Genomic DNA, 70632 nt, shown 5'->3' with positions numbered 1-70632 from the left:
CAAGGAAAGCTCTAGGTACGCTCTCGGGCCTTAGCCTCTTTTAAATCCTGCAGTGAAAAAGGAAGAAGTGTGCTTTCGTTGCAGCATTAACGCAAGCCGACTTTCTCCTGTCGGTATGGCGTCTTCAGGTTTGAGTTTGTAGAAGGAATGCGAAGCAGATTTGGTTTCTTAGTGCAGCTCCGTCAAGGGCAATGAGGAAGATTTGCATGGCATGTAGGATGTGAAAGAAAAGAGTTCCTGGAGCTGTTGGAGTGCTGAGGAAATCTCGCTCTCCCAAGGAAGAGTTCAGTGTGTTGCCTTACACTCGGCATACACAGAATGACTGGGAATGGCTTCCGGAACTGGATGTTTCATAGCAGGCCAGTGGAGCCTGCCGGTACTCAGTGTTCTTGCAGGGAATAGGGTGCCCACGCGAGGGGCCTAGTTGTCCTGAAACGCGTACTAACGTTAAAATAAACAGAACGGCGACTAAGGTTTCATGGAAACTGCTCCACACTTCCACTTCAGGAGGGCTATTCAAGGACTTCACTTGAGGAAAGTACTCACGTCGAGTTTCCATTTAGCCCTAGAGCATGTCATAAGGAGCTCCCACCAAGCTTATGAAAGCACCCTGCTTATTTAGAGAAAACTCCTTCTCTTCCCAGAGTCCTGCCTGCAGTGACTAGAGGCCCGTCGAAAAGAGTGTTATTTAGGGAACTTCAAGGCAGCATGAATGGATCTTTCCAAATGAGAAAGCAAGGCTTGTGCCATCAGGCCCCCGGTTCCAGTGAACACACAGCCTACCTCCTTGTGATTTCTAACAAGTAAAAAGAGACGCTAGCTGCACACGGGTCCCTTCCCGGAATCCACTTTTCTTGGTAAGGTGTTCTGCATGTAGCGATATGCCTCTCCCAATGAACGCTCTAGGTGTGCAATCGGGACTTAGCCGCTTCTAAAACCCTGCAGGGTAAGAGGAAGAACTGTGCTTTGGTTACAGCAGGAACGCAAGCCGACTTTCTCCTGTAGGTATGGGGTCTTTAGCTCTGAGTTTGTAGAAGGAATGCAAGGCAGATTTGGTTGCTCAGTGTAGCTCTGCCTAGGGTAGTGAGGCAGATTTGCATGACACGTAGTACGTGAGAGAACAGATTTTCTGGAGCTCTTGGAGTGCAGAGGAAATCTAGCTCTCCCAAGGAAGAGTGCAGTGTGTTGCCCTACACTCAGCATACACAGAGTGACTGAGAAAGTTTTCCGGGCCTGGATATTTCTTAGCAGGCCAATAGAGCCTGCCGGTACTCAGTGTTCTTGCAGGGAATAGGATGCCCATGCGGGGGTCCTAGGTGTCCTGAAAAGCATACTAACGTTAAAATAAAGAGAACGGCAACTAAGGTCTCAGGGAAGGTGCTCCACGCTTCCACTTCAGGAGGGCTATTCAAGGCTTTACCTTCAGGAAAGGACTCACGTCAAGTTTCCTTGTAGCTCTAGATCGTCTCAGGAGGAGCTCCCACCCAGGCTATGAAAGCACCCTGTTGATTTAGAGAAAACTCGTTCCCTTCCCAGAGCCCTGCCTACAGTGACTAGAGACCCCTCAACAACAGTGTTATTGAGGTAGCTTCAAGGCAGTATGAATGGAGATTTCCAAACGGGAAAGCAAGGCTTTTGCCATCAGACTTCCGTTTCCAGTGAACGGTAGCCTACCTCCTTGTGATTTCTAACAAATACATACACACTCTAGCTACACACTGGTCCCTCCCCTTGATAAGTTTTTCTTCACACAGAGTTCTGCATGTAGCGATCTGCCTTTCCCAAGGAAAGCTCTAGGTACGCTCTCGGGCCTTAGCCTCTTTTATAATCCTGCAGTGAAAGAGGAAGAAGTGTGCTTTAGTTGCAGCATTAACCCAAGCCGACTTTCTCCTGTCGGTATGGCGTCTTCAGGTTTCAGTTTGTAGAAAGAATGCGAAGCAGATTTGGTTTCAAATTGCAGCTCAGTCTAGGGCAATGAGGCATATATGCATGACATATAGGACGTGAGAGAACACATTTCCTTGAGCTGTTGGAGTGCTGAGGAAATGTAGCTCTGCCAAGGCAGAGTGCAGTGTGTTGCCCTACACTCAGCATACACAGAGTGACTGGGAAAGGTTTCTGGGCCGGAAGTTTCTTAGCAGGCCAGTGGAGCCTGCCGGTACTCAGTGTTCTTGCAGGGACTAGGGTGCCAACGCGAGGGTCCGATGTGTTTTGAAAAGCGTACTAACTTTAAAAGAAAGCAGAACTGCCACTAATACCTCAAGGAAACTCCTCCACGCTTCCGATTCAGCAAGGTTATTCAAGGCCTTCGCTTGAGGATAGTACTCACGTCGAGTTTCCCTTTAGCTCTAGAACATGTCAGGAGGAGCTCCCTCCCAGGCTATGGAAGCACCCTGCTCATTTAGAGGAAAGACCTTCTCTTCCCAAAGCCCTGCGTACAGTGACTAGAGGCCCATCAACATGAGTGTTACTTAGGTAACTTCAAGGCAGCACGAATGGAGCTTTCCAAATGGCAAGGCAAGGCCTGTGCCATCAGGCCGCCGTTTCCAGTGAACACACAGGCTACCTCCTGTGATTTCTAACAAGTAAATATACACTCTAGCTACCCACTGCAACCTTCCCTCAATAAATTTTTCTTTGCACGGAGTTCTGCACGTAGCGATCTGCCTCTCCCAAGGAACGCTGTAGGTACGCTATCGGGCCTTAGCCTCTTCTAACACGCTGCAGCGTAAGAGGAAGAACTGTGCTTTGGTTACAGCAGGAACGCAAGTTGACTTTCTCCTGTAGGTATGGGGTCTTCAGGTATGAGTTCGTAGAAAGAATGCGAAGCAGATTTGTTTTCTCAGTGCAGCTCAGTCTAGGGCAATGAGGCATTATTGCATGGCATGTAGGACGTGAGAAGAACACATTTCCTGGAGCTGTTGGAGTGCTGAGGAAATCTAGCTTTCCCAAGGCAGTGTGAGGTGTGTTGCCCTACACTCAGCATACACAGAGTGACTGGGAATGGCTTCCAGAACTGAAAGTTTCTTAGCAGGCCAGTGGAGCCTGCCGGTACTCAGTGTTCTTACAGGGAATAGGGTGCCCACGCGAGGGTCGTATGTGTTCTGAAAAGCCTACTAAGTTTAAAATAAAGCAGAACGGCAACTGAGGCCTCAAGAAAACTCCTCCACCCTCCGGCGTCAGCAAGGATATTAAAGGCCTTAGCTTGAGAATACTACTCACATCGAGTTTCCCTTGAGCTCTAGAGCATGTCAGGAAGAGCTCCCTCCCATCCTATGGAAGCACCCTGCTTATTTAGAGAAAACTCGTTCTCTTCCCAGAGTCCTGCCTGCAGTGACTAGAGGCCCGTCGAAAAGAGTGTTATTTAGGGAACTTCAAGGCAGCATGAATGGATCTTTCAAAATGAGAAAGCAAGGCTTGGGCCATCAGGGCCCCGTTTCCAGTGAACACACAGCGTACCTCCTTGTGATTTCTAACAAGTAAAAAGAGACTCTAGCTTCACACGGTCCCTTCCCTGAATCAACTTTTCTTGGTAAGGTGTTCTGCATGTAGCGATAGGCCTCTCCCAAGGAACGTTCTAGGTACGCTCTCGGGTCTTAGCCGCTTCTAAAGCCCTGCAGGGTAAGAGGAAGAACTGTGCTTTGGTTACAGCAGGAACGCAGGCCGACTTTCTCTGTAGGTATGGGGGTTTTAGCTATGAGTTTGTAGAAGGAATGCAAAGCAGATTTGGTTTCTCAGTGCAGCTCTGCCTAGGGCAATGAGGCAGATTTGCATGACATGTAGTACGTGAGAGAACAGATTTTCCGGAGCTCTTGGAGTGCAGAGGAAATCTAGCTCTCCCAAGGAAGACTGCAGTGTGTTGCCCTACACTCAGCATACACAGAGTGACTGAGAAAGTTTTCCGGGCCTGGATGTTTCTTAGCAGGCCAATGGAGCCTGCCGGTACTCAGTGTTCTTGCAGGGAATAGGGTGCCCATGCGGGGGTCCTAGGTGTCCTGAAAAGCGTACTAACGTTAAAATAAAGAGAACGGCGACTAAGGTCTCATGGAAACTGCTCCACGCTTCCACTTCAGGAGGGCTATTCAAGGCCTTACCTTGAGGAAAGTACTCACGTCAAGTTGCCCTTTAGCTCTAGAGCATGTCAGGAGGAACTCACACCCAGCTTATGAAAGAACCCTCTTTATTTAGAGAAAACTCCATCTCTTCCCAGAGCCCTGCCTACAGTGACTAGAGACCCCTCAAAAACAGTGTTATTGAGGTAGCTTCAAGGCAGTATGAATGGAGATTTAAATATGGGAAAACAAGGCTTGTGCCATCAGACCGCCGTTTGCAGTGAACACGTAGCCTACCTCCTTGTGATTTCTAACCAGTACATATACACTCTAGCTACACACTGGTCCCTCCCCTTAATAAATTTTTCTTCGCACAGAGTTCTGCATGTAGCCATCTGCCTCTCCCAAGGAAAGCTCTAGGTACGCTCTCGGGCCTTAGCCTCTTTTAAATCCTGCAGTGAAAAAGGAAGAAGTGTGCTTTCGTTGCAGCAATAACGCAAGCCGACTTTCTCCTGTCGGTATGGCGTCTTCAGGTTTGAGTTTGTAGAAGGAATGCGAAGCAGATTTGGTTTCTTAGTGCAGCTCCGTCAAGGGCACTGAGGAAGATTTGCATGGCATGTAGGACGTGAAAGAAAAGAGTTCCTGGAGCTGTTGGAGTGCTGAGGAAATCTCGCTCTCCCAAGGAAGAGTTCAGTGTGTTGCCTTACTCTCGGCATACACAGAATGACTGGGAATGGCTTCCGGAACTGGATGTTTCTTAGCAGGCCAGTGGAGCCTGCCGGTACTCAGTGTTCTTGCAGGGAATAGGGTGCCCACGCGAGGGGCCTAGTTGTCCTGAAACGCGTACTAACGTTAAAATAAACAGAACGGCGACTAAGGTTTCATGGAAACTGCTCCACACTTCCACTTCAGGAGGGCTATTCAAGGACTTCACTTGAGGAAAGTACTCACGTCGAGTTTCCATTTAGCCCTAGAGCATGTCATAAGGAGCTCCCACCAAGCTTATGAAAGCACCCTGCTTATTTAGAGAAAACTCCTTCTCTTCCCAGAGTCCTGCCTGCAGTGACTAGAGGCCCATCGAAAAGAGTGTTATTTAGGGAACTTCAAGGCAGCATGAATGGATCTTTCCAAATGAGAAAGCAAGGCTTGTGCCATCAGGGCCCCGGTTCCAGTGAACACACAGCCTACCTCCTTGTGATTTCTAACAAGCAAAAAGAGACGCTAGCTGCACACGGGTCCCTTCCCGGAATCCACTTTTCTTGGTAAGGTGTTCTGCATGTAGCGATATGCCTCTCCCAATGAACGCTCTAGGTGTGCAATCGGGACTTAGCCGCTTCTAAAACCCTGCAGGGTAAGAGGAAGAACTGTGCTTTGGTTACAGCAGGAACGCAAGCCGACTTTCTCCTGTAGGTATGGGGTCTTTAGCTCTGAGTTTGTAGAAGGAATGCAAGGCAGATTTGGTTGCTCAGTGTAGCTCTGCCTAGGGTAGTGAGGCAGATTTGCATGACATGTAGTACGTGAGAGAACAGATTTTCTGGAGCTCTTGGAGTGCAGAGGAAATCTAGCTCTCCCAAGGAAGAGTGCAGTGTGTTGCCCTACACTCAGCATACACAGAGTGACTGAGAAAGTTTTCCGGGCCTAGATGTTTCTCAGCAGGCCAATAGAGCCTGCCGGTACTCAGTGTTCTTGCAGGGAATAGGATGCCCATGCGGGGTCCTAGGTGTCCTGAAAAGCGTACTAACGTTAAAATAAAGAGAACGGTGACTAAGGTCTCAGGGAAGGTGCTCCACGCTTCCACTTCAGGAGGGCTATTCAAGGCTTTACCTTGAGGAAAGGACTCACGTCAAGTTTCCTTGTAGCTCTAGAGCGTCTCAGGAGGAGCTCCCACCCAGGCTATGAAAGCACCCTGTTGATTTAGAGAAAACTCGTTCCCTTCCCAGAGCCCTGCCTACAGTGACTAGAGACCCCTCAACAACAGTGTTATTGAGGTAGCTTCAAGGCAGTATGAATGGAGATTTCAAAACGGGAAAGCAAGGCTTTTGCCATCAGACTTCCGTTTCCAGTGAACGGTAGCCTACCTCCTTGTGATTTCTAACAAATACATACACACTCTAGCTACACACTGGTCCCTCCCCTTGCTAAGTTTTTCTTCGCACAGAGTTCTGCATGTAGCGATCTGCCTTTCCCAAGGAAAGCTCTAGGTACGCTCTCGGGCCTTAGCCTCTTTTATAATCCTGCAGTGAAAGAGGAAGAAGTGTGCTTTAGTTGCAGCATTAACCCAAGCCGACTTTCTCCAGTCGGTATGGCGTCTTCAGGTTTCAGTTTGTAGAAAGAATGCGAAGCAGATTTGGTTTCAAATTGCAGCTCAGTCTAGGGCAATGAGGCATATATGCATGACATATAGGACGTGAGAGAACACATTTCCTTGAGCTGTTGGAGTGCTGAGGAAATGTAGCTCTGCCAAGGCAGAGTGCAGTGTGTTGCCCTACACTCAGCATACACAGAGTGACTGGGAAAGGTTTCTGGGCCGGAAGTTTCTTAGCAGGCCAGTGGAGCCTGCCGGTACTCAGTGTTCTTGCAGGGACTAGGGTGCCAACGCGAGGGTCCGATGTGTTTTGAAAAGCGTACTAACTTTAAAAGAAAGCAGAACTGCCACTAATACCTCAAGGAAACTCCTCCACGCTTCCGATTCAGCAAGGTTATTCAAGGCCTTCGCTTGAGGATAGTACTCACGTCGAGTTTCCCTTTAGCTCTAGAACATGTCAGGAGGAGCTCCCTCCCAGGCTATGGAAGCACCCTGCTCATTTAGAGGAAAGACCTTCTCTTCCCAAAGCCCTGCGTACAGTGACTAGAGGCCCATCAACATGAGTGTTACTTAGGTAACTTCAAGGCAGCACGAATGGAGCTTTCCAAATGGCAAGGCAAGGCCTGTGCCATCAGGCCGCCGTTTCCAGTGAACACACAGGCTACCTCCTGTGATTTCTAACAAGTAAATATACACTCTAGCTACCCACTGCAACCTTCCCTCAATAAATTTTTCTTTGCACGGAGTTCTGCACGTAGCGATCTGCCTCTCCCAAGGAACGCTGTAGGTACGCTATCGGGCCTTAGCCTCTTCTAACACGCTGCAGCGTAAGAGGAAGAACTGTGCTTTGGTTACAGCAGGAACGCAAGTTGACTTTCTCCTGTAGGTATGGGGTCTTCAGGTATGAGTTCGTAGAAAGAATGCGAAGCAGATTTGTTTTCTCAGTGCAGCTCAGTCTAGGGCAATGAGGCATATTTGCATGGCATGTAGGACGTGAGAAGAACACATTTCCTGGAGCTGTTGGAGTGCTGAGGAAATCTAGCTTTCCCAAGGCAGTGTGAGGTGTGTTGCCCTACACTCAGCATACACAGAGTGACTGGGAATGGCTTCCAGAACTGAAAGTTTCTTAGCAGGCCAGTGGAGCCTGCCGGTACTCAGTGTTCTTACAGGGAATAGGGTGCCCACGCGAGGGTCGTATGTGTTCTGAAAAGCCTACTAAGTTTAAAATAAAGCAGAACGGCAACTGATGCCTCAAGAAAACTCCTCCACCCTCCGGCGTCAGCAAGGATATTAAAGGCCTTAGCTTGAGAATACTACTCACATCGAGTTTCCCTTGAGCTCTAGAGCATGTCAGGAAGAGCTCCCTCCCATCCTATGGAAGCACCCTGCTTATTTAGAGAAAACTCGTTCTCTTCCCAGAGTCCTGCCTGCAGTGACTAGAGGCCCGTCGAAAAGAGTGTTATTTAGGGAACTTCAAGGCAGCATGAATGGATCTTTCAAAATGAGAAAGCAAGGCTTGGGCCATCAGGGCCCCGTTTCCAGTGAACACACAGCGTACCTCCTTGTGATTTCTAACAAGTAAAAAGAGACTCTAGCTTCACACGGTCCCTTCCCTGAATCAACTTTTCTTGGTAAGGTGTTCTGCATGTAGCGATAGGCCTCTCCCAAGGAACGTTCTAGGTACGCTCTCGGGTCTTAGCCGCTTCTAAAGCCCTGCAGGGTAAGAGGAAGAACTGTGCTTTGGTTACAGCAGGAACGCAGGCCGACTTTCTCTGTAGGTATGGGGGTTTTAGCTATGAGTTTGTAGAAGGAATGCAAAGCAGATTTGGTTTCTCAGTGCAGCTCTGCCTAGGGCAATGAGGCAGATTTGCATGACATGTAGTACGTGAGAGAACAGATTTTCCGGAGCTCTTGGAGTGCAGAGGAAATCTAGCTCTCCCAAGGAAGACTGCAGTGTGTTGCCCTACACTCAGCATACACAGAGTGACTGAGAAAGTTTTCCGGGCCTGGATGTTTCTTAGCAGGCCAATGGAGCCTGCCGGTACTCAGTGTTCTTGCAGGGAATAGGGTGCCCATGCGGGGGTCCTAGGTGTCCTGAAAAGCGTACTAACGTTAAAATAAAGAGAACGGCGACTAAGGTCTCATGGAAACTGCTCCACGCTTCCACTTCAGGAGGGCTATTCAAGGCCTTACCTTGAGGAAAGTACTCACGTCAAGTTGCCCTTTAGCTCTAGAGCATGTCAGGAGGAACTCACACCCAGCTTATGAAAGAACCCTCTTTATTTAGAGAAAACTCCATCTCTTCCCAGAGCCCTGCCTACAGTGACTAGAGACCCCTCAAAAACAGTGTTATTGAGGTAGCTTCAAGGCAGTATGAATGGAGATTTAAATATGGGAAAACAAGGCTTGTGCCATCAGACCGCCGTTTGCAGTGAACACGTAGCCTACCTCCTTGTGATTTCTAACAAGTACATATACACTCTAGCCACACACTGGTCCCTCCCCTTAATAAATTTTTCTTCGCACAGAGTTCTGCATGTAGCCATCTGCCTCTCCCAAGGAAAGCTCTAGGTACGCTCTCGGGCCTTAGCCTCTTTTAAATCCTGCAGTGAAAAAGGAAGAAGTGTGCTTTCGTTGCAGCAATAACGCAAGCCGATTTCTCCTGTCGGTATGGCGTCTTCAGGTTTGAGTTTGTAGAAGGAATGCGAAGCAGATTTGGTTTCTTAGTGCAGCTCCGTCAAGGGCAATGAGGAAGATTTGCATGGCATGTAGGACGTGAAAGAAAAGAGTTCCTGGAGCTGTTGGAGTGCTGAGGAAATCTCGCTCTCCCAAGGAAGAGTTCAGTGTGTTGCCTTACTCTCGGCATACACAGAATGACTGGGAATGGCTTCCGGAACTGGATGTTTCTTAGCAGGCCAGTGGAGCCTGCCGGTACTCAGTGTTCTTGCAGGGAATAGGGTGCCCACGCGAGGGGCCTAGTTGTCCTGAAACGCGTACTAACGTTAAAATAAACAGAACGGCGACTAAGGTTTCATGGAAACTGCTCCACACTTCCACTTCAGGAGGGCTATTCAAGGACTTCACTTGAGGAAAGTACTCACGTCGAGTTTCCATTTAGCCCTAGAGCATGTCATAAGGAGCTCCCACCAAGCTTATGAAAGCACCCTGCTTATTTAGAGAAAACTCCTTCTCTTCCCAGAGTCCTGCCTGCAGTGACTAGAGGCCCGTCGAAAAGAGTGTTATTTAGGGAACTTCAAGGCAGCATGAATGGATCTTTCCAAATGAGAAAGCAAGGCTTGTGCCATCAGGCCCCCGGTTCCAGTGAACACACAGCCTACCTCCTTGTGATTTCTAACAAGTAAAAAGAGACGCTAGCTGCACACGGGTCCCTTCCCGGAATCCACTTTTCTTGGTAAGGTGTTCTGCATGTAGCGATATGCCTCTCCCAATGAACGCTCTAGGTGTGCAATCGGGACTTAGCCGCTTCTAAAACCCTGCAGGGTAAGAGGAAGAACTGTGCTTTGGTTACAGCAGGAACGCAAGCCGACTTTCTCCTGTAGGTATGGGGTCTTTAGCTCTGAGTTTGTAGAAGGAATGCAAGGCAGATTTGGTTGCTCAGTGTAGCTCTGCCTAGGGTAGTGAGGCAGATTTGCATGACATGTAGTACGTGAGAGAACAGATTTTCTGGAGCTCTTGGAGTGCAGAGGAAATCTAGCTCTCCCAAGGAAGAGTGCAGTGTGTTGCCCTACACTCAGCATACACAGAGTGACTGAGAAAGTTTTCCGGGCCTGGATGTTTCTTAGCAGGCCAATAGAGCCTGCCGGTACTCAGTGTTCTTGCAGGGAATAGGATGCCCATGCGGGGGTCCTAGGTGTCCTGAAAAGCGTACTAACGTTAAAATAAAGAGAACGGCGACTAAGGTCTCAGGGAAGGTGCTCCACGCTTCCACTTCAGGAGGGCTATTCAAGGCTTTACCTTGAGGAAAGGACTCACGTCAAGTTTCCTTGTAGCTCTAGAGCGTCTCAGGAGGAGCTCCCACCCAGGCTATGAAAGCACCCTGTTGATTTAGAGAAAACTCGTTCCCTTCCCAGAGCCCTGCCTACAGTGACTAGAGACCCCTCAACAACAGTGTTATTGAGGTAGCTTCAAGGCAGTATGAATGGAGATTTCAAAACGGGAAAGCAAGGCTTTTGCCATCAGACTTCCGTTTCCAGTGAACGGTAGCCTACCTCCTTGTGATTTCTAACAAATACATACACACTCTAGCTACACACTGGTCCCTCCCCTTGCTAAGTTTTTCTTCGCACAGAGTTCTGCATGTAGCGATCTGCCTTTCCCAAGGAAAGCTCTAGGTACGCTCTCGGGCCTTAGCCTCTTTTATAATCCTGCAGTGAAAGAGGAAGAAGTGTGCTTTAGTTGCAGCATTAACCCAAGCCGACTTTCTCCAGTCGGTATGGCGTCTTCAGGTTTCAGTTTGTAGAAAGAATGCGAAGCAGATTTGGTTTCAAATTGCAGCTCAGTCTAGGGCAATGAGGCATATATGCATGACATATAGGACGTGAGAGAACACATTTCCTTGAGCTGTTGGAGTGCTGAGGAAATGTAGCTCTGCCAAGGCAGAGTGCAGTGTGTTGCCCTACACTCAGCATACACAGAGTGACTGGGAAAGGTTTCTGGGCCGGAAGTTTCTTAGCAGGCCAGTGGAGCCTGCCGGTACTCAGTGTTCTTGCAGGGACTAGGGTGCCAACGCGAGGGTCCGATGTGTTTTGAAAAGCGTACTAACTTTAAAAGAAAGCAGAACTGCCACTAATACCTCAAGGAAACTCCTCCACGCTTCCGATTCAGCAAGGTTATTCAAGGCCTTCGCTTGAGGATAGTACTCACGTCGAGTTTCCCTTTAGCTCTAGAACATGTCAGGAGGAGCTCCCTCCCAGGCTATGGAAGCACCCTGCTCATTTAGAGGAAAGACCTTCTCTTCCCAAAGCCCTGCGTACAGTGACTAGAGGCCCATCAACATGAGTGTTACTTAGGTAACTTCAAGGCAGCACGAATGGAGCTTTCCAAATGGCAAGGCAAGGCCTGTGCCATCAGGCCGCCGTTTCCAGTGAACACACAGGCTACCTCCTGTGATTTCTAACAAGTAAATATACACTCTAGCTACCCACTGCAACCTTCCCTCAATAAATTTTTCTTTGCACGGAGTTCTGCACGTAGCGATCTGCCTCTCCCAAGGAACGCTGTAGGTACGCTATCGGGCTTTAGCCTCTTCTAACACGCTGCAGCGTAAGAGGAAGAACTGTGCTTTGGTTACAGCAGGAACGCAAGTTGACTTCCTCCTGTAGGTATGGGGTCTTCAGGTATGAGTTCGTAGAAAGAATGCGAAGCAGATTTGTTTTCTCAGTGCAGCTCAGTCTAGGGCAATGAGGCATATTTGCATGGCATGTAGGACGTGAGAAGAACACATTTCCTGGAGCTGTTGGAGTGCTGAGGAAATCTAGCTTTCCCAAGGCAGTGTGAGGTGTGTTGCCCTACACTCAGCATACACAGAGTGACTGGGAATGGCTTCCAGAACTGAAAGTTTCTTAGCAGGCCAGTGGAGCCTGCCGGTACTCAGTGTTCTTACAGGGAATAGGGTGCCCACGCGAGGGTCGTATGTGTTCTGAAAAGCCTACTAAGTTTAAAATAAAGCAGAACGGCAACTGATGCCTCAAGAAAACTCCTCCACCCTCCGGCGTCAGCAAGGATATTAAAGGCCTTAGCTTGAGAATACTACTCACATCGAGTTTCCCTTGAGCTCTAGAGCATGTCAGGAAGAGCTCCCTCCCATCCTATGGAAGCACCCTGCTTATTTAGAGAAAACTCGTTCTCTTCCCAGAGTCCTGCCTGCAGTGACTAGAGGCCCGTCGAAAAGAGTGTTATTTAGGGAACTTCAAGGCAGCATGAATGGATCTTTCAAAATGAGAAAGCAAGGCTTGGGCCATCAGGGCCCCGTTTCCAGTGAACACACAGCGTACCTCCTTGTGATTTCTAACAAGTAAAAAGAGACTCTAGCTTCACACGGTCCCTTCCCTGAATCAACTTTTCTTGGTAAGGTGTTCTGCATGTATCGATAGGCCTCTCCCAAGGAACGTTCTAGGTACGCTCTCGGGTCTTAGCCGCTTCTAAAGCCCTGCAGGGTAAGAGGAAGAATTGTGCTTTGGTTACAGCAGGAACACAGGCCGACTTTCTCTGTAGGTATGGGGGTTTTAGCTATGAGTTTGTAGAAGGAATGCAAAGCAAATTTGGTTTCTCAGTGCAGCTCTGCCTAGGGCAATGAGGCAGATTTGCATGACATGTAGTACGTGAGAGAACAGATTTTCCGGAGCTCTTGGAGTGCAGAGGAAATCTAGCTCTCCCAAGGAAGACTGCAGTGTGTTGCCCTACACTCAGCATACACAGAGTGACTGAGAAAGTTTTCCGGGCCTGGATGTTTCTTAGCAGGCCAATGGAGCCTGCCGGTACTCAGTGTTCTTGCAGGGAATAGGGTGCCCATGCGGGGGTCCTAGGTGTCCTGAAAAGCGTACTAACGTTAAAATAAAGAGAACGGCGACTAAGGTCTCATGGAAGCTGCTCCACGCTTCCACTTCAGGAGGGCTATTCAAGGCCTTACCTTGAGGAAAGTACTCACGTCAAGTTGCCCTTTAGCTCTAGAGCATGTCAGGAGGAACTCACACCCAGCTTATGAAAGAACCCTCTTTATTTAGAGAAAACTCCATCTCTTCCCAGAGCCCTGCCTACAGTGACTAGAGACCCCTCAAAAACAGTGTTATTGAGGTAGCTTCAAGGCAGTATGAATGGAGATTTAAATATGGGAAAACAAGGCTTGTGCCATCAGACCGCCGTTTGCAGTGAACACGTAGCCTACCTCCTTGTGATTTCTAACCAGTACATATACACTCTAGCTACACACTGGTCCCTCCCCTTAATAAATTTTTCTTCGCACAGAGTTCTGCATGTAGCCATCTGCCTCTCCCAAGGAAAGCTCTAGGTACGCTCTCGGGCCTTAGCCTCTTTTAAATCCTGCAGTGAAAAAGGAAGAAGTGTGCTTTCGTTGCAGCATTAACGCAAGCCGACTTTCTCCTGTCGGTATGGCGTCTTCAGGTTTGAGTTTGTAGAAGGAATGCGAAGCAGATTTGGTTTCTTAGTGCAGCTCCGTCAAGGGCAATGAGGAAGATTTGCATGGCATGTAGGATGTGAAAGAAAAGAGTTCCTGGAGCTGTTGGAGTGCTGAGGAAATCTCGCTCTCCCAAGGAAGAGTTCAGTGTGTTGCCTTACACTCGGCATACACAGAATGACTGGGAATGCCTTCCGGAACTGGATGTTTCTTAGCAGGTCAGTGGAGCCTGCCGGTACTCAGTGTTCTTGCAGGGAATAGGGTGCCCACGCGAGGGGCCTAGTTGTCCTGAAACGCGTACTAACGTTAAAATAAACAGAACGGCGACTAAGGTTTCATGGAAACTGCTCCACACTTCCACTTCAGGAGGGCTATTCAAGGACTTCACTTGAGGAAAGTACTCACGTCGAGTTTCCATTTAGCCCTAGAGCATGTCATAAGGAGCTCCCACCAAGCTTATGAAAGCACCCTGCTTATTTAGAGAAAACTCCTTCTCTTCCCAGAGTCCTGCCTGCAGTGACTAGAGGCCCGTCGAAAAGAGTGTTATTTAGGGAACTTCAAGGCAGCATGAATGGATCTTTCCAAATGAGAAAGCAAGGCTTGTGCCATCAGGCCCCCGGTTCCAGTGAACACACAGCCTACCTCCTTGTGATTTCTAACAAGTAAAAAGAGACGCTAGCTGCACACGGGTCCCTTCCCGGAATCCACTTTTCTTGGTAAGGTGTTCTGCATGTAGCGATATGCCTCTCCCAATGAACGCTCTAGGTGTGCAATCGGGACTTAGCCGCTTCTAAAACCCTGCAGGGTAAGAGGAAGAACTGTGCTTTGGTTACAGCAGGAACGCAAGCCGACTTTCTCCTGTAGGTATGGGGTCTTTAGCTCTGAGTTTGTAGAAGGAATGCAAGGCAGATTTGGTTGCTCAGTGTAGCTCTGCCTAGGGTAGTGAGGCAGATTTGCATGACATGTAGTACGTGAGAGAACAGATTTTCTGGAGCTCTTGGAGTGCAGAGGAAATCTAGCTCTCCCAAGGAAGAGTGCAGTGTGTTGCCCTACACTCAGCATACACAGAGTGACTGAGAAAGTTTTCCGGGCCTGGATGTTTCTCAGCAGGCCAATAGAGCCTGCCGGTACTCAGTGTTCTTGCAGGGAATAGGATGCCCATGCGGGGGTCCTAGGTGTCCTGAAAAGCGTACTAACGTTAAAATAAAGAGAACGGTGACTAAGGTCTCAGGGAAGGTGCTCCACGCTTCCACTTCAGGAGGGCTATTCAAGGCTTTACCTTGAGGAAAGGACTCACGTCAAGTTTCCTTGTAGCTCTAGAGCGTCTCAGGAGGAGCTCCCACCCAGGCTATGAAAGCACCCTGTTGATTTAGAGAAAACTCGTTCCCTTCCCAGAGCCCTGCCTACAGTGACTAGAGACCCCTCAACAACAGTGTTATTGAGGTAGCTTCAAGGCAGTATGAATGGAGATTTCAAAACGGGAAAGCAAGGCTTTTGCCATCAGACTTCCGTTTCCAGTGAACGGTAGCCTACCTCCTTGTGATTTCTAACAAATACATACACACTCTAGCTACACACTGGTCCCTCCCCTTGCTAAGTTTTTCTTCGCACAGAGTTCTGCATGTAGCGATCTGCCTTTCCCAAGGAAAGCTCTAGGTACGCTCTCGGGCCTTAGCCTCTTTTATAATCCTGCAGTGAAAGAGGAAGAAGTGTGCTTTAGTTGCAGCATTAACCCAAGCTGACTTTCTCCAGTCGGTATGGCGTCTTCAGGTTTCAGTTTGTAGAAAGAATGCGAAGCAGATTTGGTTTCAAATTGCAGCTCAGTCTAGGGCAATGAGGCATATATGCATGACATATAGGACGTGAGAGAACACATTTCCTTGAGCTGTTGGAGTGCTGAGGAAATGTAGCTCTGCCAAGGCAGAGTGCAGTGTGTTGCCCTACACTCAGCATACACAGAGTGACTGGGAAAGGTTTCTGGGCCGGAAGTTTCTTAGCAGGCCAGTGGAGCCTGCCGGTACTCAGTGTTCTTGCAGGGACTAGGGTGCCAACGCGAGGGTCCGATGTGTTTTGAAAAGCGTACTAACTTTAAAAGAAAGCAGAACTGCCACTAATACCTCAAGGAAACTCCTCCACGCTTCCGATTCAGCAAGGTTATTCAAGGCCTTCGCTTGAGGATAGTACTCACGTCGAGTTTCCCTTTAGCTCTAGAACATGTCAGGAGGAGCTCCCTCCCAGGCTATGGAAGCACCCTGCTCATTTAGAGGAAAGACCTTCTCTTCCCAAAGCCCTGCGTACAGTGACTAGAGGCCCATCAACATGAGTGTTACTTAGGTAACTTCAAGGCAGCACGAATGGAGCTTTCCAAATGGCAAGGCAAGGCGTGTGCCATCAGGCCGCCGTTTCCAGTGAACACACAGGCTACCTCCTGTGATTTCTAACAAGTAAATATACACTCTAGCTACCCACTGCAACCTTCCCTCAATAAATTTTTCTTTGCACGGAGTTCTGCACGTAGCGATCTGCCTCTCCCGAGGAACGCTGTAGGTACGCTATCGGGCCTTAGCCTCTTCTAACACGCTGCAGCGTAAGAGGAAGAACTGTGCTTTGGTTACAGCAGGAACGCAAGTTGACTTTCTCCTGTAGGTATGGGGTCTTCAGGTATGAGTTCGTAGAAAGAATGCGAAGCAGATTTGTTTTCTCAGTGCAGCTCAGTCTAGGGCAATGAGGCATATTTGCATGGCATGTAGGACGTGAGAAGAACACATTTCCTGGAGCTGTTGGAGTGCTGAGGAAATCTAGCTTTCCCAAGGCAGTGTGAGGTGTGTTGCCCTACACTCAGCATACACAGAGTGACTGGGAATGGCTTCCAGAACTGAAAGTTTCTTAGCAGGCCAGTGGAGCCTGCCGGTACTCAGTGTTCTTACAGGGAATAGGGTGCCCACGCGAGGGTCGTATGTGTTCTGAAAAGCCTACTAAGTTTAAAATAAAGCAGAACGGCAACTGATGCCTCAAGAAAACTCCTCCACTCTCCGGCGTCAGCAAGGATATTAAAGGCCTTAGCTTGAGAATACTACTCACATCGAGTTTCCCTTGAGCTCTAGAGCATGTCAGGAAGAGCTCCCTCCCATCCTATGGAAGCACCCTGCTTATTTAGAGAAAACTCGTTCTCTTCCCAGAGTCCTGCCTGCAGTGACTAGAGGCCCGTCGAAAAGAGTGTTATTTAGGGAACTTCAAGGCAGCATGAATGGATCTTTCAAAATGAGAAAGCAAGGCTTGGGCCATCAGGGCCCCGTTTCCAGTGAACACACAGCGTACCTCCTTGTGATTTCTAACAAGTAAAAAGAGACTCTAGCTTCACACGGTCCCTTCCCTGAATCAACTTTTCTTGGTAAGGTGTTCTGCATGTAGCGATAGGCCTCTCCCAAGGAACGTTCTAGGTACGCTCTCGGGTCTTAGCCGCTTCTAAAGCCCTGCAGGGTAAGAGGAAGAACTGTGCTTTGGTTACAGCAGGAACGCAGGGCGACTTTCTCTGTAGGTATGGGGGTTTTAGCTATGAGTTTGTAGAAGGAATGCAAAGCAGATTTGGTTTCTCAGTGCAGCTCTGCCTAGGGCAATGAGGCAGATTTGCATGACATGTAGTACGTGAGAGAACAGATTTTCCGGAGCTCTTGGAGTGCAGAGGAAATCTAGCTCTCCCAAGGAAGACTGCAGTGTGTTGCCCTACACTCAGCATACACAGAGTGACTGAGAAAGTTTTCCGGGCCTGGATGTTTCTTAGCAGGCCAATGGAGCCTGCCGGTACTCAGTGTTCTTGCAGGGAATAGGGTGCCCATGCGGGGGTCCTAGGTGTCCTGAAAAGCGTACTAACGTTAAAATAAAGAGAACGGCGAATAAGGTCTCATGGAAACTGCTCCACGCTTCCACTTCAGGAGGGCTATTCAAGGCCTTACCTTGAGGAAAGTACTCACGTCAAGTTGCCCTTTAGCTCTAGAGCATGTCAGGAGGAACTCACACCCAGCTTATGAAAGAACCCTCTTTATTTAGAGAAAACTCCATCTCTTCCCAGAGCCCTGCCTACAGTGACTAGAGACCCCTCAAAAACAGTGTTATTGAGGTAGCTTCAAGGCAGTATGAATGGAGATTTAAATATGGGAAAACAAGGCTTGTGCCATCAGACCGCCGTTTGCAGTGAACACGTAGCCTACCTCCTTGTGATTTCTAACAAATACATATACACTCTAGCCACACACTGGTCCCTCCCCTTAATAAATTTTTCTTCGCACAGAGTTCTGCATGTAGCCATCTGCCTCTCCCAAGGAAAGCTCTAGGTACGCTCTCGGGCCTTAGCCTCTTTTAAATCCTGCAGTGAAAAAGGAAGAAGTGTGCTTTCGTTGCAGCATTAACGCAAGCCGACTTTCTCCTGTCGGTATGGCGTCTTCAGGTTTGAGTTTGTAGAAGGAATGCGAAGCAGATTTGGTTTCTTAGTGCAGCTCCGTCAAGGGCAATGAGGAAGATTTGCATGGCATGTAGGACATGAAAGAAAAGAGTTCCTGGAGCTGTTGGAGTGCTGAGGAAATCTCGCTCTCCCAAGGAAGAGTTCAGTGTGTTGCCTTACTCTCGGCATACACAGAATGACTGGGAATGGCTTCCGGAACTGGATGTTTCTTAGCAGGCCAGTGGAGCCTGCCGGTACTCAGTGTTCTTGCAGGGAATAGGGTGCCCACGCGAGGGGCCTAGTTGTCCTGAAACGCGTACTAACGTTAAAATAAACAGAACGGCGACTAAGGTTTCATGGAAACTGCTCCACACTTCCACTTCAGGAGGGCTATTCAAGGACTTCACTTGAGGAAAGTACTCACGTCGAGTTTCCATTTAGCCCTAGAGCATGTCATAAGGAGCTCCCACCAAGCTTATGAAAGCACCCTGCTTATTTAGAGAAAACTCCTTCTCTTCCCAGAGTCCTGCCTGCAGTGACTAGAGGCCCGTCGAAAAGAGTGTTATTTAGGGAACTTCAAGGCAGCATGAATGGATCTTTCCAAATGAGAAAGCAAGGCTTGTGCCATCAGGCCCCCGGTTCCAGTGAACACACAGCCTACCTCCTTGTGATTTCTAACAAGTAAAAAGAGACGCTAGCTGCACACGGGTCCCTTCCCGGAATCCACTTTTCTTGGTAAGGTGTTCTGCATGTAGCGATATGCCTCTCCCAATAAACGCTCTAGGTGTGCAATCGGGACTTAGCCGCTTCTAAAACCCTGCAGGGTAAGAGGAAGAACTGTGCTTTGGTTACAGCAGGAACGCAAGCCGACTTTCTCCTGTAGGTATGGGGTCTTTAGCTCTGAGTTTGTAGAAGGAATGCAAGGCAGATTTGGTTGCTCAGTGTAGCTCTGCCTAGGGTAGTGAGGCAGATTTGCATGACATGTAGTACGTGAGAGAACAGATTTTCTGGAGCTCTTGGAGTGCAGAGGAAATCTAGCTCTCCCAAGGAAGAGTGCAGTGTGTTGCCCTACACTCAGCATACACAGAGTGACTGAGAAAGTTTTCCGGGCCTGGATGTTTCTTAGCAGGCCAATAGAGCCTGCCGGTACTCAGTGTTCTTGCAGGGAATAGGATGCCCATGCGGGGGTCCTAGGTGTCCTGAAAAGCGTACTAACGTTAAAATAAAGAGAACGGCGACTAAGGTCTCAGGGAAGGTGCTCCACGCTTCCACTTCAGGAGGGCTATTCAAGGCTTTACCTTGAGGAAAGTACTCACGTCAAGTTGCCCTTTAGCTCTAGAGCATGTCAGGAGGAACTCACACCCAGCTTATGAAAGAACCCTCTTTATTTAGAGAAAACTCCATCTCTTCCCAGAGCCCTGCCTACAGTGACTAGAGACCCCTCAAAAACAGTGTTATTGAGGTAGCTTCAAGGCAGTATGAATGGAGATTTAAATATGGGAAAACAAGGCTTGTGCCATCAGACCGCCGTTTGCAGTGAACACGTAGCCTACCTCCTTGTGATTTCTAACAAATACATATACACTCTAGCCACACACTGGTCCCTCCCCTTAATAAATTTTTCTTCGCACAGAGTTCTGCATTTAGCCATCTGCCTCTCCCAAGGAAAGCTCTAGGTACGCTCTCGGGCCTTAGCCTCTTTTAAATCCTGCAGTGAAAAAGGAAGAAGTGTGCTTTCGTTGCAGCAATAACGCAAGCCGACTTTCTCCTGTCGGTATGGCGTCTTCAGGTTTGAGTTTGTAGAAGGAATGCGAAGCAGATTTGGTTTCTTAGTGCAGCTCCGTCAAGGGCAATGAGGAAGATTTGCATGGCATGTAGGACATGAAAGAAAAGAGTTCCTGGAGCTGTTGGAGTGCTGAGGAAATCTCGCTCTCCCAAGGAAGAGTTCAGTGTGTTGCCTTACTCTCGGCATACACAGAATGACTGGGAATGGCTTCCGGAACTGGATGTTTCATAGCAGGCCAGTGGAGCCTGCCGGTACTCAGTGTTCTTGCAGGGAATAGGGTGCCCACGCGAGGGGCCTAGTTGTCCTGAAACGCGTACTAACGTTAAAATAAACAGAACGGCGACTAAGGTTTCATGGAAACTGCTCCACACTTCCACTTCAGGAGGGCTATTCAAGGACTTCACTTGAGGAAAGTACTCACGTCGAGTTTCCATTTAGCCCTAGAGCATGTCATAAGGAGCTCCCACCAAGCTTATGAAAGCACCCTGCTTATTTAGAGAAAACTCCTTCTCTTCCCAGAGTCCTGCCTGCAGTGACTAGAGGCCCGTCGAAAAGAGTGTTATTTAGGGAACTTCAAGGCAGCATGAATGGATCTTTCCAAATGAGAAAGCAAGGCTTGTGCCATCAGGCCCCCGGTTCCAGTGAACACACAGCCTACCTCCTTGTGATTTCTAACAAGTAAAAAGAGACGCTAGCTGCACACGGGTCCCTTCCCGGAATCCACTTTTCTTGGTAAGGTGTTCTGCATGTAGCGATATGCCTCTCCCAATAAACGCTCTAGGTGTGCAATCGGGACTTAGCCGCTTCTAAAACCCTGCAGGGTAAGAGGAAGAACTGTGCTTTGGTTACAGCAGGAACGCAAGCCGACTTTCTCCTGTAGGTATGGGGTCTTTAGCTCTGAGTTTGTAGAAGGAATGCAAGGCAGATTTGGTTGCTCAGTGTAGCTCTGCCTAGGGTAGTGAGGCAGATTTGCATGACATGTAGTACGTGAGAGAACAGATTTTCTGGAGCTCTTGGAGTGCAGAGGAAATCTAGCTCTCCCAAGGAAGAGTGCAGTGTGTTGCCCTACACTCAGCATACACAGAGTGACTGAGAAAGTTTTCCGGGCCTGGATGTTTCTTAGCAGGCCAATAGAGCCTGCCGGTACTCAGTGTTCTTGCAGGGAATAGGATGCCCATGCGGGGGTCCTAGGTGTCCTGAAAAGCGTACTAACGTTAAAATAAAGAGAACGGCGACTAAGGTCTCAGGGAAGGTGCTCCACGCTTCCACTTCAGGAGGGCTATTCAAGGCTTTACCTTGAGGAAAGTACTCACGTCAAGTTGCCCTTTAGCTCTAGAGCATGTCAGGAGGAACTCACACCCAGCTTATGAAAGAACCCTCTTTATTTAGAGAAAACTCCATCTCTTCCCAGAGCCCTGCCTACAGTGACTAGAGACCCCTCAAAAACAGTGTTATTGAGGTAGCTTCAAGGCAGTATGAATGGAGATTTAAATATGGGAAAACAAGGCTTGTGCCATCAGACCGCCGTTTGCAGTGAACACGTAGCCTACCTCCTTGTGATTTCTAACAAGTACATATACACTCTAGCCACACACTGGTCCCTCCCCTTAATAAATTTTTCTTCGCACAGAGTTCTGCATGTAGCCATCTGCCTCTCCCAAGGAAAGCTCTAGGTACGCTCTCGGGCCTTAGCCTCTTTTCAATCCTGCAGTGAAAAAGGAAGAAGTGTGCTTTCGTTGCAGCAATAACGCAAGCCGACTTTCTCCTGTCGGTATGGCGTCTTCAGGTTTGAGTTTGTAGAAGGAATGCGAAGCAGATTTGGTTTCTTAGTGCAGCTCCGTCAAGGGCAATGAGGAAGATTTGCATGGCATGTAGGACGTGAAAGAAAAGAGTTCCTGGAGCTGTTGGAGTGCTGAGGAAATCTCGCTCTCCCAAGGAAGAGTTCAGTGTGTTGCCTTACACTCGGCATACACAGAATGACTGGGAATGGCTTCCGGAACTGGATGTTTCTTAGCAGGCCAGTGGAGCCTGCCGGTACTCAGTGTTCTTGCAGGGAATAGGGTGCCCACGCGAGGGGCCTAGTTGTCCTGAAACGCGTACTAACGTTAAAATAAACAGAACGGCGACTAAGGTTTCATGGAAACTGCTCCACACTTCCACTTCAGGAGGGCTATTCAAGGACTTCACTTGAGGAAAGTACTCACGTCGAGTTTCCATTTAGCCCTAGAGCATGTCATAAGGAGCTCCCACCAAGCTTATGAAAGCACCCTGCTTATTTAGAGAAAACTCCTTCTCTTCCCAGAGTCCTGCCTGCAGTGACTAGAGGCCCGTCGAAAAGAGTGTTATTTAGGGAACTTCAAGGCAGCATGAATGGATCTTTCCAAATGAGAAAGCAAGGCTTGTGCCATCAGGCCCCCGGTTCCAGTGAACACACAGCCTACCTCCTTGTGATTTCTAACAAGTAAAAAGAGACGCTAGCTGCACACGGGTCCCTTCCCGGAATCCACTTTTCTTGGTAAGGTGTTCTGCATGTAGCGATATGCCTCTCCCAATGAACGCTCTAGGTACGCAATCGGGACTTAGCCGCTTCTAAAACCCTGCAGGGTAAGAGGAAGAACTGTGCTTTGGTTACAGCAGGAACGCAAGCCGACTTTCTCCTGTAGGTATGGGGTCTTTAGCTCTGAGTTTGTAGAAGGAATGCAAGGCAGATTTGGTTGCTCAGTGTAGCTCTGCCTAGGGTAGTGAGGCAGATTTGCATGACATGTAGTACGTGAGAGAACAGATTTTCTGGAGCTCTTGGAGTGCAGAGGAAATCTAGCTCTCCCAAGGAAGAGTGCAGTGTGTTGCCCTACACTCAGCATACACAGAGTGACTGAGAAAGGTTTCCGGGCCTGGATGTTTCTTAGCAGGCCAATAGAGCCTGCCGGTACTCAGTGTTCTTGCAGGGAATAGGGTGCCCATGCGGGGGTCCTAGGTGTCCTGAAAAGCGTACTAACGTTAAAATAAAGAGAACGGCGACTAAGGTCTCAGGGAAGGTGCTCCACGCTTCCACTTCAGGAGGGCTATTCAAGGCTTTACCTTGAGGAAAGGACTCACGTCAAGTTTCCTTGTAGCTCTAGAGCGTCTCAGGAGGAGCTCCCACCCAGGCTATGAAAGCACCCTGTTGATTTAGAGAAAACTCGTTCCCTTCCCAGAGCCCTGCCTACAGTGACTAGAGACCCCTCAACAACAGTGTTATTGAGGTAGCTTCAAGGCAGTATGAATGGAGATTTCAAAACGGGAAAGCAAGGCTTTTGCCATCAGACTTCCGTTTCCAGTGAACGGTAGCCTACCTCCTTGTGATTTCTAACAAATACATACACACTCTAGCTACACACTGGTCCCTCCCCTTGCTAAGTTTTTCTTCGCACAGAGTTCTGCATGTAGCGATCTGCCTTTCCCAAGGAAAGCTCTAGGTACGCTCTCGGGCCTTAGCCTCTTTTATAATCCTGCAGTGAAAGAGGAAGAAGTGTGCTTTAGTTGCAGCATTAACCCAAGCCGACTTTCTCCAGTCGGTATGGCGTCTTCAGGTTTCAGTTTGTAGAAAGAATGCGAAGCAGATTTGGTTTCAAATTGCAGCTCAGTCTAGGGCAATGAGGCATATATGCATGACATATAGGACGTGAGAGAACACATTTCCTTGAGCTGTTGGAGTGCTGAGGAAATGTAGCTCTGCCAAGGCAGAGTGCAGTGTGTTGCCCTACACTCAGCATACACAGAGTGACTGGGAAAGGTTTCTGGGCCGGAAGTTTCTTAGCAGGCCAGTGGAGCCTGCCGGTACTCAGTGTTCTTGCAGGGACTAGGGTGCCAACGCGAGGGTCCGATGTGTTTTGAAAAGCGTACTAACTTTAAAAGAAAGCAGAACTGCCACTAATACCTCAAGGAAACTCCTCCACGCTTCCGATTCAGCAAGGTTATTCAAGGCCTTCGCTTGAGGATAGTACTCACGTCGAGTTTCCCTTTAGCTCTAGAACATGTCAGGAGGAGCTCCCTCCCAGGCTATGGAAGCACCCTGCTCATTTAGAGGAAAGACCTTCTCTTCCCAAAGCCCTGCGTACAGTGACTAGAGGCCCATCAACATGAGTGTTACTTAGGTAACTTCAAGGCAGCACGAATGGAGCTTTCCAAATGGCAAGGCAAGGCGTGTGCCATCAGGCCGCCGTTTCCAGTGAACACACAGGCTACCTCCTGTGATTTCTAACAAGTAAATATACACTCTAGCTACCCACTGCAACCTTCCCTCAATAAATTTTTCTTTGCACGGAGTTCTGCACGTAGCGATCTGCCTCTCCCAAGGAACGCTGTAGGTACGCTATCGGGCCTTAGCCTCTTCTAACACGCTGCAGCGTAAGAGGAAGAACTGTGCTTTGGTTACAGCAGGAACGCAAGTTGACTTCCTCCTGTAGGTATGGGGTCTTCAGGTATGAGTTCGTAGAAAGAATGCGAAGCAGATTTGTTTTCTCAGTGCAGCTCAGTCTAGGGCAATGAGGCATATTTGCATGGCATGTAGGACGTGAGAAGAACACATTTCCTGGAGCTGTTGGAGTGCTGAGGAAATCTAGCTTTCCCAAGGCAGTGTGAGGTGTGTTGCCCTACACTCAGCATACACAGAGTGACTGGGAATGGCTTCCAGAACTGAAAGTTTCTTAGCAGGCCAGTGGAGCCTGCCGGTACTCAGTGTTCTTACAGGGAATAGGGTGCCCACGCGAGGGTCGTATGTGTTCTGAAAAGCCTACTAAGTTTAAAATAAAGCAGAACGGCAACTGATGCCTCAAGAAAACTCCTCCACCCTCCGGCGTCAGCAAGGATATTAAAGGCCTTAGCTTGAGAATACTACTCACATCGAGTTTCCCTTGAGCTCTAGAGCATGTCAGGAAGAGCTCCCTCCCATCCTATGGAAGCACCCTGCTTATTTAGAGAAAACTCGTTCTCTTCCCAGAGTCCTGCCTGCAGTGACTAGAGGCCCGTCGAAAAGAGTGTTATTTAGGGAACTTCAAGGCAGCATGAATGGATCTTTCAAAATGAGAAAGCAAGGCTTGTGCCATCAGGGCCCCGTTTCCAGTGAACACACAGCGTACCTCCTTGTGATTTCTAACAAGTAAAAAGAGACTCTAGCTTCACACGGTCCCTTCCCTGAATCAACTTTTCTTGGTAAGGTGTTCTGCATGTAGCGATAGGCCTCTCCCAAGGAACGTTCTAGGTACGCTCTCGGGTCTTAGCCGCTTCTAAAGCCCTGCAGGGTAAGAGGAAGAACTGTGCTTTGGTTACAGCAGGAACGCAGGCCGACTTTCTCTGTAGGTATGGGGGTTTTAGCTATGAGTTTGTAGAAGGAATGCAAAGCAGATTTGGTTTCTCAGTGCAGCTCTGCCTAGGGCAATGAGGCAGATTTGCATGACATGTAGTACGTGAGAGAACAGATTTTCCGGAGCTCTTGGAGTGCAGAGGAAATCTAGCTCTCCCAAGGAAGACTGCAGTGTGTTGCCCTACACTCAGCATACACAGAGTGACTGAGAAAATTTTCCGGGCCTGGATGTTTCTTAGCAGGCCAATGGAGCCTGCCGGTACTCAGTGTTCTTGCAGGGAATAGGGTGCCCATGCGGGGGTCCTAGGTGTCCTGAAAAGCGTACTAACGTTAAAATAAAGAGAACGGCGACTAAGGTCTCATGGAAACTGCTCCACGCTTCCACTTCAGGAGGGCTATTCAAGGCCTTACCTTGAGGAAAGTACTCACGTCAAGTTGCCCTTTAGCTCTAGAGCATGTCAGGAGGAACTCACACCCAGCTTATGAAAGAACCCTCTTTATTTAGAGAAAACTCCATCTCTTCCCAGAGCCCTGCCTACAGTGACTAGAGACCCCTCAAAAACAGTGTTATTGAGGTAGCTTCAAGGCAGTATGAATGGAGATTTAAATATGGGAAAACAAGGCTTGTGCCATCAGACCGCCGTTTGCAGTGAACACGTAGCCTACCTCCTTGTGATTTCTAACAAGTACATATACACTCTAGCCACACACTGGTCCCTCCCCTTAATAAATTTTTCTTCGCACAGAGTTCTGCATGTAGCCATCTGCCTCTCCCAAGGAAAGCTCTAGGTACGCTCTCGGGCCTTAGCCTCTTTTAAATCCTGCAGTGAAAAAGGAAGAAGTGTGCTTTCGTTGCAGCAATAACGCAAGCCGACTTTCTCCTGTCGGTATGGCGTCTTCAGGTTTGAGTTTGTAGAAGGAATGCGAAGCAGATTTGGTTTCTTAGTGCAGCTCCGTCAAGGGCAATGAGGAAGATTTGCATGGCATGTAGGACGTGAAAGAAAAGAGTTCCTGGAGCTGTTGGAGTGCTGAGGAAATCTCGCTCTCCCAAGGAAGAGTTCAGTGTGTTGCCTTACTCTCGGCATACACAGAATGACTGGGAATGGCTTCCGGAACTGGATGTTTCTTAGCAGGCCAGTGGAGCCTGCCGGTACTCAGTGTTCTTGCAGGGAATAGGGTGCCCACGCGAGGGGCCTAGTTGTCCTGAAACGCGTACTAACATTAAAATAAACAGAACGGCGACTAAGGTTTCATGGAAACTGCTCCACACTTCCACTTCAGGAGGGCTATTCAAGGACTTCACTTGAGGAAAGTACTCACGTCGAGTTTCCATTTAGCCCTAGAGCATGTCATAAGGAGCTCCCACCAAGCTTATGAAAGCACCCTGCTTATTTAGAGAAAACTCCTTCTCTTCCCAGAGTCCTGCCTGCAGTGACTAGAGGCCCGTCGAAAAGAGTGTTATTTAGGGAACTTCAAGGCAGCATGAATGGATCTTTCCAAATGAGAAAGCAAGGCTTGTGCCATCAGGCCCCCGGTTCCAGTGAACACACAGCCTACCTCCTTGTGATTTCTAACAAGTAAAAAGAGACGCTAGCTGCACACGGGTCCCTTCCCGGAATCCACTTTTCTTGGTAAGGTGTTCTGCATGTAGCGATATGCCTCTCCCAATGAACGCTCTAGGTGTGCAATCGGGACTTAGCCGCTTCTAAAACCCTGCAGGGTAAGAGGAAGAACTGTGCTTTGGTTACAGCAGGAACGCAAGCCGACTTTCTCCTGTAGGTATGGGGTCTTTAGCTCTGAGTTTGTAGAAGGAATGCAAGGCAGATTTGGTTGCTCAGTGTAGCTCTGCCTAGGGTAGTGAGGCAGATTTGCATGACATGTAGTACGTGAGAGAACAGATTTTCTGGAGCTCTTGGAGTGCAGAGGAAATCTAGCTCTCCCAAGGAAGAGTGCAGTGTGTTGCCCTACACTCAGCATACACAGAGTGACTGAGAAAGTTTTCCGGGCCTGGATGTTTCTTAGCAGGCCAATAGAGCCTGCCGGTACTCAGTGTTCTTGCAGGGAATAGGATGCCCATGCGGGGGTCCTAGGTGTCCTGAAAAGCGTACTAACGTTAAAATAAAGAGAACGGCGACTAAGGTCTCAGGGAAGGTGCTCCACGCTTCCACTTCAGGAGGGCTATTCAAGGCTTTACCTTGAGGAAAGGACTCACGTCAAGTTTCTTTGTAGCTCTAGAGCGTCTCAGGAGGAGCTCCCACCCAGGCTATGAAAGCACCCTGTTGATTTAGAGAAAACTCGTTCCCTTCCCAGAGCCCTGCCTACAGTGACTAGAGACCCCTCAACAACAGTGTTATTGAGGTAGCTTCAAGGCAGTATGAATGGAGATTTCAAAACGGGAAAGCAAGGCTTTTGCCATCAGACTTCCGTTTCCAGTGAACGGTAGCCTACCTCCTTGTGATTTCTAACAAATACATACACACTCTAGCTACACACTGGTCCCTCCCCTTGATAAGTTTTTCTTCGCACAGAGTTCTGCATGTAGCGATCTGCCTTTCCCAAGGAAAGCTCTAGGTACGCTCTCGGGCCTTAGCCTCTTTTATAATCCTGCAGTGAAAGAGGAAGAAGTGTGCTTTAGTTGCAGCATTAACCCAAGCCGACTTTCTCCAGTCGGTATGGCGTCTTCAGGTTTCAGTTTGTAGAAAGAATGCGAAGCAGATTTGGTTTCAAATTGCAGCTCAGTCTAGGGCAATGAGGCATATATGCATGACATATAGGACGTGAGAGAACACATTTCCTTGAGCTGTTGGAGTGCTGAGGAAATGTAGCTCTGCCAAGGCAGAGTGCAGTGTGTTGCCCTACACTCAGCATACACAGAGTGACTGGGAAAGGTTTCTGGGCCGGAAGTTTCTTAGCAGGCCAGTGGAGCCTGCCGGTACTCAGTGTTCTTGCAGGGACTAGGGTGCCAACGCGAGGGTCCGATGTGTTTTGAAAAGCGTACTAACTTTAAAAGAAAGCAGAACTGCCACTAATACCTCAAGGAAACTCCTCCACGCTTCCGATTCAGCAAGGTTATTCAAGGCCTTCGCTTGAGGATAGTACTCACGTCGAGTTTCCCTTTAGCTCTAGAACATGTCAGGAGGAGCTCCCTCCCAGGCTATGGAAGCACCCTGCTCATTTAGAGGAAAGACCTTCTCTTCCCAAAGCCCTGCGTACAGTGACTAGAGGCCCATCAACATGAGTGTTACTTAGGTAACTTCAAGGCAGCACGAATGGAGCTTTCCAAATGGCAAGGCAAGGCGTGTGCCATCAGGCCGCCGTTTCCAGTGAACACACAGGCTACCTCCTGTGATTTCTAACAAGTAAATATGCACTCTAGCTACCCACTGCAACCTTCCCTCAATAAATTTTTCTTTGCACGGAGTTCTGCACGTAGCGATCTGCCTCTCCCAAGGAACGCTGTAGGTACGCTCTCGGGCCTTAGCCTCTTCTAACACGCTGCAGCGTAAGAGGAAGAACTGTGCTTTGGTTACAGCAGGAACGCAAGTTGACTTTCTCCTGTAGGTATGGGGTCTTCAGGTATGAGTTCGTAGAAAGAATGCGAAGCAGATTTGTTTTCTCAGTGCAGCTCAGTCTAGGGCAATGAGGCATATTTGCATGGCATGTAGGACGTGAGAAGAACACATTTCCTGGAGCTGTTGGAGTGCTGAGGAAATCTAGCTTTCCCAAGGCAGTGTGAGGTGTGTTGCCCTACACTCAGCATACACAGAGTGACTGGGAATGGCTTCCAGAACTGAAAGTTTCTTAGCAGGCCAGTGGAGCCTGCCGGTACTCAGTGTTCTTACAGGGAATAGGGTGCCCACGCGAGGGTCGTATGTGTTCTGAAAAGCCTACTAAGTTTAAAATAAAGCAGAACGGCAACTGATGCCTCAAGAAAACTCCTCCACCCTCCGGCGTCAGCAAGGATATTAAAGGCCTTAGCTTGAGAATACTACTCACATCGAGTTTCCCTTGAGCTCTAGAGCATGTCAGGAAGAGCTCCCTCCCATCCTATGGAAGCACCCTGCTTATTTAGAGAAAACTCGTTCTCTTCCCAGAGTCCTGCCTGCAGTGACTAGAGGCCCGTCGAAAAGAGTGTTATTTAGGGAACTTCAAGGCAGCATGAATGGATCTTTCAAAATGAGAAAGCAAGGCTTGCGCCATCAGGGCCCCGTTTCCAGTGAACACACAGCGTACCTCCTTGTGATTTCTAACAAGTAAAAAGAGACTCTAGCTTCACACGGTCCCTTCCCTGAATCAACTTTTCTTGGTAAGGTGTTCTGCATGTAGCGATAGGCCTCTCCCAAGGAACGTTCTAGGTACGCTCTCGGATCTTAGCCACTTCTAAAGCCCTGCAGGGTAAGAGGAAGAACTGTGCTTTGGTTACAGCAGGAACGTAGGCCGACTTTCTCTGTAGGTATGGGGGTTTTAGCTATGAGTTTGTAGAAGGAATGCAAGGCAGATTTGGTTTCTCAGTGCAGCTCTGCCTAGGGCAATGAGGCAGATTTGCATGACATGTAGTACGTGAGAGAACAGATTTTCCGGAGCTCTTGGAGTGCAGAGGAAATCTAGCTCTCCCAAGGAAGACTGCAGTGTGTTGCCCTACACTCAGCATACACAGAGTGACTGAGAAAGTTTTCCGGGCCTGGATGTTTCTTAGCAGGCCAATGGAGCCTGCCGGTACTCAGTGTTCTTGCAGGGAATAGGGTGCCCATGCGGGGGTCCTAGGTGTCCTGAAAAGCGTACTAACGTTAAAATAAAGAGAACGGCGACTAAGGTCTCATGGAAACTGCTCCACGCTTCCACTTCAGGAGGGCTATTCAAGGCCTTACCTTGAGGAAAGTACTCACGTCAAGTTGCCCTTTAGCTCTAGAGCATGTCAGGAGGAACTCACACCCAGCTTATGAAAGAACCCTCTTTATTTAGAGAAAACTCCATCTCTTCCCAGAGCCCTGCCTACAGTGACTAGAGACCCCTCAAAAACAGTGTTATTGAGGTAGCTTCAAGGCAGTATGAATGGAGATTTAAATATGGGAAAACAAGGCTTGTGCCATCAGACCGCCGTTTGCAGTGAACACGTAGCCTACCTCCTTGTGATTTCTAACCAGTACATATACACTCTAGCTACACACTGGTCCCTCCCCTTAATAAATTTTTCTTCGCACAGAGTTCTGCATGTAGCCATCTGCCTCTCCCAAGGAAAGCTCTAGGTACGCTCTCGGGCCTTAGCCTCTTTTAAATCCTGCAGTGAAAAAGGAAGAAGTGTGCTTTCGTTGCAGCATTAACGCAAGCCGACTTTCTCCTGTCGGTATGGCGTCTTCAGGTTTGAGTTTGTAGAAGGAATGCGAAGCAGATTTGGTTTCTTAGTGCAGCTCCATCAAGGGCAATGAGGAAGATTTGCATGGCATGTAGGATGTGAAAGAAAAGAGTTCCTGGAGCTGTTGGAGTGCTGAGGAAATCTCGCTCTCCCAAGGAAGAGTTCAGTGTGTTGCCTTACACTCGGCATACACAGAATGACTGGGAATGGCTTCCGGAACTGGCTGTTTCTTAGCAGGCCAGTGGAGCCTGCCGGTACTCAGTGTTCTTGCAGGGAATAGGGTGCCCACGCGAGGGGCCTAGTTGTCCTGAAACGCGTACTAACGTTAAAATAAACAGAACGGCGACTAAGGTTTCATGGAAACTGCTCCACACTTCCACTTCAGGAGGGCTATTCAAGGACTTCACTTGAGGAAAGTACTCACGTCGAGTTTCCATTTAGCCCTAGAGCATGTCATAAGGAGCTCCCACCAAGCTTATGAAAGCACCCTGCTTATTTAGAGAAAACTCCTTCTCTTCCCAGAGTCCTGCCTGCAGTGACTAGAGGCCCGTCGAAAAGAGTGTTATTTAGGGAACTTCAAGGCAGCATGAATGGATCTTTCCAAATGAGAAAGCAAGGCTTGTGCCATCAGGCCCCCGGTTCCAGTGAACACACAGCCTACCTCCTTGTGATTTCTAACAAGTAAAAAGAGACGCTAGCTGCACACGGGTCCCTTCCCGGAATCCACTTTTCTTGGTAAGGTGTTCTGCATGTAGCGATATGCCTCTCCCAATGAACGCTCTAGGTGTGCAATCGGGACTTAGCCGCTTCTAAAACCCTGCAGGGTAAGAGGAAGAACTGTGCTTTGGTTACAGCAGGAACGCAAGCCGACTTTCTCCTGTAGGTATGGGGTCTTTAGCTCTGAGTTTGTAGAAGGAATGCAAGGCAGATTTGGTTGCTCAGTGTAGCTCTGCCTAGGGTAGTGAGGCAGATTTGCATGACATGTAGTACGTGAGAGAACAGATTTTCTGGAGCTCTTGGAGTGCAGAGGAAATCTAGCTCTCCCAAGGAAGAGTGCAGTGTGTTGCCCTACACTCAGCATACACAGAGTGACTGAGAAAGTTTTCCGGGCCTGGATGTTTCTTAGCAGGCCAATAGAGCCTGCCGGTACTCAGTGTTCTTGCAGGGAATAGGATGCCCATGCGGGGGTCCTAGGTGTCCTGAAAAGCGTACTAACGTTAAAATAAAGAGAACGGCGACTAAGGTCTCAGGGAAGGTGCTCCACGCTTCCACTTCAGGAGGGCTATTCAAGGCTTTACCTTGAGGAAAGGACTCACGTCAAGTTTCCTTGTAGCTCTAGAGCGTCTCAGGAGGAGCTCCCACCCAGGCTATGAAAGCACCCTGTTGATTTAGAGAAAACTCGTTCCCTTCCCAGAGCCCTGCCTACAGTGACTAGAGACCCCTCAACAACAGTGTTATTGAGGTAGCTTCAAGGCAGTATGAATGGAGATTTCAAAACGGGAAAGCAAGGCTTTTGCCATCAGACTTCCGTTTCCAGTGAACGGTAGCCTACCTCCTTGTGATTTCTAACAAATACATACACACTCTAGCTACACACTGGTCCCTCCCCTTGATAAGTTTTTCTTCGCACAGAGTTCTGCATGTAGCGATCTGCCTTTCCCAAGGAAAGCTCTAGGTACGCTCTCGGGCCTTAGCCTCTTTTATAATCCTGCAGTGAAAGAGGAAGAAGTGTGCTTTAGTTGCAGCATTAACCCAAGCCGACTTTCTCCAGTCGGTATGGCGTCTTCAGGTTTCAGTTTGTAGAAAGAATGCGAAGCAGATTTGGTTTCAAATTGCAGCTCAGTCTAGGGCAATGAGGCATATATGCATGACATATAGGACGTGAGAGAACACATTTCCTTGAGCTGTTGGAGTGCTGAGGAAATGTAGCTCTGCCAAGGCAGAGTGCAGTGTGTTGCCCTACACTCAGCATACACAGAGTGACTGGGAAAGGTTTCTGGGCCGGAAGTTTCTTAGCAGGCCAGTGGAGCCTGCCGGTACTCAGTGTTCTTGCAGGGACTAGGGTGCCAACGCGAGGGTCCGATGTGTTTTGAAAAGCGTACTAACTTTAAAAGAAAGCAGAACTGCCACTAATACCTCAAGGAAACTCCTCCACGCTTCCGATTCAGCAAGGTTATTCAAGGCCTTCGCTTGAGGATAGTACTCACGTCGAGTTTCCCTTTAGCTCTAGAACATGTCAGGAGGAGCTCCCTCCCAGGCTATGGAAGCACCCTGCTCATTTAGAGGAAAGACCTTCTCTTCCCAAAGCCCTGCGTACAGTGACTAGAGGCCCATCAACATGAGTGTTACTTAGGTAACTTCAAGGCAGCACGAATGGAGCTTTCCAAATGGCAAGGCAAGGCGTGTGCCATCAGGCCGCCGTTTCCAGTGAACACACAGGCTACCTCCTGTGATTTCTAACAAGTAAATATACACTCTAGCTACCCACTGCAACCTTCCCTCAATAAATTTTTCTTTGCACGGAGTTCTGCACGTAGCGATCTGCCTCTCCCAAGGAACGCTGTAGGTACGCTATCGGGCCTTAGCCTCTTCTAACACGCTGCAGCGTAAGAGGAAGAACTGTGCTTTGGTTACAGCAGGAACGCAAGTTGACTTTCTCCTGTAGGTATGGGGTCTTCAGGTATGAGTTCGTAGAAAGAATGCGAAGCAGATTTGTTTTCTCAGTGCAGCTCAGTCTAGGGCAATGAGGCATATTTGCATGGCATGTAGGACGTGAGAAGAACACATTTCCTGGAGCTGTTGGAGTGCTGAGGAAATCTAGCTTTCCCAAGGCAGTGTGAGGTGTGTTGCCCTACACTCAGCATACACAGAGTGACTGGGAATGGCTTCCAGAACTGAAAGTTTCTTAGCAGGCCAGTGGAGCCTGCCGGTACTCAGTGTTCTTACAGGGAATAGGGTGCCCACGCGAGGGTCGTATGTGTTCTGAAAAGCCTACTAAGTTTAAAATAAAGCAGAACGGCAACTGATGCCTCAAGAAAACTCCTCCACCCTCCGGCGTCAGCAAGGATATTAAAGGCCTTAGCTTGAGAATACTACTCACATCGAGTTTCCCTTGAGCTCTAGAGCATGTCAGGAAGAGCTCCCTCCCATCCTATGGAAGCACCCTGCTTATTTAGAGAAAACTCGTTCTCTTCCCAGAGTCCTGCCTGCAGTGACTAGAGACCCGTCGAAAAGAGTGTTATTTAGGGAACTTCAAGGCAGCATGAATGGATCTTTCAAAATGAGAAAGCAAGGCTTGGGCCATCAGGGCCCCGTTTCCAGTGAACACACAGCGTACCTCCTTGTGATTTCTAACAAGTAAAAAGAGACTCTAGCTTCACACGGTCCCTTCCCTGAATCAACTTTTCTTGGTAAGGTGTTCTGCATGTAGCGATAGGCCTCTCCCAAGGAACGTTCTAGGTACGCTCTCGGGTCTTAGCCGCTTCTAAAGCCCTGCAGGGTAAGAGGAAGAACTGTGCTTTGGTTACAGCAGGAACGCAGGCCGACTTTCTCTGTAGGTATGGGGGTTTTAGCTATGAGTTTGTAGAAGGAATGCAAAGCAGATTTGGTTTCTCAGTGCAGCTCTGCCTAGGGCAATGAGGCAGATTTGCATGACATGTAGTACGTGAGAGAACAGATTTTCCGGAGCTCTTGGAGTGCAGAGGAAATCTAGCTCTCCCAAGGAAGACTGCAGTGTGTTGCCCTACACTCAGCATACACAGAGTGACTGAGAAAGTTTTCCGGGCCTGGATGTTTCTTAGCAGGCCAATGGAGCCTGCCGGTACTCAGTGTTCTTGCAGGGAATAGGGTGCCCATGCGGGGGTCCTAGGTGTCCTGAAAAGCGTACTAACGTTAAAATAAAGAGAACGGCGACTAAGGTCTCATGGAAACTGCTCCACGCTTCCACTTCAGGAGGGCTATTCAAGGCCTTACCTTGAGGAAAGTACTCACGTCAAGTTGCCCTTTAGCTCTAGAGCATGTCAGGAGGAACTCACACCCAGCTTATGAAAGAACCCTCTTTATTTAGAGAAAACTCCATCTCTTCCCAGAGCCCTGCCTACAGTGACTAGAGACCCCTCAAAAACAGTGTTATTGAGGTAGCTTCAAGGCAGTATGAATGGAGATTTAAATATGGGAAAACAAGGCTTGTGCCATCAGACCGCCGTTTGCAGTGAACACGTAGCCTACCTCCTTGTGATTTCTAACCAGTACATATACACTCTAGCTACACACTGGTCCCTCCCCTTAATAAATTTTTCTTCGCACAGAGTTCTGCATGCAGCCATCTGCCTCTCCCAAGGAAAGCTCTAGGTACGCTCTCGGGCCTTAGCCTCTTTTAAATCCTGCAGTGAAAAAGGAAGAAGTGTGCTTTCGTTGCAGCAATAACGCAAGCCGACTTTCTCCTGTCGGTATGGCGTCTTCAGGTTTGAGTTTGTAGAAGGAATGCGAAGCAGATTTGGTTTCTTAGTGCAGCTCCGTCAAGGGCAATGAGGAAGATTTGCATGGCATGTAGGACGTGAAAGAAAAGAGTTCCTGGAGCTGTTGGAGTGCTGAGGAAATCTCGCTCTCCCAAGGAAGAGTTCAGTGTGTTGCCTTACTCTCGGCATACACAGAATGACTGGGAATGGCTTCCGGAACTGGATGTTTCTTAGCAGGCCAGTGGAGCCTGCCGGTACTCAGTGTTCTTGCAGGGAATAGGGTGCCCACGCGAGGGGCCTAGTTGTCCTGAAACGCGTACTAACGTTAAAATAAACAGAACGGCGACTAAGGTTTCATGGAAACTGCTCCACACTTCCACTTCAGGAGGGCTATTCAAGGACTTCACTTGAGGAAAGTACTCACGTCGAGTTTCCATTTAGCCCTAGAGCATGTCATAAGGAGCTCCCACCAAGCTTATGAAAGCACCCTGCTTATTTAGAGAAAACTCCTTCTCTTCCCAGAGTCCTGCCTGCAGTGACTAGAGGCCCGTCGAAAAGAGTGTTATTTAGGGAACTTCAAGGCAGCATGAATGGATCTTTCCAAATGAGAAAGCAAGGCTTGTGCCATCAGGCCCCCGGTTCCAGTGAACACACAGCCTACCTCCTTGTGATTTCTAACAAGTAAAAAGAGACGCTAGCTGCACACGGGTCCCTTCCCGGAATCCACTTTTCTTGGTAAGGTGTTCTGCATGTAGCGATATGCCTCTCCCAATGAACGCTCTAGGTGTGCAATCGGGACTTAGCCGCTTCTAAAACCCTGCAGGGTAAGAGGAAGAACTGTGCTTTGGTTACAGCAGGAACGCAAGCCGACTTTCTCCTGTAGGTATGGGGTCTTTAGCTCTGAGTTTGTAGAAGGAATGCAAGGCAGATTTGGTTGCTCAGTGTAGCTCTGCCTAGGGTAGTGAGGCAGATTTGCATGACATGTAGTACGTGAGAGAACAGATTTTCTGGAGCTCTTGGAGTGCAGAGGAAATCTAGCTCTCCCAAGGAAGAGTGCAGTGTGTTGCCCTACACTCAGCATACACAGAGTGACTGAGAAAGTTTTCCGGGCCTGGATGTTTCTTAGCAGGCCAATAGAGCCTGCCGGTACTCAGTGTTCTTGCAGGGAATAGGATGCCCATGCGGGGGTCCTAGGTGTCCTGAAAAGCGTACTAACGTTAAAATAAAGAGAACGGCGACTAAGGTCTCAGGGAAGGTGCTCCACGCTTCCACTTCAGGAGGGCTATTCAAGGCTTTACCTTGAGGAAAGGACTCACGTCAAGTTTCCTTGTAGCTCTAGAGCGTCTCAGGAGGAGCTCCCACCCAGGCTATGAAAGCACCCTGTTGATTTAGAGAAAACTCGTTCCCTTCCCAGAGCCCTGCCTACAGTGACTAGAGACCCCTCAACAACAGTGTTATTGAGGTAGCTTCAAGGCAGTATGAATGGAGATTTCAAAACGGGAAAGCAAGGCTTTTGCCATCAGACTTCCGTTTCCAGTGAACGGTAGCCTACCTCCTTGTGATTTCTAACAAATACATACACACTCTAGCTACACACTGGTCCCTCCCCTTGCTAAGTTTTTCTTCGCACAGAGTTCTGCATGTAGCGATCTGCCTTTCCCAAGGAAAGCTCTAGGTACGCTCTCGGGCCTTAGCCTCTTTTATAATCCTGCAGTGAAAGAGGAAGAAGTGTGCTTTAGTTGCAGCATTAACCCAAGCCGACTTTCTCCAGTCGGTATGGCGTCTTCAGGTTTCAGTTTGTAGAAAGAATGCGAAGCAGATTTGGTTTCAAATTGCAGCTCAGTCTAGGGCAATGAGGCATATATGCATGACATATAGGACGTGAGAGAACACATTTCCTTGAGCTGTTGGAGTGCTGAGGAAATGTAGCTCTGCCAAGGCAGAGTGCAGTGTGTTGCCCTACACTCAGCATACACAGAGTGACTGGGAAAGGTTTCTGGGCCGGAAGTTTCTTAGCAGGCCAGTGGAGCCTGCCGGTACTCAGTGTTCTTGCAGGGAATAGGGTGCCAACGCGAGGGTCCGATGTGTTTTGAAAAGCGTACTAACTTTAAAAGAAAGCAGAACTGCCACTAATACCTCAAGGAAACTCCTCCACGCTTCCGATTCAGCAAGGTTATTCAAGGCCTTCGCTTGAGGATAGTACTCACGTCGAGTTTCCCTTTAGCTCTAGAACATGTCAGGAGGAGCTCCCTCCCAGGCTATGGAAGCACCCTGCTCATTTAGAGGAAAGACCTTCTCTTCCCAAAGCCCTGCGTACAGTGACTAGAGGCCCATCAACATGAGTGTTACTTAGGTAACTTCAAGGCAGCACGAATGGAGCTTTCCAAATGGCAAGGCAAGGCCTGTGCCATCAGGCCGCCGTTTCCAGTGAACACACAGGCTACCTCCTGTGATTTCTAACAAGTAAATATACACTCTAGCTACCCACTGCAACCTTCCCTCAATAAATTTTTCTTTGCACGGAGTTCTGCATGTAGCGATCTGCCTCTCCCAAGGAACGCTGTAGGTACGCTATCGGGCTTTAGCCTCTTCTAACACGCTGCAGCGTAAGAGGAAGAACTGTGCTTTGGTTACAGCAGGAACGCAAGTTGACTTTCTCCTGTAGGTATGGGGTCCTCAGGTATGAGTTCGTAGAAAGAATGCGAAGCAGATTTGTTTTCTCAGTGCAGCTCAGTCTAGGGCAATGAGGCATATTTGCATGGCATGTAGGACGTGAGAAGAACACATTTCCTGGAGCTGTTGGAGTGCTGAGGAAATCTAGCTTTCCCAAGGCAGTGTGAGGTGTGTTGCCCTACACTCAGCATACACAGAGTGACTGGGAATGGCTTCCAGAACTGAAAGTTTCTTAGCAGGCCAGTGGAGCCTGCCGGTACTCAGTGTTCTTACAGGGAATAGGGTGCCCACGCGAGGGTCGTATGTGTTCTGAAAAGCCTACTAAGTTTAAAATAAAGCAGAACGGCAACTGATGCCTCAAGAAAACTCCTCCACCCTCCGGCGTCAGCAAGGATATTAAAGGCCTTAGCTTGAGAATACTACTCACATCGAGTTTCCCTTGAGCTCTAGAGCATGTCAGGAAGAGCTCCCTCCCATCCTATGGAAGCACCCTGCTTATTTAGAGAAAACTCGTTCTCTTCCCAGAGTCCTGCCTGCAGTGACTAGAGGCCCGTCGAAAAGAGTGTTATTTAGGGAACTTCAAGGCAGCATGAATGGATCTTTCAAAATGAGAAAGCAAGGCTTGGGCCATCAGGGCCCCGTTTCCAGTGAACACACAGCGTACCTCCTTGTGATTTCTAACAAGTAAAAAGAGACTCTAGCTTCACACGGTCCCTTCCCTGAATCAACTTTTCTTGGTAAGGTGTTCTGCATGTAGCGATAGGCCTCTCCCAAGGAACGTTCTAGGTACGCTCTCGGGTCTTAGCCGCTTCTAAAGCCCTGCAGGGTAAGAGGAAGAACTGTGCTTTGGTTACAGCAGGAACGCAGGCCGACTTTCTCTGTAGCTATGGGGGTTTTAGCTATGAGTTTGTAGAAGGAATGCAAAGCAGATTTGGTTTCTCAGTGCAGCTCTGCCTAGGGCAATGAGGCAGATTTGCATGACATGTAGTACGTGAGAGAACAGATTTTCCGGAGCTCTTGGAGTGCAGAGGAAATCTAGCTCTCCCAAGGAAGACTGCAGTGTGTTGCCCTACACTCAGCATACACAGAGTGACTGAGAAAGTTTTCCGGGCCTGGATGTTTCTTAGCAGGCCAATGGAGCCTGCCGGTACTCAGTGTTCTTGCAGGGAATAGGGTGCCCATGCGGGGGTCCTAGGTGTCCTGAAAAGCGTACTAACGTTAAAATAAAGAGAACGGCGACTAAGGTCTCATGGAAGCTGCTCCACGCTTCCACTTCAGGAGGGCTATTCAAGGCCTTACCTTGAGGAAAGTACTCACGTCAAGTTGCCCTTTAGCTCTAGAGCATGTCAGGAGGAACTCACACCCAGCTTATGAAAGAACCCTCTTTATTTAGAGAAAACTCCATCTCTTCCCAGAGCCCTGCCTACAGTGACTAGAGACCCCTCAAAAACAGTGTTATTGAGGTAGCTTCAAGGCAGTATGAATGGAGATTTAAATATGGGAAAACAAGGCTTGTGCCATCAGACCGCCGTTTGCAGTGAACACGTAGCCTACCTCCTTGTGATTTCTAACAAGTACATATACACTCTAGCTACACACGGGTCCCTCCCCTTAATAAATTTTTCTTCGCACAGAGTTCTGCATGTAGCCATCTGCCTCTCCCAAGGAAAGCTCTAGGTACGCTCTCGGGCCTTAGCCTCTTTTAAATCCTGCAGTGAAAAAGGAAGAAGTGTGCTTTCTTTGCAGCAATAACGCAAGCCGACTTTCTCCTGTCGGTATGGCGTCTTCAGGTTTGAGTTTGTAGAAGGAATGCGAAGCAGATTTGGTTTCTTAGTGTAGCTCCGTCAAGGGCAATGAGGAAGATTTGCATGGCATGTAGGACGTGAAAGAAAAGAGTTCCTGGAGCTGTTGGAGTGCTGAGGAAATCTCGCTCTCCCAAGGAAGAGTTCAGTGTGTTGCCTTACTCTCGGCATACACAGAATGACTGGGAATGGCTTCCGGAACTGGATGTTTCTTAGCAGGCCAGTGGAGCCTGCCGGTACTCAGTGTTCTTGCAGGGAATAGGGTGCCCACGCGAGGGGCCTAGTTGTCCTGAAACGCGTACTAACGTTAAAATAAACAGAACGGCGACTAAGGTTTCATGGAAACTGCTCCACACTTCCACTTCAGGAGGGCTATTCAAGGACTTCACTTGAGGAAAGTACTCACGTCGAGTTTCCATTTAGCCCTAGAGCATGTCATAAGGAGCTCCCACCAAGCTTATGAAAGCACCCTGCTTATTTAGAGAAAACGCCTTCTCTTCCCAGAGTCCTGCCTGCAGTGACTAGAGGCCCGTCGAAAAGAGTGTTATTTAGGGAACTTCAAGGCAGCATGAATGGATCTTTCCAAATGAGAAAGCAAGGCTTGTGCCATCAGGCCCCCGGTTCCAGTGAACACACAGCCTACCTCCTTGTGATTTCTAACAAGTAAAAAGAGACGCTAGCTGCACACGGGTCCCTTCCCGGAATCCACTTTTCTTGGTAAGGTGTTCTGCATGTAGCGATATGCCTCTCCCAATGAAAGCTCTAGGTACGCAATCGGGACTTAGCCGCTTCTAAAACCCTGCAGGGTAAGAGGAAGAACTGTGCTTTGGTTACAGCAGGAACGCAAGCCGACTTTCTCCTGTAGGTATGGGGTCTTTAGCTCTGAGTTTGTAGAAGGAATGCAAGGCAGATTTGGTTGCTCAGTGTAGCTCTGCCTAGGGTAGTGAGGCAGATTTGCATGACATGTAGTACGTGAGAGAACAGATTTTCTGGAGCTCTTGGAGTGCAGAGGAAATCTAGCTCTCCCAAGGAAGAGTGCAGTGTGTTGCCCTACACTCAGCATACACAGAGTGACTGAGAAAGTTTTCCGGGCCTGGACGTTTCTTAGCAGGCCAATAGAGCCTGCCGGTACTCAGTGTTCTTGCAGGGAATAGGATGCCCATGCGGGGGTCCTAGGTGTCCTGAAAAGCGTACTAACGTTAAAATAAAGAGAACGGCGACTAAGGTCTCAGGGAAGGTGCTCCACGCTTCCACTTCAGGAGGGCTATTCAAGGCTTTACCTTGAGGAAAGGACTCACGTCAAGTTTCCTTGTAGCTCTAGAGCGTCTCAGGAGGAGCTCCCACCCAGGCTATGAAAGCACCCTGTTGATTTAGAGAAAACTCGTTCCCTTCCCAGAGCCCTGCCTACAGTGACTAGAGACCCCTCAACAACAGTGTTATTGAGGTAGCTTCAAGGCAGTATGAATGGAGATTTCAAAACGGGAAAGCAAGGCTTTTGCCATCAGACTTCCGTTTCCAGTGAACGGTAGCCTACCTCCTTGTGATTTCTAACAAATACATACACACTCTAGCTACACACTGGTCCCTCCCCTTGCTAAGTTTTTCTTCGCACAGAGTTCTGCATGTAGCGATCTGCCTTTCCCAAGGAAAGCTCTAGGTACGCTCTCGGGCCTTAGCCTCTTTTATAATCCTGCAGTGAAAGAGGAAGAAGTGTGCTTTAGTTGCAGCATTAACCCAAGCCGACTTTCTCCAGTCGGTATGGCGTCTTCAGGTGTCAGTTTGTAGAAAGAATGCGAAGCAGATTTGGTTTCAAATTGCAGCTCAGTCTAGGGCAATGAGGCATATATGCATGACATATAGGACGTGAGAGAACACATTTCCTTGAGCTGTTGGAGTGCTGAGGAAATGTAGCTCTGCCAAGGCAGAGTGCAGTGTGTTGCCCTACACTCAGCATACACAGAGTGACTGGGAAAGGTTTCTGGGCCGGAAGTTTCTTAGCAGGCCAGTGGAGCCTGCCGGTACTCAGTGTTCTTGCAGGGAATAGGGTGCCAACGCGAGGGTCCGATGTGTTTTGAAAAGCGTACTAACTTTAAAAGAAAGCAGAACTGCCACTAATACCTCAAGGAAACTCCTCCACGCTTCCGATTCAGCAAGGTTATTCAAGGCCTTCGCTTGAGGATAGTACTCACGTCGAGTTTCCCTTTAGCTCTAGAACATGTCAGGAGGAGCTCCCTCCCAGGCTATGGAAGCACCCTGCTCATTTAGAGGAAAGACCTTCTCTTCCCAAAGCCCTGCGTACAGTGACTAGAGGCCCATCAACATGAGTGTTACTTAGGTAACTTCAAGGCAGCACGAATGGAGCTTTCCAAATGGCAAGGCAAGGCGTGTGCCATCAGGCCGCCGTTTCCAGTGAACACACAGGCTACCTCCTGTGATTTCTAACAAGTAAATATACACTCTAGCTACCCACTGCAACCTTCCCTCAATAAATTTTTCTTTGCACGGAGTTCTGCACGTAGCGATCTGCCTCTCCCAAGGAACGCTGTAGGTACGCTATCGGGCCTTAGCCTCTTCTAACACGCTGCAGCGTAAGAGGAAGAACTGTGCTTTGGTTACAGCAGGAACGCAAGTTGACTTTCTCCTGTAGGTATGGGGTCTTCAGGTATGAGTTCGTAGAAAGAATGCGAAGCAGATTTGTTTTCTCAGTGCAGCTCAGTCTAGGGCAATGAGGCATATTTGCATGGCATGTAGGACGTGAGAAGAACACATTTCCTGGAGCTGTTGGAGTGCTGAGGAAATCTAGCTTTCCCAAGGCAGTGTGAGGTGTGTTGCCGAAAACTCAGCATACACAGAGTGACTGGGAATGGCTTCCAGAACTGAAAGTTTCTTAGCAGGCCAGTGGAGCCTGCCGGTACTCAGTGTTCTTACAGGGAATAGGGTGCCCACGCGAGGGTCGTATGTGTTCTGAAAAGCCTACTAAGTTTAAAATAAAGCAGAACGGCAACTGATGCCTCAAGAAAACTCCTCCACCCTCCGGCGTCAGCAAGGATATTAAAGGCCTTAGCTTGAGAATACTACTCACATCGAGTTTCCCTTGAGCTCTAGAGCATGTCAGGAAGAGCTCCCTCCCATCCTATGGAAGCACCCTGCTTATTTAGAGAAAACTCGTTCTCTTCCCAGAGTCCTGCCTGCAGTGACTAGAGGCCCGTCGAAAAGAGTGTTATTTAGGGAACTTCAAGGCAGCATGAATGGATCTTTCCAAATGAGAAAGCAAGGCTTGGGCCATCAGGGCCCCGTTTCCAGTGAACACACAGCGTACCTCCTTGTGATTTCTAACAAGTAAAAAGAGACTCTAGCTTCACACGGTCCCTTCCCTGAATCAACTTTTCTTGGTAAGGTGTTCTGCATGTAGCGATAGGCCTCTCCCAAGGAACGTTCTAGGTACGCTCTCGGGTCTTAGCCGCTTCTAAAGCCCTGCAGGGTAAGAGGAAGAACTGTGCTTTGGTTACAGCAGGAACGCAGGCCGACTTTCTCTGTAGGTATGGGGGTTTTAGCTATGAGTTTGTAGAAGGAATGCAAAGCAGATTTGGTTTCTCAGTGCAGCTCTGCCTAGGGCAATGAGGCAGATTTGCATGACATGTAGTACGTGAGAGAACAGATTTCCCGGAGCTCTTGGAGTGCAGAGGAAATCTAGCTCTCCCAAGGAAGAGTGCAGTGTGTTGCCCTACACTCAGCATACACAGAGTGACTGAGAAAGGTTTCCGGGCCTGGATGTTTCTTAGCAGGCCAATAGAGCCTGCCGGTACTCAGTGTTCTTGCAGGGAATAGGGTGCCCATGCGGGGGTCCTAGGTGTCCTGAAAAGCGTACTAACGTTAAAATAAAGAGAACGGCGACTAAGGTCTCAGGGAAGGTGCTCCACGCTTCCACTTCAGGAGGGCTATTCAAGGCTTTACCTTGAGGAAAGGACTCACGTCAAGTTTCCTTGTAGCTCTAGAGCGTCTCAGGAGGAGCTCCCACCCAGGCTATGAAAGCACCCTGTTGATTTAGAGAAAACTCGTTCCCTTCCCAGAGCCCTGCCTACAGTGACTAGAGACCCCTCAACAACAGTGTTATTGAGGTAGCTTCAAGGCAGTATGAATGGAGATTTCAAAACGGGAAAGCAAGGCTTTTGCCATCAGACTTCCGTTTCCAGTGAACGGTAGCCTACCTCCTTGTGATTTCTAACAAATACATACACACTCTAGCTACACACTGGTCCCTCCCCTTGCTAAGTTTTTCTTCGCACAGAGTTCTGCATGTAGCGATCTGCCTTTCCCAAGGAAAGCTCTAGGTACGCTCTCGGGCCTTAGCCTCTTTTATAATCCTGCAGTGAAAGAGGAAGAAGTGTGCTTTAGTTGCAGCATTAACCCAAGCCGACTTTCTCCAGTCGGTATGGCGTCTTCAGGTTTCAGTTTGTAGAAAGAATGCGAAGCAGATTTGGTTTCAAATTGCAGCTCAGTCTAGGGCAATGAGGCATATATGCATGACATATAGGACGTGAGAGAACACATTTCCTTGAGCTGTTGGAGTGCTGAGGAAATGTAGCTCTGCCAAGGCAGAGTGCAGTGTGTTGCCCTACACTCAGCATACACAGAGTGACTGGGAAAGGTTTCTGGGCCGGAAGTTTCTTAGCAGGCCAGTGGAGCCTGCCGGTACTCAGTGTTCTTGCAGGGAATAGGGTGCCAACGCGAGGGTCCGATGTGTTTTGAAAAGCGTACTAACTTTAAAAGAAAGCAGAACTGCCACTAATACCTCAAGGAAACTCCTCCACGCTTCCGATTCAGCAAGGTTATTCAAGGCCTTCGCTTGAGGATAGTACTCACGTCGAGTTTCCCTTTAGCTCTAGAACATGTCAGGAGGAGCTCCCTCCCAGGCTATGGAAGCACCCTGCTCATTTAGAGGAAAGACCTTCTCTTCCCAAAGCCCTGCGTACAGTGACTAGAGGCCCATCAACATGAGTGTTACTTAGGTAACTTCAAGGCAGCACGAATGGAGCTTTCCAAATGGCAAGGCAAGGCCTGTGCCATCAGGCCGCCGTTTCCAGTGAACACACAGGCTACCTCCTGTGATTTCTAACAAGTAAATATACACTCTAGCTACCCACTGCAACCTTCCCTCAATAAATTTTTCTTTGCACGGAGTTCTGCATGTAGCGATCTGCCTCTCCCAAGGAACGCTGTAGGTACGCTATCGGGCTTTAGCCTCTTCTAACACGCTGCAGCGTAAGAGGAAGAACTGTGCTTTGGTTACAGCAGGAACGCAAGTTGACTTTCTCCTGTAGGTATGGGGTCCTCAGGTATGAGTTCGTAGAAAGAATGCGAAGCAGATTTGTTTTCTCAGTGCAGCTCAGTCTAGGGCAATGAGGCATATTTGCATGGCATGTAGGACGTGAGAAGAACACATTTCCTGGAGCTGTTGGAGTGCTGAGGAAATCTAGCTTTCCCAAGGCAGTGTGAGGTGTGTTGCCCTACACTCAGCATACACAGAGTGACTGGGAATGGCTTCCAGAACTGAAAGTTTCTTAGCAGGCCAGTGGAGCCTGCCGGTACTCAGTGTTCTTACAGGGAATAGGGTGCCCACGCGAGGGTCGTATGTGTTCTGAAAAGCCTACTAAGTTTAAAATAAAGCAGAACGGCAACTGATGCCTCAAGAAAACTCCTCCACCCTCCGGCGTCAGCAAGGATATTAAAGGCCTTAGCTTGAGAATACTACTCACATCGAGTTTCCCTTGAGCTCTAGAGCATGTCAGGAAGAGCTCCCTCCCATCCTATGGAAGCACCCTGCTTATTTAGAGAAAACTCGTTCTCTTCCCAGAGTCCTGCCTGCAGTGACTAGAGGCCCGTCGAAAAGAGTGTTATTTAGGGAACTTCAAGGCAGCATGAATGGATCTTTCAAAATGAGAAAGCAAGGCTTGGGCCATCAGGGCCCCGTTTCCAGTGAACACACAGCGTACCTCCTTGTGATTTCTAACAAGTAAAAAGAGACTCTAGCTTCACACGGTCCCTTCCCTGAATCAACTTTTCTTGGTAAGGTGTTCTGCATGTAGCGATAGGCCTCTCCCAAGGAACGTTCTAGGTACGCTCTCGGGTCTTAGCCGCTTCTAAAGCCCTGCAGGGTAAGAGGAAGAACTGTGCTTTGGTTACAGCAGGAACGCAGGCCGACTTTCTCTGTAGCTATGGGGGTTTTAGCTATGAGTTTGTAGAAGGAATGCAAAGCAGATTTGGTTTCTCAGTGCAGCTCTGCCTAGGGCAATGAGGCAGATTTGCATGACATGTAGTACGTGAGAGAACAGATTTTCCGGAGCTCTTGGAGTGCAGAGGAAATCTAGCTCTCCCAAGGAAGACTGCAGTGTGTTGCCCTACACTCAGCATACACAGAGTGACTGAGAAAGTTTTCCGGGCCTGGATGTTTCTTAGCAGGCCAATGGAGCCTGCCGGTACTCAGTGTTCTTGCAGGGAATAGGGTGCCCATGCGGGGGTCCTAGGTGTCCTGAAAAGCGTACTAACGTTAAAATAAAGAGAACGGCGACTAAGGTCTCATGGAAGCTGCTCCACGCTTCCACTTCAGGAGGGCTATTCAAGGCCTTACCTTGAGGAAAGTACTCACGTCAAGTTGCCCTTTAGCTCTAGAGCATGTCAGGAGGAACTCACACCCAGCTTATGAAAGAACCCTCTTTATTTAGAGAAAACTCCATCTCTTCCCAGAGCCCTGCCTACAGTGACTAGAGACCCCTCAAAAACAGTGTTATTGAGGTAGCTTCAAGGCAGTATGAATGGAGATTTAAATATGGGAAAACAAGGCTTGTGCCATCAGACCGCCGTTTGCAGTGAACACGTAGCCTACCTCCTTGTGATTTCTAACAAGTACATATACACTCTAGCTACACACGGGTCCCTCCCCTTAATAAATTTTTCTTCGCACAGAGTTCTGCATGTAGCCATCTGCCTCTCCCAAGGAAAGCTCTAGGTACGCTCTCGGGCCTTAGCCTCTTTTAAATCCTGCAGTGAAAAAGGAAGAAGTGTGCTTTCTTTGCAGCAATAACGCAAGCCGACTTTCTCCTGTCGGTATGGCGTCTTCAGGTTTGAGTTTGTAGAAGGAATGCGAAGCAGATTTGGTTTCTTAGTGTAGCTCCGTCAAGGGCAATGAGGAAGATTTGCATGGCATGTAGGACGTGAAAGAAAAGAGTTCCTGGAGCTGTTGGAGTGCTGAGGAAATCTCGCTCTCCCAAGGAAGAGTTCAGTGTGTTGCCTTACTCTCGGCATACACAGAATGACTGGGAATGGCTTCCGGAACTGGATGTTTCTTAGCAGGCCAGTGGAGCCTGCCGGTACTCAGTGTTCTTGCAGGGAATAGGGTGCCCACGCGAGGGGCCTAGTTGTCCTGAAACGCGTACTAACGTTAAAATAAACAGAACGGCGACTAAGGTTTCATGGAAACTGCTCCACACTTCCACTTCAGGAGGGCTATTCAAGGACTTCACTTGAGGAAAGTACTCACGTCGAGTTTCCATTTAGCCCTAGAGCATGTCATAAGGAGCTCCCACCAAGCTTATGAAAGCACCCTGCTTATTTAGAGAAAACGCCTTCTCTTCCCAGAGTCCTGCCTGCAGTGACTAGAGGCCCGTCGAAAAGAGTGTTATTTAGGGAACTTCAAGGCAGCATGAATGGATCTTTCCAAATGAGAAAGCAAGGCTTGTGCCATCAGGCCCCCGGTTCCAGTGAACACACAGCCTACCTCCTTGTGATTTCTAACAAGTAAAAAGAGACGCTAGCTGCACACGGGTCCCTTCCCGGAATCCACTTTTCTTGGTAAGGTGTTCTGCATGTAGCGATATGCCTCTCCCAATGAAAGCTCTAGGTACGCAATCGGGACTTAGCCGCTTCTAAAACCCTGCAGGGTAAGAGGAAGAACTGTGCTTTGGTTACAGCAGGAACGCAAGCCGACTTTCTCCTGTAGGTATGGGGTCTTTAGCTCTGAGTTTGTAGAAGGAATGCAAGGCAGATTTGGTTGCTCAGTGTAGCTCTGCCTAGGGTAGTGAGGCAGATTTGCATGACATGTAGTACGTGAGAGAACAGATTTTCTGGAGCTCTTGGAGTGCAGAGGAAATCTAGCTCTCCCAAGGAAGAGTGCAGTGTGTTGCCCTACACTCAGCATACACAGAGTGACTGAGAAAGTTTTCCGGGCCTGGACGTTTCTTAGCAGGCCAATAGAGCCTGCCGGTACTCAGTGTTCTTGCAGGGAATAGGATGCCCATGCGGGGGTCCTAGGTGTCCTGAAAAGCGTACTAACGTTAAAATAAAGAGAACGGCGACTAAGGTCTCAGGGAAGGTGCTCCACGCTTCCACTTCAGGAGGGCTATTCAAGGCTTTACCTTGAGGAAAGGACTCACGTCAAGTTTCCTTGTAGCTCTAGAGCGTCTCAGGAGGAGCTCCCACCCAGGCTATGAAAGCACCCTGTTGATTTAGAGAAAACTCGTTCCCTTCCCAGAGCCCTGCCTACAGTGACTAGAGACCCCTCAACAACAGTGTTATTGAGGTAGCTTCAAGGCAGTATGAATGGAGATTTCAAAACGGGAAAGCAAGGCTTTTGCCATCAGACTTCCGTTTCCAGTGAACGGTAGCCTACCTCCTTGTGATTTCTAACAAATACATACACACTCTAGCTACACACTGGTCCCTCCCCTTGCTAAGTTTTTCTTCGCACAGAGTTCTGCATGTAGCGATCTGCCTTTCCCAAGGAAAGCTCTAGGTACGCTCTCGGGCCTTAGCCTCTTTTATAATCCTGCAGTGAAAGAGGAAGAAGTGTGCTTTAGTTGCAGCATTAACCCAAGCCGACTTTCTCCAGTCGGTATGGCGTCTTCAGGTGTCAGTTTGTAGAAAGAATGCGAAGCAGATTTGGTTTCAAATTGCAGCTCAGTCTAGGGCAATGAGGCATATATGCATGACATATAGGACGTGAGAGAACACATTTCCTTGAGCTGTTGGAGTGCTGAGGAAATGTAGCTCTGCCAAGGCAGAGTGCAGTGTGTTGCCCTACACTCAGCATACACAGAGTGACTGGGAAAGGTTTCTGGGCCGGAAGTTTCTTAGCAGGCCAGTGGAGCCTGCCGGTACTCAGTGTTCTTGCAGGGAATAGGGTGCCAACGCGAGGGTCCGATGTGTTTTGAAAAGCGTACTAACTTTAAAAGAAAGCAGAACTGCCACTAATACCTCAAGGAAACTCCTCCACGCTTCCGATTCAGCAAGGTTATTCAAGGCCTTCGCTTGAGGATAGTACTCACGTCGAGTTTCCCTTTAGCTCTAGAACATGTCAGGAGGAGCTCCCTCCCAGGCTATGGAAGCACCCTGCTCATTTAGAGGAAAGACCTTCTCTTCCCAAAGCCCTGCGTACAGTGACTAGAGGCCCATCAACATGAGTGTTACTTAGGTAACTTCAAGGCAGCACGAATGGAGCTTTCCAAATGGCAAGGCAAGGCGTGTGCCATCAGGCCGCCGTTTCCAGTGAACACACAGGCTACCTCCTGTGATTTCTAACAAGTAAATATACACTCTAGCTACCCACTGCAACCTTCCCTCAATAAATTTTTCTTTGCACGGAGTTCTGCACGTAGCGATCTGCCTCTCCCAAGGAACGCTGTAGGTACGCTATCGGGCCTTAGCCTCTTCTAACACGCTGCAGCGTAAGAGGAAGAACTGTGCTTTGGTTACAGCAGGAACGCAAGTTGACTTTCTCCTGTAGGTATGGGGTCTTCAGGTATGAGTTCGTAGAAAGAATGCGAAGCAGATTTGTTTTCTCAGTGCAGCTCAGTCTAGGGCAATGAGGCATATTTGCATGGCATGTAGGACGTGAGAAGAACACATTTCCTGGAGCTGTTGGAGTGCTGAGGAAATCTAGCTTTCCCAAGGCAGTGTGAGGTGTGTTGCCGAAAACTCAGCATACACAGAGTGACTGGGAATGGCTTCCAGAACTGAAAGTTTCTTAGCAGGCCAGTGGAGCCTGCCGGTACTCAGTGTTCTTACAGGGAATAGGGTGCCCACGCGAGGGTCGTATGTGTTCTGAAAAGCCTACTAAGTTTAAAATAAAGCAGAACGGCAACTGATGCCTCAAGAAAACTCCTCCACCCTCCGGCGTCAGCAAGGATATTAAAGGCCTTAGCTTGAGAATACTACTCACATCGAGTTTCCCTTGAGCTCTAGAGCATGTCAGGAAGAGCTCCCTCCCATCCTATGGAAGCACCCTGCTTATTTAGAGAAAACTCGTTCTCTTCCCAGAGTCCTGCCTGCAGTGACTAGAGGCCCGTCGAAAAGAGTGTTATTTAGGGAACTTCAAGGCAGCATGAATGGATCTTTCCAAATGAGAAAGCAAGGCTTGGGCCATCAGGGCCCCGTTTCCAGTGAACACACAGCGTACCTCCTTGTGATTTCTAACAAGTAAAAAGAGACTCTAGCTTCACACGGTCCCTTCCCTGAATCAACTTTTCTTGGTAAGGTGTTCTGCATGTAGCGATAGGCCTCTCCCAAGGAACGTTCTAGGTACGCTCTCGGGTCTTAGCCGCTTCTAAAGCCCTGCAGGGTAAGAGGAAGAACTGTGCTTTGGTTACAGCAGGAACGCAGGCCGACTTTCTCTGTAGGTATGGGGGTTTTAGCTATGAGTTTGTAGAAGGAATGCAAAGCAGATTTGGTTTCTCAGTGCAGCTCTGCCTAGGGCAATGAGGCAGATTTGCATGACATGTAGTACGTGAGAGAACAGATTTCCCGGAGCTCTTGGAGTGCAGAGGAAATCTAGCTCTCCCAAGGAAGACTGCAGTGTGTTGCCCTACACTCAGCATACACAGAGTGACTGAGAAAGTTTTCTGGGCCTGGATGTTTCTTAGCAGGCCAATGGAGCCTGCCGGTACTCAGTGTTCTTGCAGGGAATAGGGTGCCCATGCGGGGGTCCTAGGTGTCCTGAAAAGCGTACTAACGTTAAAATAAAGAGAACGGCGACTAAGGTCTCATGGAAGCTGCTCCACGCTTCCACTTCAGGAGGGCTATTCAAGGCCTTACCTTGAGGAAAGTACTCACGTCAAGTTGCCCTTTAGCTCTAGAGCATGTCAGGAGGAACTCACACCCAGCTTATGAAAGAACCCTCTTTATTTAGAGAAAACTCCATCTCTTCCCAGAGCCCTGCCTACAGTGACTAGAGACCCCTCAAAAACAGTGTTATTGAGGTAGCTTCAAGGCAGTATGAATGGAGATTTAAATATGGGAAAACAAGGCTTGTGCCATCAGACCGCCGTTTGCAGTGAACACGTAGCCTACCTCCTTGTGATTTCTAACAAGTACATATACACTCTAGCTACACACGGGTCCCTCCCCTTAATAAATTTTTCTTCGCACAGAGTTCTGCATGTAGCCATCTGCCTCTCCCAAGGAAAGCTCTAGGTACGCTCTCGGGCCTTAGCCTCTTTTAAATCCTGCAGTGAAAAAGGAAGAAGTGTGCTTTCGTTGCAGCATTAACGCAAGCCGACTTTCTCCTGTCGGTATGGCGTCTTCAGGTTTGAGTTTGTAGAAGGAATGCGAAGCAGATTTGGTTTCTTAGTGCAGCTCCGTCAAGGGCAATGAGGAAGATTTGCATGGCATGTAGGACGTGAAAGAAAAGAGTTCCTGGAGCTGTTGGAGTGCTGAGGAAATCTCGCTCTCCCAAGGAAGAGTTCAGTGTGTTACCTTACTCTCGGCATACACAGAATGACTGGGAATGGCTTCCGGAACTGGATGTTTCTTAGCAGGCCAGTGGAGCCTGCCGGTACTCAGTGTTCTTGCAGGGAATAGGGTGCCCACGCGAGGGGCCTAGTTGTCCTGAAACGCGTACTAACGTTAAAATAAACAGAACGGCGACTAAGGTTTCATGGAAACTGCTCCACACTTCCACTTCAGGAGGGCTATTCAAGGACTTCACTTGAGGAAAGTACTCACGTCGAGTTTCCATTTAGCCCTAGAGCATGTCATAAGGAGCTCCCACCAAGCTTATGAAAGCACCCTGCTTATTTAGAGAAAACTCCTTCTCTTCCCAGAGTCCTGCCTGCAGTGACTAGAGGCCCGTCGAAAAGAGTGTTATTTAGGGAACTTCAAGGCAGCATGAATGGATCTTTCCAAATGAGAAAGCAAGGCTTGTGCCATCAGGCCCCCGGTTCCAGTGAACACACAGCCTACCTCCTTGTGATTTCTAACAAGTAAAAAGAGACGCTAGCTGCACACGGGTCCCTTCCCGGAATCCACTTTTCTTGGTAAGGTGTTCTGCATGTAGCGATATGCCTCTCCCAATGAACGCTCTAGGTACGCAATCGGGACTTAGCCGCTTCTAAAACCCTGCAGGGTAAGAGGAAGAACTGTGCTTTGGTTACAGCAGGAACGCAAGCCGACTTTCTCCTGTAGGTATGGGGTCTTTAGCTCTGAGTTTGTAGAAGGAATGCAAGGCAGATTTGGTTGCTCAGTGTAGCTCTGCCTAGGGTAGTGAGGCAGATTTGCATGACATGTAGTACGTGAGAGAACAGATTTTCTGGAGCTCTTGGAGTGCAGAGGAAATCTAGCTCTCCCAAGGAAGAGTGCAGTGTGTTGCCCTACACTCAGCATACACAGAGTGACTGAGAAAGTTTTCCGGGCCTGGACGTTTCTTAGCAGGCCAATAGAGCCTGCCGGTACTCAGTGTTCTTGCAGGGAATAGGATGCCCATGCGGGGGTCCTAGGTGTCCTGAAAAGCGTACTAACGTTAAAATAAAGAGAACGGCGACTAAGGTCTCAGGGAAGGTGCTCCACGCTTCCACTTCAGGAGGGCTATTCAAGGCTTTACCTTGAGGAAAGGACTCACGTCAAGTTTCCTTGTAGCTCTAGAGCGTCTCAGGAGGAGCTCCCACCCAGGCTATGAAAGCACCCTGTTGATTTAGAGAAAACTCGTTCCCTTCCCAGAGCCCTGCCTACAGTGACTAGAGACCCCTCAACAACAGTGTTATTGAGGTAGCTTCAAGGCAGTATGAATGGAGATTTCAAAACGGGAAAGCAAGGCTTTTGCCATCAGACTTCCGTTTCCAGTGAACGGTAGCCTACCTCCTTGTGATTTCTAACAAATACATACACACTCTAGCTACACACTGGTCCCTCCCCTTGCTAAGTTTTTCTTCGCACAGAGTTCTGCATGTAGCGATCTGCCTTTCCCAAGGAAAGCTCTAGGTACGCTCTCGGGCCTTAGCCTCTTTTATAATCCTGCAGTGAAAGAGGAAGAAGTGTGCTTCAGTTGCAGCATTAACCCAAGCCGACTTTCTCCAGTCGGTATGGCGTCTTCAGGTTTCAGTTTGTAGAAAGAATGCGAAGCAGATTTGGTTTCAAATTGCAGCTCAGTCTAGGGCAATGAGGCATATATGCATGACATATAGGACGTGAGAGAACACATTTCCTTGAGCTGTTGGAGTGCTGAGGAAATCTAGCTTTCCCAAGGCAGTGTGAGGTGTGTTGCCCTACACTCAGCATACACAGAGTGACTGGGAATGGCTTCCAGAACTGAAAGTTTCTTAGCAGGCCAGTGGAGCCTGCCGGTACTCAGTGTTCTTACAGGGAATAGGGTGCCCACGCGAGGGTCGTATGTGTTCTGAAAAGCCTACTAAGTTTAAAATAAAGCAGAACGGCAACTGATGCCTCAAGAAAACTCCTCCACCCTCCGGCGTCAGCAAGGATATTAAAGGCCTTAGCTTGAGAATACTACTCACATCGAGTTTCCCTTGAGCTCTAGAGCATGTCAGGAAGAGCTCCCTCCCATCCTATGGAAGCACCCTGCTTATTTAGAGAAAACTCGTTCTCTTCCCAGAGTCCTGCCTGCAGTGACTAGAGGCCCGTCGAAAAGAGTGTTATTTAGGGAACTTCAAGGCAGCATGAATGGATCTTTCAAAATGAGAAAGCAAGGCTTGGGCCATCAGGGCCCCGTTTCCAGTGAACACACAGCGTACCTCCTTGTGATTTCTAACAAGTAAAAAGAGACTCTAGCTTCACACGGTCCCTTCCCTGAATCAACTTTTCTTGGTAAGGTGTTCTGCATGTAGCGATAGGCCTCTCCCAAGGAACGTTCTAGGTACGCTCTCGGGTCTTAGCCGCTTCTAAAGCCCTGCAGGGTAAGAGGAAGAACTGTGCTTTGGTTACAGCAGGAACGCAGGCCGACTTTCTCTGTAGCTATGGGGGTTTTAGCTATGAGTTTGTAGAAGGAATGCAAAGCAGATTTGGTTTCTCAGTGCAGCTCTGCCTAGGGCAATGAGGCAGATTTGCATGACATGTAGTACGTGAGAGAACAGATTTTCCGGAGCTCTTGGAGTGCAGAGGAAATCTAGCTCTCCCAAGGAAGACTGCAGTGTGTTGCCCTACACTCAGCATACACAGAGTGACTGAGAAAGTTTTCCGGGCCTGGATGTTTCTTAGCAGGCCAATGGAGCCTGCCGGTACTCAGTGTTCTTGCAGGGAATAGGGTGCCCATGCGGGGGTCCTAGGTGTCCTGAAAAGCGTACTAACGTTAAAATAAAGAGAACGGCGACTAAGGTCTCATGGAAGCTGCTCCACGCTTCCACTTCAGGAGGGCTATTCAAGGCCTTACCTTGAGGAAAGTACTCACGTCAAGTTGCCCTTTAGCTCTAGAGCATGTCAGGAGGAACTCACACCCAGCTTATGAAAGAACCCTCTTTATTTAGAGAAAACTCCATCTCTTCCCAGAGCCCTGCCTACAGTGACTAGAGACCCCTCAAAAACAGTGTTATTGAGGTAGCTTCAAGGCAGTATGAATGGAGATTTAAATATGGGAAAACAAGGCTTGTGCCATCAGACCGCCGTTTGCAGTGAACACGTAGCCTACCTCCTTGTGATTTCTAACAAGTACATATACACTCTAGCTACACACGGGTCCCTCCCCTTAATAAATTTTTCTTCGCACAGAGTTCTGCATGTAGCCATCTGCCTCTCCCAAGGAAAGCTCTAGGTACGCTCTCGGGCCTTAGCCTCTTTTAAATCCTGCAGTGAAAAAGGAAGAAGTGTGCTTTCGTTGCAGCGTTAACGCAAGCCGACTTTCTCCTGTCGGTATGGCGTCTTCAGGTTTGAGTTTGTAGAAGGAATGCGAAGCAGATTTGGTTTCTTAGTGCAGCTCCGTCAAGGGCAATGAGGAAGATTTGCATGGCATGTAGGACGTGAAAGAAAAGAGTTCCTGGAGCTGTTGGAGTGCTGAGGAAATCTCGCTCTCCCAAGGAAGAGTTCAGTGTGTTGCCTTACACTCGGCATACACAGAATGACTGGGAATGGCTTCCGGAACTGGATGTTTCTTAGCAGGCCAGTGGAGCCTGCCGGTACTCAGTGTTCTTGCAGGGAATAGGGTGCCCACGCGAGGGGCCTAGTTGTCCTGAAACGCGTACTAACGTTAAAATAAACAGAACGGCGACTAAGGTTTCATGGAAACTGCTCCACACTTCCACTTCAGGAGGGCTATTCAAGGACTTCACTTGAGGAAAGTACTCACGTCGAGTTTCCATTTAGCCCTAGAGCATGTCATAAGGAGCTCCCACCAAGCTTATGAAAGCACCCTGCTTATTTAGAGAAAACTCCTTCTCTTCCCAGAGTCCTGCCTGCAGTGACTAGAGGCCCGTCGAAAAGAGTGTTATTTAGGGAACTTCAAGGCAGCATGAATGGATCTTTCCAAATGAGAAAGCAAGGCTTGTGCCATCAGGCCCCCGGTTCCAGTGAACACACAGCCTACCTCCTTGTGATTTCTAACAAGTAAAAAGAGACGCTAGCTGCACACGGGTCCCTTCCCGGAATCCACTTTTCTTGGTAAGGTGTTCTGCATGTAGCGATATGCCTCTCCCAATGAACGCTCTAGGTACGCAATCGGGACTTAGCCGCTTCTAAAACCCTGCAGGGTAAGAGGAAGAACTGTGCTTTGGTTACAGCAGGAACGCAAGCCGACTTTCTCCTGTAGGTATGGGGTCTTTAGCTCTGAGTTTGTAGAAGGAATGCAAGGCAGATTTGGTTGCTCAGTGTAGCTCTGCCTAGGGTAGTGAGGCAGATTTGCATGACATGTAGTACGTGAGAGAACAGATTTTCTGGAGCTCTTGGAGTGCAGAGGAAATCTAGCTCTCCCAAGGAAGAGTGCAGTGTGTTGCCCTACACTCAGCATACACAGAGTGACTGAGAAAGTTTTCCGGGCCTGGACGTTTCTTAGCAGGCCAATAGAGCCTGCCGGTACTCAGTGTTCTTGCAGGGAATAGGATGCCCATGCGGGGGTCCTAGGTGTCCTGAAAAGCGTACTAACGTTAAAATAAAGAGAACGGCGACTAAGGTCTCAGGGAAGGTGCTCCACGCTTCCACTTCAGGAGGGCTATTCAAGGCTTTACCTTGAGGAAAGGACTCACGTCAAGTTTCCTTGTAGCTCTAGAGCGTCTCAGGAGGAGCTCCCACCCAGGCTATGAAAGCACCCTGTTGATTTAGAGAAAACTCGTTCCCTTCCCAGAGCCCTGCCTACAGTGACTAGAGACCCCTCAACAACAGTGTTATTGAGGTAGCTTCAAGGCAGTATGAATGGAGATTTCAAAACGGGAAAGCAAGGCTTTTGCCATCAGACTTCCGTTTCCAGTGAACGGTAGCCTACCTCCTTGTGATTTCTAACAAATACATACACACTCTAGCTACACACTGGTCCCTCCCCTTGCTAAGTTTTTCTTCGCACAGAGTTCTGCATGTAGCGATCTGCCTTTCCCAAGGAAAGCTCTAGGTACGCTCTCGGGCCTTAGCCTCTTTTATAATCCTGCAGTGAAAGAGGAAGAAGTGTGCTTCAGTTGCAGCATTAACCCAAGCCGACTTTCTCCAGTCGGTATGGCGTCTTCAGGTTTCAGTTTGTAGAAAGAATGCGAAGCAGATTTGGTTTCAAATTGCAGCTCAGTCTAGGGCAATGAGGCATATATGCATGACATATAGGACGTGAGAGAACACATTTCCTTGAGCTGTTGGAGTGCTGAGGAAATCTAGCTTTCCCAAGGCAGTGTGAGGTGTGTTGCCCTACACTCAGCATACACAGAGTGACTGGGAATGGCTTCCAGAACTGAAAGTTTCTTAGCAGGCCAGTGGAGCCTGCCGGTACTCAGTGTTCTTACAGGGAATAGGGTGCCCACGCGAGGGTCGTATGTGTTCTGAAAAGCCTACTAAGTTTAAAATAAAGCAGAACGGCAACTGATGCCTCAAGAAAACTCCTCCACCCTCCGGCGTCAGCAAGGATATTAAAGGCCTTAGCTTGAGAATACTACTCACATCGAGTTTCCCTTGAGCTCTAGAGCATGTCAGGAAGAGCTCCCTCCCATCCTATGGAAGCACCCTGCTTATTTAGAGAAAACTCGTTCTCTTCCCAGAGTCCTGCCTGCAGTGACTAGAGGCCCGTCGAAAAGAGTGTTATTTAGGGAACTTCAAGGCAGCATGAATGGATCTTTCAAAATGAGAAAGCAAGGCTTGCGCCATCAGGGCCCCGTTTCCAGTGAACACACAGCGTACCTCCTTGTGATTTCTAACAAGTAAAAAGAGACTCTAGCTTCACACGGTCCCTTCCCTGAATCAACTTTTCTTGGTAAGGTGTTCTGCATGTAGCGATAGGCCTCTCCCAAGGAACGTTCTAGGTACGCTCTCGGGTCTTAGCCGCTTCTAAAGCCCTGCAGGGTAAGAGGAAGAACTGTGCTTTGGTTACAGCAGGAACGCAGGCCGACTTTCTCTGTAGCTATGGGGGTTTTAGCTATGAGTTTGTAGAAGGAATGCAAAGCAGATTTGGTTTCTCAGTGCAGCTCTGCCTAGGGCAATGAGGCAGATTTGCATGACATGTAGTACGTGAGAGAACAGATTTTCCGGAGCTCTTGGAGTGCAGAGGAAATCTAGCTCTCCCAAGGAAGACTGCAGTGTGTTGCCCTACACTCAGCATACACAGAGTGACTGAGAAAGTTTTCCGGGCCTGGATGTTTCTTAGCAGGCCAATGGAGCCTGCCGGTACTCAGTGTTCTTGCAGGGAATAGGGTGCCCATGCGGGGGTCCTAGGTGTCCTGAAAAGCGTACTAACGTTAAAATAAAGAGAACGGCGACTAAGGTCTCATGGAAGCTGCTCCACGCTTCCACTTCAGGAGGGCTATTCAAGGCCTTACCTTGAGGAAAGTACTCACGTCAAGTTGCCCTTTAGCTCTAGAGCATGTCAGGAGGAACTCACACCCAGCTTATGAAAGAACCCTCTTTATTTAGAGAAAACTCCATCTCTTCCCAGAGCCCTGCCTACAGTGACTAGAGACCCCTCAAAAACAGTGTTATTGAGGTAGCTTCAAGGCAGTATGAATGGAGATTTAAATATGGGAAAACAAGGCTTGTGCCATCAGACCGCCGTTTGCAGTGAACACGTAGCCTACCTCCTTGTGATTTCTAACAAGTACATATACACTCTAGCTACACACGGGTCCCTCCCCTTAATAAATTTTTCTTCGCACAGAGTTCTGCATGTAGCCATCTGCCTCTCCCAAGGAAAGCTCTAGGTACGCTCTCGGGCCTTAGCCTCTTTTAAATCCTGCAGTGAAAAAGGAAGAAGTGTGCTTTCGTTGCAGCGTTAACGCAAGCCGACTTTCTCCTGTCGGTATGGCGTCTTCAGGTTTGAGTTTGTAGAAGGAATGCGAAGCAGATTTGGTTTCTTAGTGCAGCTCCGTCAAGGGCAATGAGGAAGATTTGCATGGCATGTAGGACGTGAAAGAAAAGAGTTCCTGGAGCTGTTGGAGTGCTGAGGAAATCTCGCTCTCCCAAGGAAGAGTTCAGTGTGTTGCCTTACACTCGGCATACACAGAATGACTGGGAATGGCTTCCGGAACTGGATGTTTCTTAGCAGGCCAGTGGAGCCTGCCGGTACTCAGTGTTCTTGCAGGGAATAGGGTGCCCACGCGAGGGGCCTAGTTGTCCTGAAACGCGTACTAACGTTAAAATAAACAGAACGGCGACTAAGGTTTCATGGAAACTGCTCCACACTTCCACTTCAGGAGAGCTATTCAAGGACTTCACTTGAGGAAAGTACTCACGTCGAGTTTCCATTTAGCCCTAGAGCATGTCATAAGGAGCTCCCACCAAGCTTATGAAAGCACCCTGCTTATTTAGAGAAAACTCCTTCTCTTCCCAGAGTCCTGCCTGCAGTGACTAGAGGCCCGTCGAAAAGAGTGTTATTTAGGGAACTTCAAGGCAGCATGAATGGATCTTTCCAAATGAGAAAGCAAGGCTTGTGCCATCAGGCCCCCGGTTCCAGTGAACACACAGCCTACCTCCTTGTGATTTCTAACAAGTAAAAAGAGACGCTAGCTGCACACGGGTCCCTTCCCGGAATCCACTTTTCTTGGTAAGGTGTTCTGCATGTAGCGATATGCCTCTCCCAATGAACGCTCTAGGTGTGCAATCGGGACTTAGCCGCTTCTAAAACCCTGCAGGGTAAGAGGAAGAACTGTGCTTTGGTTACAGCAGGAACGCAAGCCGACTTTCTCCTGTAGGTATGGGGTCTTTAGCTCTGAGTTTGTAGAAGGAATGCAAGGCAGATTTGGTTGCTCAGTGTAGCTCTGCCTAGGGTAGTGAGGCAGATTTGCATGACATGTAGTACGTGAGAGAACAGATTTTCTGGAGCTCTTGGAGTGCAGAGGAAATCTAGCTCTCCCAAGGAAGAGTGCAGTGTGTTGCCCTACACTCAGCATACACAGAGTGACTGAGAAAGTTTTCCGGGCCTGGACGTTTCTTAGCAGGCCAATAGAGCCTGCCGGTACTCAGTGTTCTTGCAGGGAATAGGATGCCCATGCGGGGGTCCTAGGTGTCCTGAAAAGCGTACTAACGTTAAAATAAAGAGAACGGCGACTAAGGTCTCAGGGAAGGTGCTCCACGCTTCCACTTCAGGAGGGCTATTCAAGGCTTTACCTTCAGGAAAGGACTCACGTCAAGTTTCCTTGTAGCTCTAGAGCGTCTCAGGAGGAGCTCCCACCCAGGCTATGAAAGCACCCTGTTGATTTAGAGAAAACTCGTTCCCTTCCCAGAGCCCTGCCTACAGTGACTAGAGACCCCTCAACAACAGTGTTATTGAGGTAGCTTCAAGGCAGTATGAATGGAGATTTCAAAACGGGAAAGCAAGGCTTTTGCCATCAGACTTCCGTTTCCAGTGAATGGTAGCCTACCTCCTTGTGATTTCTAACAAATACATACACACTCTAGCTACACACTGGTCCCTCCCCTTGCTAAGTTTTTCTTCGCACAGAGTTCTGCATGTAGCGATCTGCCTTTCCCAAGGAAAGCTCTAGGTACGCTCTCGGGCCTTAGCCTCTTTTATAATCCTGCAGTGAAAGAGGAAGAAGTGTGCTTCAGTTGCAGCATTAACCCAAGCCGACTTTCTCCAGTCGGTATGGCGTCTTCAGGTTTCAGTTTGTAGAAAGAATGCGAAGCAGATTTGGTTTCAAATTGCAGCTCAGTCTAGGGCAATGAGGCATATATGCATGACATATAGGACGTGAGAGAACACATTTCCTTGAGCTGTTGGAGTGCTGAGGAAATGTAGCTCTGCCAAGGCAGAGTGCAGTGTGTTGCCCTACACTCAGCATACACAGAGTGACTGGGAAAGGTTTCTGGGCCGGAAGTTTCTTAGCAGGCCAGTGGAGCCTGCCGGTACTCAGTGTTCTTGCAGGGACTAGGGTGCCAACGCGAGGGTCCGATGTGTTTTGAAAAGCGTACTAACTTTAAAAGAAAGCAGAACTGCCACTAATACCTCAAGGAAACTCCTCCACGCTTCCGATTCAGCAAGGTTATTCAAGGCCTTCGCTTGAGGATAGTACTCACGTCGAGTTTCCCTTTAGCTCTAGAACATGTCAGGAGGAGCTCCCTCCCAGGCTATGGAAGCACCCTGCTCATTTAGAGGAAAGACCTTCTCTTCCCAAAGCCCTGCGTACAGTGACTAGAGGCCCATCAACATGAGTGTTACTTAGGTAACTTCAAGGCAGCACGAATGGAGCTTTCCAAATGGCAAGGCAAGGCGTGTGCCATCAGGCCGCTGTTTCCAGTGAACACACAGGCTACCTCCTGTGATTTCTAACAAGTAAATATACACTCTAGCTACCCACTGCAACCTTCCCTCAATAAATTTTTCTTTGCACGGAGTTCTGCACGTAGCGATCTGCCTCTCCCAAGGAACGCTGTAGGTACGCTATCGGGCCTTAGCCTCTTCTAACACGCTGCAGCGTAAGAGGAAGAACTGTGCTTTGGTTACAGCAGGAACGCAAGTTGACTTTCTCCTGTAGGTATGGGGTCTTCAGGTATGAGTTCGTAGAAAGAATGCGAAGCAGATTTGTTTTCTCAGTGCAGCTCAGTCTAGGGCAATGAGGCATATTTGCATGGCATGTAGGACGTGAGAAGAACACATTTCCTGGAGCTGTTGGAGTGCTGAGGAAATCTAGCTTTCCCAAGGCAGTGTGAGGTGTGTTGCCCTACACTCAGCATACACAGAGTGACTGGGAATGGCTTCCAGAACTGAAAGTTTCTTAGCAGGCCAGTGGAGCCTGCCGGTACTCAGTGTTCTTACAGGGAATAGGGTGCCCACGCGAGGGTCGTATGTGTTCTGAAAAGCCTACTAAGTTTAAAATAAAGCAGAACGGCAACTGATGCCTCAAGAAAACTCCTCCACCCTCCGGCGTCAGCAAGGATATTAAAGGCCTTAGCTTGAGAATACTACTCACATCGAGTTTCCCTTGAGCTCTAGAGCATGTCAGGAAGAGCTCCCTCCCATCCTATGGAAGCACCCTGCTTATTTAGAGAAAACTCGTTCTCTTCCCAGAGTCCTGCCTGCAGTGACTAGAGGCCCGTCGAAAAGAGTGTTATTTAGGGAACTTCAAGGCAGCATGAATGGATCTTTCCAAATGAGAAAGCAAGGCTTGTGCCATCAGGCCCCCGGTTCCAGTGAACACACAGCCTACCTCCTTGTGATTTCTAACAAGTAAAAAGAGACGCTAGCTGCACACGGGTCCCTTCCCGGAATCCACTTTTCTTGGTAAGGTGTTCTGCATGTAGCGATATGCCTCTCCCAATGAACGCTCTAGGTGTGCAATCGGGACTTAGCCGCTTCTAAAACCCTGCAGGGTAAGAGGAAGAACTGTGCTTTGGTTACAGCAGGAACGCAAGCCGACTTTCTCCTGTAGGTATGGGGTCTTTAGCTCTGAGTTTGTAGAAGGAATGCAAGGCAGATTTGGTTGCTCAGTGTAGCTCTGCCTAGGGTAGTGAGGCAGATTTGCATGACATGTAGTACGTGAGAGAACAGATTTTCTGGAGCTCTTGGAGTGCAGAGGAAATCTAGCTCTCCCAAGGAAGAGTGCAGTGTGTTGCCCTACACTCAGCATACACAGAGTGACTGAGAAAGTTTTCCGGGCCTGGACGTTTCTTAGCAGGCCAATAGAGCCTGCCGGTACTCAGTGTTCTTGCAGGGAATAGGATGCCCATGCGGGGGTCCTAGGTGTCCTGAAAAGCGTACTAACGTTAAAATAAAGAGAACGGCGACTAAGGTCTCAGGGAAGGTGCTCCACGCTTCCACTTCAGGAGGGCTATTCAAGGCTTTACCTTCAGGAAAGGACTCACGTCAAGTTTCCTTGTAGCTCTAGAGCGTCTCAGGAGGAGCTCCCACCCAGGCTATGAAAGCACCCTGTTGATTTAGAGAAAACTCGTTCCCTTCCCAGAGCCCTGCCTACAGTGACTAGAGACCCCTCAACAACAGTGTTATTGAGGTAGCTTCAAGGCAGTATGAATGGAGATTTCAAAACGGGAAAGCAAGGCTTTTGCCATCAGACTTCCGTTTCCAGTGAATGGTAGCCTACCTCCTTGTGATTTCTAACAAATACATACACACTCTAGCTACACACTGGTCCCTCCCCTTGCTAAGTTTTTCTTCGCACAGAGTTCTGCATGTAGCGATCTGCCTTTCCCAAGGAAAGCTCTAGGTACGCTCTCGGGCCTTAGCCTCTTTTATAATCCTGCAGTGAAAGAGGAAGAAGTGTGCTTTAGTTGCAGCATTAACCCAAGCCGACTTTCTCCAGTCGGTATGGCGTCTTCAGGTTTCAGTTTGTAGAAAGAATGCAAAGCAGATTTGGTTTCAAATTGCAGCTCAGTCTAGGGCAATGAGGCATATATGCATGACATATAGGACGTGAGAGAACACATTTCCTTGAGCTGTTGGAGTGCTGAGGAAATGTAGCTCTGCCAAGGCAGAGTGCAGTGTGTTGCCCTACACTCAGCATACACAGAGTGACTAGGAAAGGTTTCTGGGCCGGAAGTTTCTTAGCAGGCCAGTGGAGCCTGCCGGTACTCAGTGTTCTTGCAGGGAATAGGGTGCCAACGCGAGGGTCCGATGTGTTTTGAAAAGCGTACTAACTTTAAAAGAAAGCAGAACTGCCACTAATACCTCAAGGAAACTCCTCCACGCTTCCGATTCAGCAAGGTTATTCAAGGCCTTCGCTTGAGGATAGTACTCACGTCGAGTTTCCCTTTAGCTCTAGAACATGTCAGGAGGAGCTCCCTCCCAGGCTATGGAAGCACCCTGCTCATTTAGAGGAAAGACCTTCTCTTCCCAAAGCCCTGTGTACAGTGACTAGAGGCCCATCAACATGAGTGTTACTTAGGTAACTTCAAGGCAGCACGAATGGAGCTTTCCAAATGGCAAGGCAAGGCGTGTGCCATCAGGCCGCCGTTTCCAGTGAACACACAGGCTACCTCCTGTGATTTCTAACAAGTAAATATACACTCTAGCTACCCACTGCAACCTTCCCTCAATAAATTTTTCTTTGCACGGAGTTCTGCACGTAGCGATCTGCCTCTCCCAAGGAACGCTGTAGGTACGCTATCGGGCCTTAGCCTCTTCTAACACGCTGCAGCGTAAGAGGAAGAACTGTGCTTTGGTTACAGCAGGAACGCAAGTTGACTTTCTCCTGTAGGTATGGGGTCTTGAGGTATGAGTTCGTAGAAAGAATGCGAAGCAGATTTGTTTTCTCAGTGCAGCTCAGTCTAGGGCAATGAGGCATATTTGCATGGCATGTAGGACGTGAGAAGAACACATTTCCTGGAGCTGTTGGAGTGCTGAGGAAATCTAGCTTTCCCAAGGCAGTGTGAGGTGTGTTGCCCTACACTCAGCATACACAGAGTGACTGGGAATGGCTTCCAGAACTGAAAGTTTCTTAGCAGGCCAGTGGAGCCTGCCGGTACTCAGTGTTCTTACAGGGAATAGGGTGCCCACGCGAGGGTCGTATGTGTTCTGAAAAGCCTACTAAGTTTAAAATAAAGCAGAACGGCAACTGATGCCTCAAGAAAACTCCTCCACCCTCCGGCGTCAGCAAGGATATTAAAGGCCTTAGCTTGAGAATACTACTCATATCGAGTTTCCCTTGAGCTCTAGAGCATGTCAGGAAGAGCTCCCTCCCATCCTATGGAAGCACCCTGCTTATTTAGAGAAAACTCGTTCTCTTCCCAGAGTCCTGCCTGCAGTGACTAGAGGCCCGTCGAAAAGAGTGTTATTTAGGGAACTTCAAGGCAGCATGAATGGATCTTTCAAAATGAGAAAGCAAGGCTTGGGCCATCAGGGCCCCGTTTCCAGTGAACACACAGCGTACCTCCTTGTGATTTCTAACAAGTAAAAAGAGACTCTAGCTTCACACGGTCCCTTCCCTGAATCAACTTTTCTTGGTAAGGTGTTCTGCATGTAGCGATAGGCCTCTCCCAAGGAACGTTCTAGGTACGCTCTCGGGTCTTAGCCGCTTCTAAAGCCCTGCAGGGTAAGAGGAAGAACTGTGCTTTGGTTACAGCAGGAACGCAGGCCGACTTTCTCTGTAGCTATGGGGGTTTTAGCTATGAGTTTGTAGAAGGAATGCAAAGCAGATTTGGTTTCTCAGTGCAGCTCTGCCTAGGGCAATGAGGCAGATTTGCATGACATGTAGTACGTGAGAGAACAGATTTTCCGGAGCTCTTGGAGTGCAGAGGAAATCTAGCTCTCCCAAGGAAGACTGCAGTGTGTTGCCCTACACTCAGCATACACAGAGTGACTGAGAAAGTTTTCCGGGCCTGGATGTTTCTTAGCAGGCCAATGGAGCCTGCCGGTACTCAGTGTTCTTGCAGGGAATAGGGTGCCCATGCGGGGGTCCTAGGTGTCCTGAAAAGCGTACTAACGTTAAAATAAAGAGAACGGCGACTAAGGTCTCATGGAAGCTGCTCCACGCTTCCACTTCAGGAGGGCTATTCAAGGCCTTACCTTGAGGAAAGTACTCACGTCAAGTTGCCCTTTAGCTCTAGAGCATGTCAGGAGGAACTCACACCCAGCTTATGAAAGAACCCTCTTTATTTAGAGAAAACTCCATCTCTTCCCAGAGCCCTGCCTACAGTGACTAGAGACCCCTCAAAAACAGTGTTATTGAGGTAGCTTCAAGGCAGTATGAATGGAGATTTAAATATGGGAAAACAAGGCTTGTGCCATCAGACCGCCGTTTGCAGTGAACACGTAGCCTACCTCCTTGTGATTTCTAACAAGTACATATACACTCTAGCTACACACTGCTCCCTCCCCTTAATAAATTTTTCTTCGCACAGAGTTCTGCATGTAGCCATCTGCCTCTCCCAAGGAAAGCTCTAGGTACGCTCTCGGGCCTTAGCCTCTTTTAAATCCTGCAGTGAAAAAGGAAGAAGTGTGCTTTCGTTGCAGCATTAACGCAAGCCGACTTTCTCCTGTCGGTATGGCGTCTTCAGGTTTGAGTTTGTAGAAGGAATGCGAAGCAGATTTGGTTTCTTAGTGCAGCTCCGTCAAGGGCAATGAGGAAGATTTGCATGGCATGTAGGACGTGAAAGAAAAGAGTTCCTGGAGCTGTTGGAGTGCTGAGGAAATCTCGCTCTCCCAAGGAAGAGTTCAGTGTGTTGCCTTACACTCGGCATACACAGAATGACTGGGAATGGCTTCCGGAACTGGATGTTTCTTAGCAGGCCAGTGGAGCCTGCCGGTACTCAGTGTTCTTGCAGGGAATAGGGTGCCCACGCGAGGGGCCTAGTTGTCCTGAAACGCGTACTAACGTTAAAATAAACAGAACGGCGACTAAGGTTTCATGGAAACTGCTCCACACTTCCACTTCAGGAGGGCTATTCAAGGACTTCACTTGAGGAAAGTACTCACGTCGAGTTTCCATTTAGCCCTAGAGCATGTCATAAGGAGCTCCCACCAAGCTTATGAAAGCACCCTGCTTATTTAGAGAAAACTCCTTCTCTTCCCAGAGTCCTGCCTGCAGTGACTAGAGGCCCGTCGAAAAGAGTGTTATTTAGGGAACTTCAAGGCAGCATGAATGGATCTTTCCAAATGAGAAAGCAAGGCTTGTGCCATCAGGCCCCCGGTTCCAGTGAACACACAGCCTACCTCCTTGTGATTTCTAACAAGTAAAAAGAGACGCTAGCTGCACACGGGTCCCTTCCCGGAATCCACTTTTCTTGGTAAGGTGTTCTGCATGTAGCGATATGCCTCTCCCAATGAACGCTCTAGGTGTGCAATCGGGACTTAGCCGCTTCTAAAACCCTGCAGGGTAAGAGGAAGAACTGTGCTTTGGTTACAGCAGGAACGCAAGCCGACTTTCTCCTGTAGGTATGGGGTCTTTAGCTCTGAGTTTGTAGAAGGAATGCAAGGCAGATTTGGTTGCCCAGTGTAGCTCTGCCTAGGGTAGTGAGGCAGATTTGCATGACATGTAGTACGTGAGAGAACAGATTTTCTGGAGCTCTTGGAGTGCAGAGGAAATCTAGCTCTCCCAAGGAAGAGTGCAGTGTGTTGCCCTACACTCAGCATACACAGAGTGACTGAGAAAGTTTTCCGGGCCTGGACGTTTCTTAGCAGGCCAATAGAGCCTGCCGGTACTCAGTGTTCTTGCAGGGAATAGGATGCCCATGCGGGGGTCCTAGGTGTCCTGAAAAGCGTACTAACGTTAAAATAAAGAGAACGGCGACTAAGGTCTCAGGGAAGGTGCTCCACGCTTCCACTTCAGGAGGGCTATTCAAGGCTTTACCTTGAGGAAAGGACTCACGTCAAGTTTCCTTGTAGCTCTAGAGCGTCTCAGGAGGAGCTCCCACCCAGGCTATGAAAGCACCCTGTTGATTTAGAGAAAACTCGTTCCCTTCCCAGAGCCCTGCCTACAGTGACTAGAGACCCCTCAACAACAGTGTTATTGAGGTAGCTTCAAGGCAGTATGAATGGAGATTTCAAAACGGGAAAGCAAGGCTTTTGCCATCAGACTTCCGTTTCCAGTGAACGGTAGCCTACCTCCTTGTGATTTCTAACAAATACATACACACTCTAGCTACACACTGGTCCCTCCCCTTGCTAAGTTTTTCTTCGCACAGAGTTCTGCATGTAGCGATCTGCCTTTCCCAAGGAAAGCTCTAGGTACGCTCTCGGGCCTTAGCCTCTTTTATAATCCTGCAGTGAAAGAGGAAGAAGTGTGCTTTAGTTGCAGCATTAACCCAAGCCGACTTTCTCCAGTCGGTATGGCGTCTTCAGGTGTCAGTTTGTAGAAAGAATGCAAAGCAGATTTGGTTTCAAATTGCAGCTCAGTCTAGGGCAATGAGGCATATATGCATGACATATAGGACGTGAGAGAACACATTTCCTTGAGCTGTTGGAGTGCTGAGGAAATGTAGCTCTGCCAAGGCAGAGTGCAGTGTGTTGCCCTACACTCAGCATACACAGAGTGACTGGGAAAGGTTTCTGGGCCGGAAGTTTCTTAGCAGGCCAGTGGAGCCTGCCGGTACTCAGTGTTCTTGCAGGGAATAGGGTGCCAACGCGAGGGTCCGATGTGTTTTGAAAAGCGTACTAACTTTAAAAGAAAGCAGAACTGCCACTAATACCTCAAGGAAACTCCTCCACGCTTCCGATTCAGCAAGGTTATTCAAGGCCTTCGCTTGAGGATAGTACTCACGTCGAGTTTCCCTTTAGCTCTAGAACATGTCAGGAGGAGCTCCCTCCCAGGCTATGGAAGCACCCTGCTCATTTAGAGGAAAGACCTTCTCTTCCCAAAGCCCTGCGTACAGTGACTAGAGGCCCATCAACATGAGTGTTACTTAGGTAACTTCAAGGCAGCACGAATGGAGCTTTCCAAATGGCAAGGCAAGGCGTGTGCCATCAGGCCGCCGTTTCCAGTGAACACACAGGCTACCTCCTGTGATTTCTAACAAGTAAATATACACTCTAGCTACCCACTGCAACCTTCCCTCAATAAATTTTTCTTTGCACGGAGTTCTGCACGTAGCGATCTGCCTCTCCCAAGGAACGCTGTAGGTACGCTATCGGGCCTTAGCCTCTTCTAACACGCTGCAGCGTAAGAGGAAGAACTGTGCTTTGGTTACAGCAGGAACGCAAGTTGACTTTCTCCTGTAGGTATGGGGTCTTGAGGTATGAGTTCGTAGAAAGAATGCGAAGCAGATTTGTTTTCTCAGTGCAGCTCAGTCTAGGGCAATGAGGCATATTTGCATGGCATGTAGGACGTGAGAAGAACACATTTCCTGGAGCTGTTGGAGTGCTGAGGAAATCTAGCTTTCCCAAGGCAGTGTGAGGTGTGTTGCCCTACACTCAGCATACACAGAGTGACTGGGAATGGCTTCCAGAACTGAAAGTTTCTTAGCAGGCCAGTGGAGCCTGCCGGTACTCAGTGTTCTTACAGGGAATAGGGTGCCCACGCGAGGGTCGTATGTGTTCTGAAAAGCCTACTAAGTTTAAAATAAAGCAGAACGGCAACTGATGCCTCAAGAAAACTCCTCCACCCTCCGGCGTCAGCAAGGATATTAAAGGCCTTAGCTTGAGAATACTACTCACATCGAGTTTCCCTTGAGCTCTAGAGCATGTCAGGAAGAGCTCCCTCCCATCCTATGGAAGCACCCTGCTTATTTAGAGAAAACTCGTTCTCTTCCCAGAGTCCTGCCTGCAGTGACTAGAGGCCCGTCGAAAAGAGTGTTATTTAGGGAACTTCAAGGCAGCATGAATGGATCTTTCAAAATGAGAAAGCAAGGCTTGGGCCATCAGGGCCCCGTTTCCAGTGAACACACAGCGTACCTCCTTGTGATTTCTAACAAGTAAAAAGAGACTCTAGCTTCACACGGTCCCTTCCCTGAATCAACTTTTCTTGGTAAGGTGTTCTGCATGTAGCGATAGGCCTCTCCCAAGGAACGTTCTAGGTACGCTCTCGGGTCTTAGCCGCTTCTAAAGCCCTGCAGGGTAAGAGGAAGAACTGTGCTTTGGTTACAGCAGGAACGCAGGCCGACTTTCTCTGTAGCTATGGGGGTTTTAGCTATGAGTTTGTAGAAGGAATGCAAAGCAGATTTGGTTTCTCAGTGCAGCTCTGCCTAGGGCAATGAGGCAGATTTGCATGACATGTAGTACGTGAGAGAACAGATTTTCCGGAGCTCTTGGAGTGCAGAGGAAATCTAGCTCTCCCAAGGAAGACTGCAGTGTGTTGCCCTACACTCAGCATACACAGAGTGACTGAGAAAGTTTTCCGGGCCTGGATGTTTCTTAGCAGGCCAATGGAGCCTGCCGGTACTCAGTGTTCTTGCAGGGAATAGGGTGCCCATGCGGGGGTCCTAGGTGTCCTGAAAAGCGTACTAACGTTAAAATAAAGAGAACGGCGACTAAGGTCTCATGGAAGCTGCTCCACGCTTCCACTTCAGGAGGGCTATTCAAGGCCTTACCTTGAGGAAAGTACTCACGTCAAGTTGCCCTTTAGCTCTAGAGCATGTCAGGAGGAACTCACACCCAGCTTATGAAAGAACCCTCTTTATTTAGAGAAAACTCCATCTCTTCCCAGAGCCCTGCCTACAGTGACTAGAGACCCCTCAAAAACAGTGTTATTGAGGTAGCTTCAAGGCAGTATGAATGGAGATTTAAATATGGGAAAACAAGGCTTGTGCCATCAGACCGCCGTTTGCAGTGAACACGTAGCCTACCTCCTTGTGATTTCTAACAAGTACATATACACTCTAGCTACACACTGCTCCCTCCCCTTAATAAATTTTTCTTCGCACAGAGTTCTGCATGTAGCCATCTGCCTCTCCCAAGGAAAGCTCTAGGTACGCTCTCGGGCCTTAGCCTCTTTTAAATCCTGCAGTGAAAAAGGAAGAAGTGTGCTTTCGTTGCAGCATTAACGCAAGCCGACTTTCTCCTGTCGGTATGGCGTCTTCAGGTTTGAGTTTGTAGAAGGAATGCGAAGCAGATTTGGTTTCTTAGTGCAGCTCCGTCAAGGGCAATGAGGAAGATTTGCATGGCATGTAGGACGTGAAAGAAAAGAGTTCCTGGAGCTGTTGGAGTGCTGAGGAAATCTCGCTCTCCCAAGGAAGAGTTCAGTGTGTTGCCTTACACTCGGCATACACAGAATGACTGGGAATGGCTTCCGGAACTGGATGTTTCTTAGCAGGCCAGTGGAGCCTGCCGGTACTCAGTGTTCTTGCAGGGAATAGGGTGCCCACGCGAGGGGCCTAGTTGTCCTGAAACGCGTACTAACGTTAAAATAAACAGAACGGCGACTAAGGTTTCATGGAAACTGCTCCACACTTCCACTTCAGGAGGGCTATTCAAGGACTTCACTTGAGGAAAGTACTCACGTCGAGTTTCCATTTAGCCCTAGAGCATGTCATAAGGAGCTCCCACCAAGCTTATGAAAGCACCCTGCTTATTTAGAGAAAACTCCTTCTCTTCCCAGAGTCCTGCCTGCAGTGACTAGAGGCCCGTCGAAAAGAGTGTTATTTAGGGAACTTCAAGGCAGCATGAATGGATCTTTCCAAATGAGAAAGCAAGGCTTGTGCCATCAGGCCCCCGGTTCCAGTGAACACACAGCCTACCTCCTTGTGATTTCTAACAAGTAAAAAGAGACGCTAGCTGCACACGGGTCCCTTCCCGGAATCCACTTTTCTTGGTAAGGTGTTCTGCATGTAGCGATATGCCTCTCCCAATGAACGCTCTAGGTGTGCAATCGGGACTTAGCCGCTTCTAAAACCCTGCAGGGTAAGAGGAAGAACTGTGCTTTGGTTACAGCAGGAACGCAAGCCGACTTTCTCCTGTAGGTATGGGGTCTTTAGCTCTGAGTTTGTAGAAGGAATGCAAGGCAGATTTGGTTGCTCAGTGTAGCTCTGCCTAGGGTAGTGAGGCAGATTTGCATGACA

The sequence above is a fragment of the Eubalaena glacialis genome, chromosome 17 (genome assembly GCF_028564815.1).
Source record: "Eubalaena glacialis isolate mEubGla1 chromosome 17, mEubGla1.1.hap2.+ XY, whole genome shotgun sequence".
In the NCBI taxonomy this organism is placed as follows: domain Eukaryota; kingdom Metazoa; phylum Chordata; class Mammalia; order Artiodactyla; family Balaenidae; genus Eubalaena; species Eubalaena glacialis.
This window is presented reverse-complemented; position numbering follows the sequence as displayed.